The following is a 71116-nucleotide window of genomic DNA, read 5'->3' on the forward strand; positions in this document are numbered from 1 at the left end:
TGTCTTTCTCTACAAGGTCTTTTAAGGCTAAACTATCCAAGTAAGAAATGGCACCTAAATTATTTTCACTTTTAATGCAATAACTAATCACTCCCAGTCCGCAATGCAGACTTTTCTGTCCAATTACAAAATACCACCCAAACCCATGGAGAAGAAGGAAGAAGGTGAAGAAGAGCAACCAGCCACCACCCTAAAACCTCCATCTTGTCCCATATATATTGCTATATTCTAAAATCTTAAACTCTAAATTTTCCACCCTGTGATATTACACACTTCTAATCAAACTACACACTCATAATCCCAGTTCTATTAATCAATTTTGGAAGCCTTCTTCATGGCCTCAGGTCAAATATAGTATTTTCCTGTGGGTCTGTGCCCTTCAGCACAGATAGTTTAAAATTCTCAGCATCCAGGATTCCATCACATGTCCAGGGACAACAGGATGCTCCCTGGACCAGGTGTGCTTTTATTCCACTTTATTCCCTTTGGAAACTCCTTCTGCACCATGTCCAGTGCAGCCACGTTGCTGTAACTGGGATACAAGAGCCTGGTCTTGCCCCCATCAACAAGCAAGTCATAAAAAGCAGCTTATTCATCAACTTAAGACCAAATAAAAGCAGCATAACCTCCTTTCTCATGCTTTGCAGGCAGCCATACATCGCCAGTGGAAAATCTGCCAAAATTCTTGTTTAAACATAGGAGCTGTGCTTCTTTGTATTGTTGGTGGTCCCCACGAGGACCTGCTCTCCTTGCATGGGGATATTGTGTAGAATGAAGTCTGAGCTGGCTACTTTGCCATTAAAATTCCGTGCCAGCCCAGTGCTGACAATATTGAGGCTTTGCTAAATGTGTGTACGTGTAAGTTCATTAAATGGGTGCTGACTGTTGTTACATGAGTACAGCAGTTGAGTGCTTTCTGTATTAACCTTATCACCTGATGGGCAAAAGAAAAGGTTTAACTAAAGCTTAGGACTAATTGAACGGTATTTCAGTATTTTCTTATGTAAAACTGGTTCTGGTCTATTGTTTTTATTTATTTGCAATAACTGTGCTCATTCAAGTTTGTAATGACACTGCCATGGGTGAATAGAATTTGCTTTAAGTATTATTCTCCCTTTTCCTATCTCCTGCCTCCTCTAAACTGTGTCTCTCAGGAGAAAATCTGCAACAGAGCCTGGTAAAAAGACAACTCTCTAAGTACACAGTCATTTTGGGGAGTTACAATCCCAAGCTGTGTTTTTAAAATTACTTCTAGCAGTTCCTGTTTATTTTCTCTGCCTGCCTTGGGTATTTCCTGTCGGGCTGAGCACCGAGCGTGGAGCTGGAGGAGATAGGAGAGCAAAGCCTCTCGAAGAAAGGTCGGAGGTGTCTTATCATCAAGACACTGCACAAACCAGAGCACTTTCTTTGCTCGGTTGCCACTAGAGTATGCTCTCGTGCTACAAGTTCCAAGGATTTTTTAGAAATAAATCACTCTGTGTAGCAAGAGGCCGTTTTTCAAAGGCTTTCCACTTGCCCCAGTGGTTTGGGTTTTTTTTTTTTAAGTAAGACTTTTTTTTTTTTAATTGCTGTTGAGCACACACTCAAAGCTTTGTGAAAGCCTGGAGGGTTGCTCTGTGATGAGGTGAATCTAACTTGGGTTTGGACAACTCCCGGCTTCCAGAGCGTGGGTGAAAACAGCCAAAAAATATCTTACCTGTCTCTAAAAAACAACAGGAAAAGGAGGTTTGCATGTCCTTCTTGTCTTGGTCAAGCCCCTGGGTCATGGCTGATGAAGAAAGGGGAGGCAAATCTCACGAATTAATAGATTTCTGCTTACAGAAGAAACATGTAAATTCCCCTTTTCAACATAAAGTGTGCCTGTAATCCCAGCCTTTGAAATGGTGGTAGTTATTCAGTAAGATAAAGGCTGCTGTGAGCCTGCCCTACCACATTACAGCAAAGTACTTTGTCACTGGCAACCTAAAAGTTCCAGCTTCTGCATGACAAAGATATGAAACAACTTGCAGGACAATTAAAGAACAGTTTGTCCTCACCCTATTATTACCAGCCATTCTTCCACGTTTCGATATTTGCCCGTAAATTGCTACCTCCCCCATCAATATAATTGTAATCAGCCACGGTTCACATTTGTCTTTGGATGCCTTTTCCAAGGGAAACACAAAGAAGGAAAAATACGGCAAAGAAAAAAGCCACGCTCCGGATAAAGAGCCTCGCCACCAGCCTGCTTTCACACACAGGCTGCGCACTTTGCTGCTAAAATTACATTTTAGGAGCCCCAACGGGCACGGGAACAATGACCCCGCTCATTTCCATAGTGACAATGGCTGGAGGAGGATTGGAACGTGTCTTTTTCCTCTCCCCGATGGTGCTCAGCCAATGAGGGCAGAAACCTGCCAAGGAGTTGGGTCCCTGGAAGCTCTGGGTCACCACGGAGCTGGGAGGTTCCCTTTGGGATGGGAGGCAGCTGCTGGGCCCAGGTGGTGCTCACAGCCTCCAACACCAGTGACTTCTGAGTGGGTGGAAACTTCATCTTTTCTGTACAGCCCAGTTGAGTGCACAGAGCTTGTCTAAATTCATAAAATAACAGGATGGCTTGAGTTGGAAGGGGCCTCAAAACCCATCTCATTCCACCCCTGCCGCGGGCAGGGACACCTTCCACTATCCCAGGTTGCTCCAAGCCCCATCCAAGATGGCCTGGAACAGTTCCAGGGATCCAGGGGCAGCCACAGCTTCTCTGGGCACCCTGTGCCAGGGCCTCACCACCCTTCACAGGGAACAATTCCTTCCAATATCCCACCTAACCCTGCCCTCAAGCAGTGGGAAGCCATTCCCCCTGGTCCTGTCACTCCAGGCCTTTGTCCAAGTCTCTCCTCATCTCTCTTGGAGCTCCTTTAGGTTTTGCAAGAGTCTCTAAGGTCTCCCTGGAATCTTCTCCAGGCTGAACAGCTTTCCCAGGAAGCTCATGGGAAAGCCAGGCTGCTGAGCCCACTCTGACAGCCCATTTCATGCATGGAGCATTCAGCTCCTCCAAGTGCCACAGATGTCAGAAAACCAAACGGGAATGTGCTGCATTCTTGAAGAACATTCATGGGATAACATTTCCAGGGATCCAGGGGCAGCCACAGCTTCTCTGGGCACCCTGTGCCAGGGCCTCGCCACCCTCACGGGGAACAATTCCTTCCCAATATTGTCGCTGTGATATTTTCTGAAAAATCCCTTCACCAGGATTTCTTCTCCTGGGAAGATGAGAAGCCTCAGCTTCTCCATGTTTTCCTCCTCTTGAATGGGGTCTGGAGATTGTTTATCCAAACATGTGAATTGTTTTTAATTAATGACCAATCAGCATCAGCTGTTTTGGACTCTGAGGAGTCAGTCAGGAGCTTTCATTATCATTCTTTTCTAGCCTTCTGATGTATCCTTTCTCTTTCTTTAGTATAGTTTTAGTATATCATTTCCTTTAATATAATATCATAAAATAATAAATCAGCCTTCTGAGAACATGGAGTCAAATTCTCATCTCTCACCTTGTCCCAGGGACCTCACAACACCACACAATATCCCATCTAAACCTACTCTCTTCTAGGATGAAGCCATTCCCTCTTGTCCTATCACTCCATGCTCCTGTAGAAACTCCCTCTCCAGCTCCTTGGAGCCCCTTCAGGTACTGGAAGGCCCCAGCGAGGTCACCCCACAGCCTCCTCTGAGCACCCCCAGCTCTCCCAGCCTTTCCCACAGCACAGGGGCTCCATCCCTCAAATCATCTTGGTGGCCTCCTCGGGACCCCCTCCAGCAGGTCCATGTCCCTCCTGTGCTGGGGACCCCGGAATTCCCTGAATGCCTCCCTTGGTTTCACCTTCCAGGGGTTTTGTGCTGCTGTTTCAGCGGGGCCCTTCTCCAGCCCCAGAACACCACGCACGTTCCCTCCGTTGTGTCAGCCCTTAATCCTGCTCTTTTTTTCCTTAATAAATGCAAACCTAATTTTCTAACGTCTCCACTTAGATCTAATCCATAAGGCTGTTTATTATCCTTGTTACCCTCTCCTATACCTTTTTTCATTTGTATTCAAAAGCCTCTCTTTAATCTGTCTCAATTCTGCAGGTACGGCCTCGCCGCTCTTTGGTACAATCCCATAATGATTTCCACGGATGTGTTTTAGTCCTCCATCGATAGGTCTCGGATGCTATTTGCCTTCCTTAACTGCTTCCCACAGCGGGAATCGCCGCTTTTAATAATCCCTGCGCTGACACCTTCAATCTTTCCCTTCACCAGCATCTTGTGCCATCCCATCCACGGGTTAAATCTTTATTATTTTTGTATGGGCACACTGGGGCTGTGGTGGAGGGGGTGCAGCCTGCAGCCAGCACTGTCCGAGGAGGGCTTTGATGTATTTGAGAGAGGCCAGAAGGAGCTGATCCTTAAAAAACCTCGTCCTGAAGGGACGATCCCGGGAGCAAGGCAAAGACAGGACGCACACCGATCCCTTCCACCCCCCCGCATCTCTGCGGTGGTTTCGGCCCGTCCCCCCCCGCGCGCGTTGGTCCCGCCCGGCCGCCCTGCCGCTCTCAGCCTCCGCCACGCCCTCTCTGGCTGTACCAACTCCTGTCCGCGGGGGAGGATGGAAGAGATCGGGAGGCCGCGCTGAACAGCCTCACCGGGTTCGCGACTCTCTCTGTTCTCTATCTGAGATTTTTATTAAGAGAAGCCCCGCAGGGCGCTTTGGAGAGAGCGAGACGGCGAGCGGGACAGGGGTGCTCCCCCCGCGGGGCGGTGGATGGTACAGCCCGGCCGAACCCGGAAGGTGGCGGCGCACATGGGTGCGGGGCCCGGGCCTGGGGCCGGCACCGGCACCGGGAATGGGGCGGGAGGAGCCGCCGGGGCCCTGGGCGCTGCCGTGGCTGCTCTCTACACGGCCACGCTGCCGCCCTCCCTGCCCGGCGGGGATGCGGGTAATGTACCGGGTGGGGACCCTCATCCCGTAGCGGCCGGTGTATGGCGGGGGGCGGGGGGGGCCGAGCCCTCAGGGACCGGGGCATCCTTGTCACCCCACGGGGCTGCTGTCACCCCACAGAAGCTCGTGCATCAGTGTCAGCCGTGTGGGGTTGGTCTGTCAGAAGGAGCCGGTGCGTTGGTGTCACCCCTGGAGGGTCGGTGTCACCCCACTGGGTTGTCACCACAGAGAGCTGCTCACTCCAGAGGGACTGGTGCGTTGGTGTCACCCCATCGGCTTGCTGCCATCTCACAGGGATGCTCATCCTATAGGGGAGGTAGTTCACTGTCACCCCATAAGGATGCTCATCCTATAGGGGCTGGTAGTTCACTGTCACCCCATAAGGATGCTCATCCTATAGGGGCTGGTAGTTCACTGTCACCCCATAAGGATGCTCATCCTATAGGGGCTGGTAGCTCACTGTCACCCCATAAGGATGCTCATCCTATAGGGGCTGGTAGTTCACTGTCACCCCATAAGGATGCTCATCCTATAGGGGCTGGTAGCTCATTGTCACCCCATAAGGATGCTCATCCTATAGGGGACGGTAGTTCACTGTCACCCCATATGGTTGCTGTTATCCTATAGGGATGGGTGTGTTGCTGTCACCCCATAAGGATGCTCATCCTATAGGGACTGGTACTCACTGTCACCCCATAAAGATGCTCATCCTATAGGGGCTAGTACTTCACTGTCACCCAATAATGATGCTCATCCTATGGGGATGGGTGTGTTGCTGTCACCCCATGGCATTGCTGGTCCCATTAGGTCCCCAGAGCCACTGGTGCAGTGCAGCCACTTTTGGGGTGCTCACCCCATTGGGGTTGGTGCATTTAAAGCTCCCCACACAGGTGGGTGCAGCAGCAGGGACACCCTGCTTTGGGGTGTGCAATGGCCCAGTGGGGTCAGCACAGCAAGGACGCCCCTGGGGTGGTTCCCTCGGGCCACCCCATAATGGTTTGCCTGCATTTGAGCCTTTCAGAGAAGGATTTAGGCAGGGGACAGCTGGTGGCTTTAGGGGACAGGTGTGCCATCCTGCCAGCTGTGCTGCCCCAGGCTTGTGCAGCAGGGAAATCTTTGGCTCTGCCTCTCTGCAAGTGCAGCTTCCTGACAGTGCCAGACTGACTGAATTTTGGTGTTGGCACTGCTGATCCCACAGGGGGACAGAGCTCTCCTGTTTGGTTCTCCTCTGGTTTTACTGATTTAACCTGTTCTTGCTTTAAAAAATACTTTGGTTTTGCCTGTGTGGTTTGGAAATGGGAGGGCTTGGTTTTTCTTGGGAATATGTTGATAATTTTTATTTCATGGAACAAGTGTCCAGGATTCTTTCTTTCTGTGTCATCCCAGAACAGTTCAGTGGCTCTGCTTAATGCTGTGCCTCCTGGTCACCAGTGCTTTCAAATCCAAGCTGTGCATGAAATTCCTTCTAAATAAATGGCATTTTAATGGATTCATGTATTTTACAGGCTCAGGATGTGTGGAGAGAGGCACTGGCCAGGCTGGCCATGTGCATCCTGATGGCTTTTGCTTCTGCTCCCAAGTTACTGAAAGGGCTGGATTTGCTCCTTCTGGGTGTATTAATTAATGTGTGATAATTGATATGTTTACAGCTGTTACCATTTTGGCTTTTATGATAATTTTTGCCTTTTTTTTTTTTGGTCTGTGGAAAGCACCCTGTGCTCTGAGCTGTTCATGCTGCACGAAGCCTCAGGAACCTGGCTCTGAATTGTGCTTGAGCCTGCATTCTCCCTCTGGGATGCAAATAAGCATGAGCAGCCTTTGCAGAGGGGGATGCAGGTTCTCCTGGTGATGTCATGGCTGGATGCTGGGATTTGTTTTTTTGTTTGATGTGAATTATCCCAGTAGACAGAGCAAGCAGCCAAACAGCACATGGGTTCACCTCACTTTCCACAGGTTATTGTGGTGTTAGAGGAGATCCCTTGTGTAAAATTGTGTTAGAGGAAATCCCTCAGGACAGAGTCCCCTGACCAGCACTGTGACCTCATTCATTGTCTCTCCTTATTTCTTTATTTTTTTGAATTTTCTTTGAAATTTGCTGCCTGCCTTCCATGTGTTCACTGGGACTGGGCAGACACAGGCTCATCCCTGCTGTCCCCTTGTGCCTGTCCCAGCCAGCATCATCGTGTCCCATCACAGTCTCAGGACTTTTTTGGGCATTATTCCCCTGGTTTCTCATGGCTTGAGCATGGAATGCCTCAGCTGGAATGTCTGTGCATGGTCCTGCTCAAGGTGTTTGATTTGCCTGTGCCTGAAACTTGTGCCACCAAAAGCACAGGATTTGCTGTATCTGTTTCCAGGCAGGGAGCCTAGTATTTTATTTTATTTTATTTTATTTTTTATTATTTTATTTTATTATTTTTATTATTTTATTTAATTTTTATTTTATTTTATTTTGTTTTTATTTTTATTTTATTTTAATTTTATTTTAATTTTATTTTAATTTTATTTTTTATTATTTTATTTTATTATTTTTATTATTTTATTTAATTTTAATTTTATTTTATTTTTTAAGCTATCTGCATTTTTAATTGTTCCCAAAGTTTGCAGTAATCAAAAAATGTCCAAGGCAGTTGATATTTCCACTGGCAGCTTGCTCGTGTTACTTAGTGTTAGAATAAAGAAATGAGTGATAGAATAATAGAGGGAGATGGAATTATAATTCAGAAATACCCACAGATGTTAAAACAGCTTAAAAAGGGATCAAATAAAGTTTAAAAAGAAAAAGAAACCAACCAAATGTTCGCTGTGATGTTTCAAACATCAGCTCCCGAACTTGCTGGGAATAAAGCAGAGTTCAGGCAGCATTGGGCCTATTGCCTGAACACCTTTATGGGGGGGTCAGAAACTTGTTTACATTAGGAATCACTGAATATTCTGAATTAAAAGGGACCCACAATGATCATCAAGTCCGACTCCTGTTCCTGTGGAGTTGGAGGGAATAAACATTTCAGTTTGAGCCAGTGCTTGAAGATGATCATTCTGTCTCACAGGACATTGAAACCAAGTTTAGGGGTGCTGTAGTTCTTTGTAATTTAATATCAGTGCTCCTCACTCCTCCAGCCCATGGAGGCTGTAAGGGCTGCTCAGGTCTGTGGGTGGGAGGTGGAGAATTAACCTTATCCAAAGTAGTGCCTGTTATGTACTTATTTTGATTTTCCCACTGGAATTCAACAGGCCTGCAGCCTGTGAGCTGATCTTTTGCAGGTCTTTTTGGGGTTTTTTTCCTTAATTCTTACAAGGCAAAGTTGTGCTGTTGTCTTTCAAAGCTTGGTGGTGGCTTCCACCAGTGGTTTATTTATATTATTTTTGCAGCTTCCTGGTTGATTTGTGGCTGTGTTTCTTTGGGGTTATTCTTGCCCTTGATATAAACGTCACAGCAATGTGAATGAAGTTAAATTTTTGCTTTTTTTAGATGCACATATTGCTGCATCCCAGGAGGATTTTAGTGGAGCAGCATCCCTGGGATGTGGTGGGTGATGGGCATCACCAGCTGCTGCACACTGGGGAACCCCCCCAGTGCCAAATTTAGGGTTTCCTTTATTGTCACCATCCTTTGCTGTGTGCAGGAGGATTTGTCCCTTCCCAGCCTTGCTATAACCTGGAAATGTTGGAGCTGCTGAACTCTGAAGGGCTCAGAATTGGGATGGATGGTTTTCCCATTGCATCCACTTCTTGGGGGCTGTTTTAGGGTGAAATTTTCCTAAAATAAGAATAGCAGTGTTTGCAAGTGCAGGGAACTCCATGTCTGAGAGGTTTTGGTGCAGGAAGTGGCAGGTTTGGCTCCAGTCATTGCCAGCCAACAGCTCTAATTCTGCAGGAGTTGCCACCAGCAGCAATGGGTTGAATCTTCATTTTAAAATGCAGCATTTACTGCATTTTACTTTAAACCCTGGTGTCAGGATTTAAAGGTGCCATTTGTACAATCCCCCCACCCCTCTTTGCGTGGCGTGGTGAGGACGTGACTGTACAGAAATTTAAAATATTGTTAATTTAGCATTTAAAGCCACCAGCACCCTTCATTTGTGTCTTTCCTATCTAACAATGCTGCCATGACCTTGGTGCTTGCAAAATTATTAGGACCAGTAAAATTGGATTATGAAATTTGAGGGAAAGAAGGAAAACCAGCTGTATATTTTTAATTTTGTTTCTCCCCGAATGCGTTGTGCTCACTGAATATATTCCATGTACGTTGTTGAGGAGAGTTTTCTGCAAAATGCTTCAGTGTCAAGTGCTCTAAAAATGCCAACTATTCTGCTAATGTGGGTTTTTTTTTGTGGCAGCTATTTGTCCTGGCTTAAAATACAAACAAAATGCAAAACCTTAATGTTGTTTCTATTGGAAGCTGGGTGCAGCATCCACTGACAGGTAAAAGAATTACTTGTGAAGCAGAATTGCTTTAGCATCAAGGGAGAGCAACCTTCCCAGATAAATGGATGCAGATTTGCATGATCAGTGATTATGTTTTTCCTCTTTAAAAGCTGTAAAGCTCTGGTTTTGTGTTGGTTTCTATGATTTTTTTTATGACAAATAACTGGGTTGTTGAACAGACAATGCAGCTTAAGCGTTGCAAACTGTAGTGCTTGAAAGTTATTGAGTCAGATGGTTTTAAATTAAAAATACACACACACAAATGTCTGCATTTTGAGTGTCTCAGGCCATTCTTTGCCCAAGCCTACCTATATTTTCACTTATCTGTTCATAAAAGTCTCACGAAAAACATACAAAAGATATTTTGTGCAATGACATCAGAGGGAGAAAATATTCTTAGAAAATTTCATGCTGTTAAATCTCCACAGATTTACAGTTTTATCCAGTCAAATTAATGCAAAACCCCAATGCAAGCATTTGGATTTTGAAAACTTTGGAGGAGTGTCATTTCCTAATAGTAATTATTGGTTTTACATTATTTTTTCACAGGGGAGCTGATCACAGCCGCATATGAGCTTGGAGTAAGTATTAGTTTTATTGTTTAATCAATGCTCTCATTAACAGTTTTAGGAATTAAGGAAGTTTAATTAAGCATGGAGTAAAGTAGATTAATTTATTTTCAAACCACAGTTTTTACTAACTTATAAGTACAGCACGCGACAATTTACTTCAAGTTTTAAATCCAATTAAACTAAATTATAAAGCAAAGGCTTTACTGTATATACAGTAGCTGGCTTATTATCAACCCAAATTTTGTATAAGCTGGGGAGAATAAAATAAATCGGGTTAACAATTTTAATAAGTTTTATTATTTAATAAACTTTATTATGGTGCATGATCCCTTTAGGCAAGACCTTAGGACTGTCAGCGCGGTGGTAATCCGATAGCAGTGTGGTCTTTCAACTTGCTAACCAATAAAATAGTTGAGAAGCTGCTTTTAAAAAAAAAAACAAAAACAACAAAAAAAAAGGGGCAAAAAAAAAAAACAACAGCCTTTTGAATGACCCTAATATACTGTGAACCCAAACAAGGAGTCCTTTAAGGCACGCTAATGAAACGTGGCACCTCCTTTTCCTCGCCGCCTCATTATTATGGGCGAGGCGTGGAGCCAGATCCACTGAGGAAAAAGCCTTGGTGGGGTTGGGATGGGTACCAGGGTTTGGGATGGGCACAGGGATTTGGGATGGGCACAGGGATTTGGGGTGGGTATGGGGATTTGGGGTGGGTACCGAGGGTTGGGATGGGCACTGAGGGTGGCTTGGGGAGCAGAGCTGCTTGGGGCTGCCCTGCTCCCATTCCCAGCCTCTCCCCCCTTTCCAACGCCGTGTCCCTCTGTCCCTAGGTCGCCCACCCTCCCGGCTACCCCCTGTTCACGCTGCTGGCCAAAGCGGCCACGGGGCTGCCCAGCGGCTCCCCCGCCTTCCGAGTCAATCTCCTCTGCGGCTTGGTGGGAGCAGCTGCTGCCTCTTTGCTTTTTTGCACGGTTTTCAGGTAAAGTCCTCAGGGGTGCTTTTTCCTTGGCTTCGTGGTGCTTCCCCGGCGGCTCGGGACATTCCCGAAGGCTCCCTCTGCTCCCCACTGGCCTTTGGACCAGCGTTCCCCCCCGCCCTTCCCTAATTAGTTCCTCTGATTAACCTAACAGCAACTTAATCTGAATTTGACCTTCTTTCCCGCACAAAAGCCTCCCCCCTCTTTTTATTTCCCCCCCCACCCTTTTCTTTTCTGTTAAATAATAATAATAGCAATAATAAAAAGTGCGCCCTTTCCCTTGCCCAGCCGTGACAGGTTGTTCAGGCTCATTATCACAAATCACCGCTCGGTTTAACTAACCAGAACTAATGAAGTTTGTCGTTCTCGAAAGATGCAGATGGTCTGTTTAAATTAACAGGATGAGCTTCACCTATCGGGAAACCGTGAACTTGCTTTAATTGCAGCTCCCGGCGGAGGTGGATGGGCAGTTGCCTGCCCGTGGTACCCAAGGAGCAGGGAGAGCATCCCTGCCTTTCCCTGGAGCAGCTCCGGGCTCAGGGGGGGATGTCCGGAGCCTCCTCTCCGCACCTCTAACCTTGGGATGACAGGGAACAATCGGGATGCTCACGTGGTTGTGGGGTTTTTGTTAACCCTGCTCGTCTTTGATGTGCAAGTTCTGGCTGCTCTTAACCTCAGCCTGACCCATATTTGAGAGGATTATGGCAACCCGTATAAACAATTTCTGATGTTCTTTTTGCAGGGAAAATAGGGCACGTTTTGAGGCTGCGAGTGGTATTGGGGCGCTCCGGGATGAGACGGGGCACTTCCCGACCGGGATTATTTTGACAAAAGCCCTTTTCTCCCACCCGTTTCCAGAGCCACCCCTCAGGGAAACCTTCCCACCAACCTAGAAATAAAAGCAGGAATAAATGGGGAGGTGGTGGCGGGCAGATTCTGAGATTAAGCAAGCCCTGAGCTCGCTTAAACTTTGTTCCACGGGGTCCATCTTTCTCTGCTGCAGAGGAGTTGCTTTTTAGCACATCACCTCGCATGTAGCATCAGCTCCAAAGTACACCTACTGGAATTGCTTGAGTAGTTCCTAAATATTTCTGTAGGCATTTAAAGTGATTGCTTTCACTGGTGGGTAATACATGTAATTAAGTCGGCATTATTTGATTTAATATCCTGTATTTCACAGCCTATTTGGGAAGCTGGAAGTGGCGCTGCCCTCCCGTGCACAGTGCTCGGTGCAGCATCAGAGCACAACTCCATTCTGTTAAAAACTCCTGCAAGGAGTTGCTAAAGGTTTTCTATATTTGGTTCTGATTTCTTTTTTAATGATGGTTATTCCCATTATTGCAGTTATTTGGAAGATCTTCCCCAGTTTTTAGTTTGTGTGTGACAGTTCCTTGGGTGCCCGCTTTGTGCTTTGGAAATGGTGCAATTGTTTCTTTTGAGAAATAAGGATACAGGAGAGAAATGACAGGCTAAATTTGAGAATTATTTTGGGAATTACTTTAGCACTTCTGAAGGTTTAGGTGTTTTGTTGGTGTTTAATTGGATTTGGAAGACGGCGCTTCTGTCAAATTTAGAATTTGCATGAAGGAACGGAAAACGTGCAAGTGAGAGATGATAAAAACTATTAAGACTTACAGAAATTATTCCACAGATACTGACAGGATCAATTATTCAGCCTAACAGTGATTGTTTTGTTGTTCTTTTTAATAATTGTAAGGTCAGTTTTATTTCCACATTACAATGTTACATTTTTCATTTCAAGCACCTTAAAATTGATTTATTTTTTGGAACATTGATTTGGCAAACAAAAAAAAAAAAGAAAAATTATTGCTTATTTATTTATTTATTTAAAAGAAAAATATTAGAAAGTGTTCACTGGCACTGTCTGCTTGAAGCTGTAGCTGTCTGAGTGTGATGTGGTGTGTTTTAAACCGTGTTTGTCCGTCCTCACAAAGGGACTAAAATGGGTCTATCAAATCCCCCCTTATTTTTGTGTTTCAATAAAATTATCTGGTGGGGTGACCCCTACGAGGTACCAGTGGCAGAACCAGCACCTGCTCCTCTCGCCGTGTGAAACGTGGATGTTAATATGAAAATATGTAGATGTTAGGAGTACAAATAATTGATGAAGTACGCATCCTTCGGGAGCAACACGGTTCAAGTGGCAAATCTGCCTGCTCAAACAATAGCCACCCTCCAGCGGGGAGGAAGCCATCTCTATGGAAATGGGGCTGACGCTGCCCTATTGATCCAGTGAAGAAGACATTATACAATGTCAGTTGGGTTGTTACGATTTCATTTGTCGTCTGACCTGAACTTAACCTCTAAAACCTTTCTTTTCTCCCCGCCAGCCGGGCAGCGTTGCTGTTTACCCTCACACCCCGTGCCTCCCTCCCTCCCTCCCTCCCAGCATCCCCATACAGTAAATCTCTCCCTTTTTAAAATTTTATTTTTAAATGAATTTCCCCATTGATTCTTTTTGTTTGAGTCATTTCCCGGAGTTTATTCCTCGGCAGGTCGGGATGATTTTATTGCTTAAGGAGAAGAGTTGTGGTTCCTTCCCTCTGTGGTGTTTGGGATGTTGTGGCACGTGTGGGATTAGGGTGGAATTTATTCCTTGAGCAGATTTCTCCTTTGCCAGGTGATGGCTGGCGGGATGCTCCGCGCTGGGGTCGAGAGGAAGCGGCCGCCGCATCACGTCTGTTTGTTAATTTTATTGTGTTATAATATATGATATTACTCATTTAATTACATTTTTTTTAAGCCTGGATTGTTGTTCTCAAAGCAAAATTATATCACAGCACATTGATGCAGAAAGGCTTTTTGTCAGTAATCCAGACTATCGCTGAACGAGCCGTTTCTCCTTTGAGTTACTTCTCAAGTATGGATTTCTTTTCCCCCCTCTGCACAGTCTTAATAAATTGCTTGTAATTATCGTAAAATGCCATTTACAAAGAGTTCTCTCGGACTGCTTATAACTGAGGCAAATAATTCTTCTTTGCTTTGAAGGAGGGGGGAGATGCTTTATGTTTTTAGGACTCAGCGAGCGCGGCTGTAGGATTGTTTCTTTAAACAACTATTTATTTGTTTTACTGTGGGAGGCAAAGCATAGCAAGTTTACAAAGTAAACCAATTATCTTCTTATAATATGATTGCCAAAGTGTCATTTTCTGCACAGGGGATGCATTCTTTGCGTTCTCTGCTGCAAAGAGAAATAGGAAGCTTTCCCCTGCTCTAAGTGCATTTTTTTCCAGTCTATACCTTTCATAGTTTGGCTGTTTTGGGGTTTCTGAACAAACAAAGCTGCTTTATTGCAGAGGCAGTAGTAGAGTAAATGCTGTCATTGCCCAAGTATTTGTAGGAAGTTTTTGCCGGCTTTATTTTGGCTGAGTTGTACACAGGGTTTTGAAAAGGGGGAAGATGTTGGATTAAATTAAGCAATTCACATCTCTTTGGTTTGCTGTTCTGGGTATCATATTAACTTTTGTACTAAACATTATACAAACATATATTTTAAATATATATGTGTATTCCCTGCCCACTAAACCTTCCAGGCAACAAACTGTGAGTATATATAAAACCCAGAGCCAGCTCTTCTCCCACCGCCAGCAAAAAGGAGAATTAGGTATGTTTGATAATGAAATCATCAAAATTATTCCATCATTTTGAAATCATAGGGATGTTTTGGAATTGCCACTTGACCCTCTTGATGGCACTGAGTTTTCTGGCTCCCAGGATGTGTGTCCTGGAGCTCTTGTGGGAAGGTCCCTAAGGAGGACCAGGAGGATCCCTGACCTTCATGGCCATCCCAGAGGGACCCCATGGCTGATGCTCCCTTAAAACTGCCCAGTGCTGGGAAAAGTTGTCTTCTGCCCCTGGTGAGTGAGGAAATGCTCCATGTCCCTGGGTGCACGGGTTTGCCAGAGCAGAATTCATCCCTGAGAACAGTTTGACCCCTTTTTTTGTGGACATGACTTGGGGAAGATGGAGGGATGAGAGAGGAGTCAGTGCCTGCTCAACCAGAGTGGGAAATGAAGAAACTGGGCTTTGGGGAAGGAGGAATCTCCTTAGAGGGCGTGTTTGGATTTTTCCAGATTACAGATTATCGTAGATTATCTCTGTTGTAGCACAGCAGGAACGTCTTGGGCTCTTGGGAAGCAGCTGTGCTTAGTGAGGGGTAGTTACAAAGTTTTAGGTGGGAGAGAAGAAAGGAATGCACTCAGGTACTAATTTGCTTTGAGAAAATCTGCCGTGACCTCTGGCTAATTGATCACATATCTGTTTTTATTTTTTTTCCCACTTGTCCCCAGAATAAACCGGCGCTGAGTTCAGTCTGTTTGAAGACGCTGCCAAATCTGTTCATTTGCATTTGGCTCCAAAGTAGGCACACGAGGCTGCAGTAACTCTGCTTCATTTTGAAAAGGGTGGTGGTGGTGGGGGGGGGGGTGGAAAGAAAAAGCAGGGCAAAAAAACTCTTTTTTTTTTTTTTTTTAAAAAGACTGAAGAGTCTTTTCTGACAGCTAGTCAGAGTTAGAATTAGTTCAAGGAAATGTTAATAATGCACTGCCTGGCTTAATCCCTTTGATATCACCAGGTATCCTCCTGTTCATGGGTTAATTGCTTTAAAAGCGGAGGCAATATTCTGAGCGGTGGGCCGCTTCACCTTTTCACAGCTGTTACCATTGAGTGACAACTAAATCCCATGTGTAAGATGAGGAAGAGCTCAATCTCCAATTGGGAGAAAATTTATGTAAACCGCAATCCCTTCAGAATGTGCGGAAGTCACAGACTTTCTTGATTTACTCTGCTTTTGCCAGAAAGCTCCATTGTTCCCTTCCCTAAGTCCCATCAACCCTTTGTAGCAGAATATCACAGCGGCGGCAGATAGCTTGAAATATATAAATGCTATCATAGCTCTGATTAATAGCGGCGCTTATGAGTCAAGTCTGATAACGGAGCAGCTCTCCACTCAATTTCAGATACCGCTAATGGAATCTGTCTCCTGCAATTGTAATGTGAGAAGGGCTAATTTGCCATGGAGCTTGGAGCTGTCACCAGCCGGGGATTGGGGGGTCAGATGGGAGCTGCCAGGTTTTTGCCCTGCAGCTTGTATCTCTCGCTTTGAATAGCGCAGCCCCCTGCCTGCCAGGGAGCTGATAGGCCGCCGGGGGGTTTATGCCACTCGTACAATAGCGAAGGGCTGCATGGGCTGACTTGGTAATTGTGAAGCCAGCTCATTTTTATTTTATTTTATATTTTATTCTATTTTTTTTCCCCCCCCTCAACTCCTTCCTTTCCGCCCCCCCACCCCGCTCCTTTTTTTTCTCTTTCTTTTTTTTTTTTTTTTTTCTGTGGCTGCATAATTTCTAATAAGGGGTTTTAACAAATGTCAGATTAGGAAAAGTTTCTGCAATTACCCAAAAAAAAAAAAAAAGCCAACTTATAAAACATTTAAATAGCTCAAGTCGGCTCCTACTGCGGGTTGGGGTTTTTTGGCTGCTGGAAGCAGGCGCTGGTTATTACAGGAGCCTGGGATAAAGGTGTATCTATTTTCCAAGGATTGTGAATCAAATAATGGGTTGAACTAATACACCCCTTGCACTTGCAAAGACACCAGGAGAGAATTTCTCATTTGTAATGGCTGGAAGCACAGTTTGTACAACTCAAATGTGAGTATGGGGTGATATTTCTTAAAGCAGCGCAGCCCTGTGTGCATTTTATAGATCTGTCATGAGCAACTCGTTGAGCTGCTCTGGAATAGCTTGGCATGGAGGTGTTGAATTTAAATACCAGACTTCCTTGGCAAGGGGCTGCTGCAGGCAGGCTCTGCTCCAGTGGTGATGGACATCCTGGAGCATACAAGGTGTAAGGTTGGGATGTCTCATTCCTCACTCCCCTGACACGTTGTCACGGGGGGCTCTTCCCATCCCTGTTGTCCAAAGGATGTCCTTGCTGCCATCCCAGAGCAGTTTGATTCTCCCAGCAAGAGGATCCAAGGTGACTTGGCCCCAGGACACAAGGGGTGGGGTGCAAGATGCCTCTTGCACATGCTGGTGACCTTCACAGGTCCACATTTCCAAAGGAATGGGCAGAGACAATATCCTTAAGAGGTCGTGTCCCAACTGGACACCTCCAGTCCAGGAGGACGTGTGTGAGAGGGTGCAAGGACCAGCTCCCCTTTGCCAAAATCCTCACTGGCTCAGCACTCCTTACCACCCTGGACCATCCCCTCTCCAAACTGGCATTTCAATAAAATAACTACAAGAAAGAAAAGTCAGGAAGTGGTGGCAGTCCCTGGCTGGGTGTGAGGCATTCCATGCATGTGGTGGGAGGTGAGGGTGCTGCCTGCTCACCCCTATCCCAGAAATCACGGGTGTGTGGGAATGCTGGAGCTGTGGGATGCTGAAGTCCTGTTTCACACCAAGGGCAGCAGCTGGTTGGGACCAGACTGGTTTGGTTTTATTTTATGGTGGCTCTTCCTCTTTGCTCAGTCTCTTTTGCCTTCACTCCTTGTGACCATGGGACTCAACCAGGAGAGATGAGCCAAGCCCTGCTCTCCTTCCTCCTCCTCCTGCTGCGGGCAGGGCTTAAGTGGCTATTGAGCTCCAGGTCCTTGAGGAAGAATAAAATCTGGTTTGCTATTCCCTGTAGTACCTGAGCTGGCTCTTCAGCGCTGAGAGCAAGAGAAACCGCCTTTTGTCATGGAGTGTTTGTGGCTAAGAGGCAGGCAAACCCAGAGGGATTGGGGTTTTGGGGGATAATTATTGTTACTTAAGCCCTAAACTCCTGTTTGGATTTTAATTTTTAAATAATTCTTCTATTTCAGCGCCGATGCTCGTGCACGCTTAAAATTTATCAGTGGGAAGCTTGGTTGTTGAGTCTTCTGTGTCCCTTTCTGTTTAGCCTCGTCAAAAAAATAGTTGGTTTTTTTTTTTTAAATTGATTGATTAACAAGCAAAACCTTTTAAATTCAAAATACTAACTCTTTAGTACACTGCCTTGAAATAAAAATACATTGAAGGAATGTATCTTTGCTACTGCAAAGAGGCAGAGGTTGCTGGTGATGTACTTGGAGTCTGTGGAAGGGAACAAGGAACCACTGGTATCAGGGTCACTATCTGCAGGTGCAGGGACAGACAGAAATTAAAAAAAAAATCCATTATTTAGTTAATTAGTGGAGATTTTAAAAATCAAGAGAGTTTTTCTTACTTTACTGCCGAAAAAAAAAATAAATGAAAGATGCAAGGCTAAGATCTCCTGCCTGTAAAGTTTTGGAGAGAAAAGAAGGCAGAAATAATCAGCTTATTTCACTAGGTACAGATAGGTGTTGCCAGTGTTAAATACATCAGCTTCAAATATAAACCATTCCCATTATCTTACTTTTCTTAATGAATCCAGTGCACTGAAGATTGCATTTAACGAAAACATTTTAATTAAATTCCAGTTCCCATCCATGTGTAGCTTTATGCTGATCATTTAATACATTTTGGGGAATTATTAAATATAGAATGTCTACTGTTGTTTTATAAATAAAAAGTAAAAATGCTGGTAGAGTTTTTTGTTAAAGGCATATGACTTGTAACCTTGGCTAAAGGAAAATTTTACCAAACTTAAAGGAAAGGCTAAATTTTAAATTGCAATCTTGCATGTTTTAGTGATTGCCAACAAATGAGAAGCTAAAAACTATAACTGAAAAAAACCAAATCAGGTTAATATATTTAATTTCAGTTTTCTCAAATGTTCCTGCAAACTCTTAATAAAAACTTGTACCTAAAACAGTCCTGATTAAGGCAAATTCTTGCTGCTTGCATCCTTGGAGCTGAGGCCCAACAGCACATTCTTTCACTTGCATGCTTCAAAAGGAAAACAAAATCATAATTTTTTTTTTTTAGTCTTTTGCTTTTATGTTTAGGGATGCCATGGGAAAATATTTCTCAGAAAGGACTGTGTGACCTCTCCTTTGCTGACTCTTTCTGTCCCTTCTGAGTGAGTTTTTGGATGATGGTTGTAAAGACTTTCCCAATTTTGCCATGGCTTCAATTATTTTCTTCTTCCATGAGCTGGCTCCTGTGTGCTGGAGCTGTTCTTTCTCATACTGGGCCCGAAGAGTGGGGAAACAAGCTGGATTTGGGGGAGCAGCCATCTACCCTCCCTGCTCCCCAAAATTTTGGGATAAAGCTCTCCTAAGATGTTGCTTTTCCATGAAGCAGTTGAGGATTCAGCTGCTGGGTGTCTTTGCCATGTTTTGTAGCACCTCAACTCTATTTGAAAAATAAAGACGGTGTTTAAAGTATTTAAAGACAGAAGCACAAGTAGAAGTTGAGTGGGGATAATTTTCTGCTGCTCTCTGCTCTGCAGTCCTGATGTGCTGTTGAGAAGAAGGACAGTGTAGAAGGTATTTTCAGGAAAAAACCCAAATGTTTCCTTCTCCCAACCATGGCACACAAGGGAAGCCTCCAGCCAGTGCAGACTGCAGAATGTGGGGCTCCAGGCAGGGGGGCAGAGCCCAAAGGCTCTGTGGTTCCTTCTTGCCTAGCAGGGCTTCACTGCAGGAAATATTTGCATTGTCAGTGGCAGGGCTGGTGTTTGATTTTGTGGAGACAAGTGACTATGTGCCACAAAAAACTTCTTAACTTCCACACAAGAAGTGACCTCTTCATCTTGTTCCCTCTGTCTCCACATTGGTCACTGGGTTGCTGAGCTCTTGCTGGATTTATGGGAGGTCTCCTTTAGCTGTTGAATTAACCTTCTTCCACAAAATGCTCTGTCTTAACCACAAGAATTCTCTCTGTACCTGTAATTAAGGCAGCCATTATCTTCTGGCTCCCTAATATCCTGCTTCCTTGTGTAACTTTTCACCAGCATCTCCAGTTGTAGATTGCACTGTGCTCATTGCAGATTTTTTTCATGCTTTTTAGAGAATTACAGAATCCCAGGATGGCTTGGGTTGGAAAGGATCTTAAAGCTCATCCCTTTCCAAACTTTCACTAGACCAGGCTGCTCCAATCCCCATCCAACCTGCCATGGAACCCTTCCCAAGGATGGGGAAAAAAATAATTCTTGGCTTTGGACTTCTTGACTTCAGTTTCAAAGCTCTGTCCCATCCCTTTGCTTTTTCAGTTTTTCCCATCTTTATTTTGCTCTCGTTTTTGTGCCTTTTCTGGAGAGTTCTTTCATCTCACTCTGCCTTGCACCACTGAACACCCATCAGTGCCTTTTCCACCTTTAGGTTGGTCTTTGGTCCAGAGTGGTGTGGGTGAGCTGAGCTGTCCATGCCTGAGGTTTTTTGTCACCCCCTTGGACAGTGTGTCATTTGAGGTCGTCTTGGCTTCGAGGCAGGAGAGCTGTGGGCACATTGTCACTCTGTGCTGGAGAATTCCAAGAGGCTGCAGAGGCAGAGGAGCATGGAGACCTTCATGTTGATCAAAATGAGCTGTATAACCATGCTACCCCTGCTGCAGGGCAGGATTGATTTAATTTCGCCCCAAAATCATGCTGACAATAGCCTGGGATTAATTTCTACTTGTCCTGCTGGTGTTGCTTTGCACTGTAGGCTGTTGCATTTCTTCTGCCAGGTGCTCTTCATCCTCTGGAGATACCTGCTCTGATTGCTTCCACTTCTGACAGTGTCCCTCTGAATCAGCAAACTCACAAATCCATCCCTTCCATTGCTGATAGCAGAGCCTGCAGAAAAACCCTTGGTCTCCAGCTTGCACTTCCCAAAGCTGTTTTCTTGATGTTCTTCAAGAATGCAGCACATTCCTGTTTGGTTTTTTGACATCTGTTGTATTTTAGAGGAGCTTAGTGGGCCCCTGGATCCCTGAAGGTGTCCAAGGCCAGGTTGGCTGGGGCTTGGAGCAACCTGGTCCAGAGGAAGGTGTCCATGCCCATGGCTTAGGCTGGACCAGGATCATCTTTAGGTTCCCTTCCAACCTAAGCCATTTTATGATTGTTTTTATGACTCTGTGGACAGACAGATCTGTGGTGTCCCACTTGCACTTCCCAAAGCTGTTTTCTTGCTATTCTTCAAGAATGCAGCACGTTCCCGTTTGGTTTTTTGACATCTGTGGTACTTGGAGGAGCTGAGTGCTCCATGCATGAAATGGGCTGTCACAGAGTGGGCTCAGCAGCCTGGCTTTCCCATGAGCTTCCTGGGAAAGCTGTTCAGCCTGGAGAAGATTCCAGGGAGACCTTAGAGACTCTTGCAAAACCTAAAGGAGCTCCAAGAGAGATGAGGAGAGACTTGGACAAAGGCCCGGAGTGACAGGACAAGAGGGAATGGCTTCCCACTGCCTGAGGGCAGGGTTAGGTGGGATATTGGAAGGAATTGTTCCCTGTGAGGGTGGGGAGGCCCTGGCACAGGGTGCCCAGAGAAGCTGTGGCTGCCCCAGGATCCCTGGAAGTGTCCAAGGCCAGGTTGGACAATAAGCCAAGGTGTCCCTGCCCATGGCTTAGGTTGGAACAGGATGATCTTTGAGTTCCCTTCCCACCTAAGCCATTCTGTGATTGTTTTTATGATTCTGTGGACAGACAGGTCTGTGGGCTGTGCTTAGTTTGTGCTCCTGACCCTGCTCTGCTTGGTGAGCAGAGGTGTCCTGTGTCCCACATAGCTGGGATAATCTTTAAGCTTTGGCTTGAGTGGCTTTTGCTTAAGCCTTGTTTCATAAAACTCAACTTGCAGGTGTGAGACTTTTTGTCAAGGGGATGGGATTTCTTTCTTTCATCTCATTTGAACCCTCATGGTATGTTTGAGTCTTTCCTGGGAAAGACAAGGAGAATTGGTGAATGATTGGGACGTTTGCCTAAAGTGATGCTTTTCTGAAGATTTTTGGAAAAGTTGTTTCACTTTTTTTTTTTTACCTTATTTCCCTGCAAGAATTTCAAAGGGATTTATGGAGTTGTTTCTTTATAACTAAAAGTTTGGACTGTTTAAATGGTTTAGTCAAAACAGGAACGTCATGAAGTGGATTTGTGTATTGGGGATCTGTTGCTTTTTAATTACACATGGTCCTGCTGCCCTTTCCTGGTATTTTTCTTCAGTTTTTTTCCCAATTCTGTTGATTTTTTGAGACTTCTTCCCACAGTCTTGATGTTGAACTCACTGTCACCTTGAGGTTGGCCTGGAACACCTCAGAATTGTTTCCTTTTTTCCCAGTGTTAACTCCATGCTTCTCACCCGTTGGCTACATCCTGTAGGTGCAGATCTCAAAATACTTCACAAAGGAGATAAAAATCATTAGTCCTATTTTCCAGATACCTTCAGGTACTTCTGGCAAACCAAGCAGAGGAGCCCTTGTAGAGAGGGCTCTATCAGGAGCTTCCTCATGTGGAAATCACATGTGCAGCTCGATGAAGAGGTTGGGTAGTTTATAATTTTTTTTGGTTTAAACCTGCTAGGATTGTTAGGATTAAGTGGAACTGTGTGTGTCTGGGATGAAATTAGAAAAATACTCAATTTTTGGTGGAGGCTGTCTGAATCCTACAGTGGAATGATGAATTTCTGCAGTGTAGCTTTGACCACAGCAACAGCTATTTTTATTTTTGGACAAGGCTTGGTTGAGCATGTTGTGGTGCCCTACACTTCTTCTTTTCAGGGTGACTTCCTAAAGGAGAGAGCTTCCAGACAGGCAGAGCCAGAGCTGCTCCCAGTGAGGCTGGGTGGGAAGAGCCACTGTGGTGGAATGGGTTTCTTAAATTCCACCTCGTGGGCTGCCTGGGCTGGCTGCAGCATCCAGCTGAGCTGGGCAGGCAGCTCCATGGGGAATGTGCCATAATCCCATCTGGGAGTCCCAGAGATGGCCAGCTTTGGGCTCACAGCCATCCCAACAGTGGATGCTTCACCCTCTCCCTCCCTCTTGCTGGAGCTGGCACCCATTTCCCACACTCCTGACCTCTCCCTGATGGGACTGTGGGTGCTGCAATCCCCAGGACACCAAAACCCCCCCAGGAAAGCCCTGCCAATGCTGTCCATCCTGAATAGCTCTAATCCACTCTTAATTCAGCTCCTGGATGAATTGAAGGCTGCACCCTTGCTGGCATCTCCTCCAGAGTATCCCATTAAAGCCATGACTCCCTGGCTCCCTGCACCCTCTGGGCTTTCCCTCATCAGGATTTCTGAAGCAAATTCAATCCTGGAAGTTTGCATGGCGAGAAGAAGCAGATTCTTTGGTGTTGGGTGGCTGGCAAAGAGGCTCTGCTCTTCCCAATGGCAATCCTTAGCAGAGAAATTATTAGGGAGATCTTAACCATATAATGTTTTGGCAGGGTGCTGGGTGGCACTCGTTGCTGCTGCTGCAGTATGTTTTTGGTTTGTTTTTTTTTAAATTAAAAAAAGAAGGACAATAAAGTAGGCTCTTTTTTTTTGTTGGAAAAGAAGATTTCATGTTATCTGTGTTTGCAGGCTTTCTGGCTCATATGCTGGAGGAATCCTTGCTGCGGGGGTGTTTTCATTTTCTCGTCTAACATGGCAGTGGTCCATCACGGCAGAGGTTTTCAGCTTAAACAATCTGTTTGTGGGGCTGCTGATGGCTCTCACTGCTCATTTTGAGGAGGCATCCACTGCAAAAGAGAGATCAAAGGTAAAACATCTCAAGCAAAGTGAATGGTTCTTTATTTTGCTCGTAATTGGTTAGCACCTGTTTGTTTCATCTCCTGTTCGTTTACTGCTGGTTTAGTTTTGTTTAGGTAAAAAGGCCAAGTTTTGGGTCTTGCTTCAGCACCTGTGCTGGGTGGGGTCCATCCCTGACCTACCTGGGTGTTCAAAAATAACAAACATTGAAAAAACCCTGCCCACTTTGCTTAAGGATTGACTTGGGACCTGTTGGATGGGTTCGGGATTGATTTATTTAATACTCACAGTATGGAAGCAGGAAAAGCAAAATCATTTCAATCTAAACATTTCAGTTCATCCTGCATCAAAGACACAAACTAGGCTGTGAGTGTTCAGGGTTTTGTTTTAAGAATTGGTAATTTTCTTGGGGGTAAATGGATGTATTGTACAGAAACCTTCATCTAATCAGAAACCAGGTTCCAACTCAAAAACGGGAATGAGCAAATTTTCCATCAGTTTTTCTTTTGAAATTAAATGTGCCCTTAAAATAATGGCATTGTTAAACACAGAGACTTTAAATTTCATGCTGTATTTTCTACTTTATAAACAGACTAGTCAGCCAAATGATATTTTTGCTCAGCAGTCTTGTTCTTTCTACTTTTGTTTGCCCGAACATCTGATCTCTTTTCCTCCGACAGACTTGCCTGCTGTGACTCCTGTAAATTGTGTGAATAAAGGGATTTTTGTCAGGCTAGGCTAGAATTTCAGGAGTCTGCAGTGGTAGTTTACTCAGCTTCATGAGTTCTCAAATAACATGTTTTATCAATGGCTACAGAGACCTTGTTTTACCATTGGATTTTTTAAAAAATTATTATTATTATTTTCTAATGAGCAGCAGTCCCAAGATCCCCACAACCTGAACTCCACAGACATGGAGCTGGGCATTTTCCAGCCTTCTCCCATGTTTCACATGCCTGGTTTCCAATGAGATTTTCAAAATTAGATTTTCAGAAGCAGTTAAGGAGCTTGTTCTAATGTTTTTTTGAGTGTCTGGCATCCCACGCCTGGAAGAAGCCAGGCTGCCAACAGCAAGCTTGCAGTGCTTTTCATAAATCAGATGGTCATACAGACATCATATTGGAGCTCATCCATGTGCTTAAAAAATGACTGAGGTGGTTCTGAGCCCTGCCAGGCAGCTCTGAGACCCACAAAGGTTTTTCTGAACTAATGGCAAGGTGCTTCCATGGCAGGGCAGTGTCCAGCGTGGAATGCTGAGCAGTTAAATAAAAATTACAAAGTGATCCCATCAGTACACCAAGGCAAGTGTTTGCATCTCACACACCACCCTTACCAGGGGCTGGAACAAGCAGGGGAGGTTTAGGTTGGATATCAGGAAAAGGTTCTTTCCCCAGAGGGTGGTTGGGCACTGGAACAGGTTTGAGGTTTTGGAGTAATGAGGGGTATCACCTTTAATTCCCATGGATTAGGAAGTTTGTGCAGCCCTGACTTTAGCCCTCTGTGCCTAATGCAGAGGAAAAATCATTCCTGTTAAAAAAATCAGATTTCTCTAGATAATGGCTTTATTTTAGGACATTTCTGAAAAATGACACAGAGTGAACAGCTGGGCAGCCTCCCCTGTGCAGCTGGGTTCAGGAATTGGGGCTCATCCCATCATTATGATGTGATGATGCTGCACAGGATCTCTGTATGCATGGAGGCATGGCTGTTCAGCTGGACACTTCTTAAAGATTGTTTTCTGTTAAACAGTTGGAATCTCCCTGTAACAAATAAAAAAATCCTCTGAGTTCTGTGTTACAACTGCCCACTGCTCACTGGTGTATTTGCCTTTCTCCTCTAAGGATTCTGTGCTGAATCTTTTTGATCTCTGGATGTTTTTGCAAATTTGTAAATAGTAATTGTGATTTTTTTTTTCCCTCCCAGATCTCTAAATTGGGTGCCTTTTGCTGTGGGCTCAGTCTGTGCAATCAGCACACCGTAGTGCTTTATGTTGCTTGTGTTGTGCCCTGGGTTCTCTCACAGCTTTTCAGAAGGAGGGTATGTATTTACAGACATTTACACACTCACACCTCTGTTTTTCTAAGGCTGGGATTATTTCTTCTGCCCCAGAACTTGTGCCACTTCTAAGTTGATGTGTGTGAATAATCTGACACCACAGCCACTGATCTCAAGGGAGTCTGGTTTAAAGAGGGTCTACAAGAAGGCTTTTGACAGGAGCATGGAGTGATAGGAGAAGAGGCTTTAAACTGATAGAGGGCAGGGCTAGATTTAGATATTAGGAAGAAATTCTTCCCTAAGAGGGTGGGGAGGCCCTGGCACAGGATGCCCAGAGAAGCTGTGGCTGCCCCTGGATCCCTGGCAGTGTCCAAGGCCAGGCTGGACAGGGCTTGGAGCATCCTAGAATAGTGGAAGGTGTCCCTGCTCGTGGCAGGGGGTTAAAACAAGATGGGATCTATGTTCCCTTCCAACCCAAACCATTCTGAGGTTCTGTGACCACAGTTTAGGTCTTTGCTCATGCCGGTGATCTGTGACCCCCTTGTGTCCCCTGGCACAGGAGTGCTCTGCCCCAGCTGCTTGCAAATACCCTGTGAGCTAAAATAATACTTGGAACTAAAAACTCAGACTTCTCCATGCCAACAGCTCCCCTGGAGATGAGTTTCTGTGTGTTGGCTCCCTGGAAACCAGGAAAAGCCACATCCACCCTGTGTGGTTCTCACTAGTGGCACAGGGCATAACTAAGCCTGGGTGAAGCACATGAGCTGCAAGAAATGTGATGCAACTCAGACAAGCTTGATTCAAAATCTCTTCAGCATCCCCAGCAATTCCCTTTCCTGGCCATATATTTCCATTAACACAATCAATAATCACTTCTGCAATATATTTGTTTGGGGTTTTTTTGAGCAGGGAGGTCCAGAGAGACCTCTGTGGTTTCCAGCAAAGGCAATGCTGTGCCAATATGATAATCCTGGGAAATACTTTGGACAGCCAAGTAGTGCCTGCTGGAGAAATCCACTGAATAAGATGGAAACAGATGGAAAACTGCCTTTTTAAAGTACAAATGAGCCACCTTCCTTCTGGAGGAGCTCTGACCACCATCATTATCAAGCTCCTTTCTCTGCTCCACAGATCATCACTCCCAGTAACCCCAAATGCTGAGGAAGTGCTTTGATTGACAGGGCAGTGGTTAATGACAAAGCAAGCGTGCAATATTCTAGGGTGGGATTTTCCAAAGCACTTAAAGGAGTTAGGCACACAAGTCCCTTTGAAAGTCTTGTCTCCCTGACCCCTTAGGCAGTGTCGAAAATCCCACCCCAAAAGTTGGCCTATCCAATTTAGCCAGCCTAATCACGATCAAGTAAATGGCAAAACTGACTCCTGATGATGGTGATGATGTGTGCAGTTGTACTAGAGCAGCATTTATGTGGGCTTTTTTTTTTTTTTTTGCCAGATGGAAAACCAGCCAACTCTTAATCGCTGCAAAGTGGGTTATCTCAGCCTTGCAGTGCTTCAGCCATCTATGCATGTCATGCCATGATTTAAATGTGAAAGATGCAATGAGTATGATACTCATGAGTCCTAGCTAATATTATTTGCTTCACTTAAATTTCACCCTGCCATGCAAAGGAGATCAGTTTGATGCAGTTTCCTAGTAATCCACAAAATCGTAAGGTTTAACATAGCATTTTGTAGGGACTTACTATAAATTGAGAGATCAGCTCTGTGTAAATATATTTGATGTTTTTTCTTTATCTGTTCTTGAAGTTCCAGCCTGATTAAACTAAAATAAACATTGTTATGCAATATGACATATTTTGGTGCAGGAATTGTCCCTAGGCCATTTGCTGAAGTTGGGTTTATGCTTCTTGGCTGGTTTGCTGCCTTATCTCTATCTGCCGGCTTCGTCCTACCTCAATCGAGCCCGCTGGACATGGGGAGACCAGACGACTTTTCAAGGATTTTTGACCCACTTTCTGAGGGAAGAATATGGGACATTCAATCTGGTAAACAAGGGTCACTGCCTAAATTGCTTCCTTTTCACTTATGCAACAGCAGAGATGTTCTGTTCGTGACGATTAAGGGCTCGCGGGGAAGGAAATTGAAAATGTTTCATTTTGTAAGCATTCATTTTGGATTTCGACCTCCTGACCTGTCAGGTTTTCTGGGAATGGGTCACATGGCTGGGAAAGCAAAGAGATAATACTCATTGCCTATGGGGTGAGCTATGTTATTTCCTGGGAGCTGTATGGGTGTCTTATGTGTGTAGGAGCCCAGAGAACAAACTGTGCCAGAGGGAGTCGGTGACATCAATTTTGTGGTGTTTTTAAGATGAATTTTGTCTTATTTTTCTATTTTTAACTCAGACATTTAAGGAGGTCACAAGCAGTTTTCATTTAAAAGCTATTCCTCTTTAATTTACTGATGTTGAATTTAAGTGAGTGGTTGTTTTGAGGGTTCTAAATTATTCCTCTTAACTAACTAATGTTGAATTTAAGTGAATGGTTGGTTTGAGGGCTCTCAGGAACCTCTGATCTGAGTTTTGAGGTCTCTGCTCTTTCCAAGAGAGGGAAGAATCCATGGTTGCTTTCAGAGTGTAGGGTTTGCATCTGCCTCCTCCAGCCCTGACTTGGATGTTGGGTCTGTCCACCCAAGGAAATCACCAGCCCATCACCCCAGAGTCTGTCCTGCTTCCAAGTTTTCAGGGCAGAGGGCTGGGAAATCACACCACTGGGAGGAAAACGATAAAAAGGTGTGGTCTACATGTTCTGTCACTCCCTGGAGTCCTGGAGCTCCACATCCTCAGAAATCACCCTTCACATGCAGCCAGCGTGACACAGCATCACTGCCACTGTGCCATTCCACCCTTCTCAGAGGACTGTGTGGCTGTAGGATGTGTGTCAAAAGACATGATAATTCCTGCTGCTGCCATTAAATCTGCCCAAAAACTCCTGCAGAGATCAGGTCCAGCCTCTGAGACTTCCCCTGTTGTCCTGTTCCCAGCTGTCTCCTGAGAATCAGCCTCCACTGGGCAGAGCAATACCAAGGCATGCAAATCCCTTAACTCCTCTCTCCATCAAATGTGATGAATTCAAGTTGATGTTCAGGAGGCTTAGGGATGGACTGTGTGTAATCCTACACCACAAATCACATTTAGGATGAACTTGTCTGAAGCAGGAGCAATAAATACAGCAAAATCCAGGCGTTTGGTCCCGGTGCCAGTTGGGATAATGCCAGAGCACTGCTGGGTGGACAGACAGCTTTTACATCCCATAGCTCTGTTTTAAGGGCAGGCAGGGTCATTAAAAAAAGCCCAGAAGATATTTTGGAGAGGGTTCCACCTGTAAGCCGTGGGTCAGAAATGTCATCTCTGTGGTGGATGTGTCCAGGGCCATCAGCTGCCAGCAAGGTGGGGCTGCAGGAGCTCTGAGCTGGCCCTCCATCCTCTAACACTTATTTTTTAATCAAATCCTGGATGCAATTAGCTATTTCATTTTTATTGAGATTAAATATTCCTTCCAGACCTCCTGAATCTGTTCACCTTATCTTTAATCTGGTAGCTTTCCAACAAGCAGCAATTAAGGTAATTCCTCCTCTCCACACATCATGTCTTTTTCCCAGTCATGTGCCATGGATTGCAGGTCTCTACAATAAAAATTCTCATTATCTCATAAAGATTTTGTACAGCTCTGCATTTGTCAGGGCAGAGGAGACAGGAGCAAGTCTGGTAAGCAAGGAGGAATTGAGCTTTTCTCAGGCTGTGGAGAGATGACACAGAAAATAATTGCACTATGAAGATACAGAACATGGCCTCAAGTTGTGGCAGGAGAGGTTTAGGTGGGATATTAGGAAAAAAAATCACAGAAAGAATGGTGAAGAATTGGAATAGGCTGAATAGGCAGTGGTGGAATCCCCATCCCTGGAGGGATTTGGAAGATGTGTGGATGTGGCACTTGGGGACATGGGTTAGTGGTGGGCTGGGCAGTGCTGGGGGAATGGTTGGACTCAATGACCTCAGAGGGCTTTTCCAACCCAAATGATTCCATGATACAGCAGAGATCATGGTTGAACCATATGCCATGCTCTAATCACAGGATAATGAGTTGCCAGCACCTTGAAGAAATGCTTATCCAGGGGTGAATCTTTCAGTGGCATCACATAAAACAGGCATGTGGGAGAACACCTTGCAGTGAAGGTTTGAGCAGAGGTTGCTGCCTTTCTTGCAAACAGAAAATGGGGACACTTTCCTTCCCCCAATCAGTGTGTGGGTTCCTCATGGGTTTCCTTTGTTTTTATTTCAGGCCAAGTCCGAGACAGGCTCCAGTATGGGAGAGATGCTGCTGTGAGTGACACCTTGGCTGTGCCTTTCACCTGCTGCTGCTGCTCTCCTTTGGCCCAGAGTAGCTCCTGTCCTTCCCTTCCTCACCCTGTCCAGAGCTGGGGCCGTGTGTGTCCAGCACAGGCACAGCATTCCTGCCCTCTGGCTTCCCCACGGAAGGAAAAGCACTGAATCCCCCATCCCAGTGATTTTCCCTTCAAAGTTCTACCATATAACCCACCTTGTCCCATTTCTGGTAGACTCAATCCCAGCAGAATGGGAATATATTCTCTTGTGCTTATTCCCTGCTTCTCCTGACACTTTAATTGAGTGCAGGGATGATTTGGGGGTGACACATCCATGCTTTAATTTCTCCACAGTTTCCAGCTGGCACAGATGAAGTCAGAGCTCTCCCTTCCTGTCCTTGCCCTGGCACTGGTGGCCTGTGTGAGCACAGCACTGCCACTGTAAGTTGAACAATATTTGCTTCAATGTGCATTTTTTCCTCCATTTTTCTTACTGCCTGCATGGGCAGCTTGTTTTGCCTTCTGCTTGCTGCTGCAGAAATTGCAGCAATTGGCTGTGGTCATCAATTATTAAGAGCAAAATATCCCTTACTCCTGGTTAACCCTGTGGCTTGGTAGGTGGCAAGCTTAAAACTCCTGAAATGCTGGTGGCTTTGTGCTTTGAAAACAGAAGTTTCATAGATGGCAAAGGTAAAGAAGGACTCATCAGCTCCTTGTGTTAAATGCATTTAAGTATGCATGTTCAAGCACATACAATTTTTGCTTTGTTTTTCATCATGTCTCAGGAGTGATACTTTTTTTTTTTAATAGGAAAAAGCAGCAGAAATCACCTGTGATCTGGCTCTTCACTGGAATGCTCTGCCTTTATTCCCTTTTCTTTGCTTGGAGAGCAAATTTGGATGTTACAAAGCCTCTGTTCCTAGGTGTGGTAAGTTGCACTCCCAAAGTTCCTCTGGCACGTTAAATTTTTGAGAGAAACATTCAAAACCTTAAAACCACCTGACCAGCAGCAGGCAGTTGTCTTGAAACTGCAGAAGATGCCAAAATACCATCTCCAAGGCCAGTTTGGATGGGGCTTGGAGCAGCCTGGCCTAGTGGGAGGTGTGGGATGGGGGAGGATCTTCATGGTGCCTTGCAGCCCTGCCCCAGTTCTGGGATTCTCTCTCCTAGGTGGAGCGGTTCTGGCTGCAGAGCAGTGCCGTGGTGGCTGTGCTGGCAGGGCTGGGTTTGGCCACTCTGGCCAGCCTTGGCAGGGACACTGTGCTGGGGGGCACCTGGCTGCTGCCATGCCTGGAGTGGCTTCCTGCTCTTGCCCTCGTGGCTTCTCAACTTTGGGCAAATTACAGGTGAGAAGTTCCTTTGGTGCCGCCTCTCAGGGTGACCTGGGGCGCTCCTGGGGTTTCTGGCTTTGGCTGGGAGTGGGAAAGGCTCTTTTCACACCCCACCTAAGCTTGCATGGTCACAGCCTGCAGAACCCCCTGGTCTGATCTCCCTCAGAGTCACCAACTCCAGGCTGTAAATGGGGATGTCATGGAGGTTGAGGGAAAAAAACCTCTTTAGATACATAAATTTCTAAAAAAACCCTTGGAAATCTCTGCTTTGTCTCCTAAGGAGGTTTGCAGAATTCATGTGGCCCGAACTTCTCTAGCTTTATTTCATTCTACCTTGTGTCCTGAAGTTTTTTCTGATTTTCTCCTCATTTTTGAAGATTTAAGTCTGTAGTTTGGGGCTTCCCTATCCCATAACCCATGCTGTTGTTTGGATAGGAATCAGTGTCCTGGTAGGGATGCTCAGATACAGGCTGACCAAGGAAGTGCAGGCTTCATCCTCAGGAATCCTTTCTTTTGGCACACCTTTTCCAAAGGCTTTTCCATAGGTGAGCCAATCATAGCTCCTGTCCTCAAGTGTCATCTGAATCCATACCTGGAGTATGTGCACACAACTTCAATGGAAACGATCCAATCTCAGATCATGTAAACTAACTTCTGCCTGACACTACAAAAACTTGGGGTTTTCAATCTTAATGGAAACATTAAAGGATTAGGAGGATTTCAAATGCTCTACAGAACCAATGTTGGACTGGCACTTCCAGCACCAACTAATAAGTTTTTAGATTTAGCCCAAGAAAAAATCAGAATTAAGGTGAAGGTGTGTATTTTGGCAAAACTGTAGTGGGTGGTGCTTTCTGAGGGCCTGTGCTTTAAATGCTTTGTTTCTGCATCTCATTTTCTCTGGAAATGGAGATATTAAGTTGTTGTAGTGATTAAGTTGTTGACACTCTCCATCCCTGGAAGTTCAAGGCCAGGTTGGATGGGCTTGGAGCAACCTGGGACAGTGGAAGGTGTCCCTGCCCATGGCAGGAGGGTGGAGTGAGATGTTCTTTAAAGTCCCAACTCAAACCATTCTGTGACTGTGATGTTTTCAGCCTGACCAGGGTGGATTTCCCCTGTGGGTGCCCGTTGCATAAAATTGTTCTGAATTTCTGCAGAGCCATGCAAATACTTGGTTTAAACATTCTGATTTTCATCTGTTCTCTTCAGCACTTGTGATCAGAGCAACAACTATGTTGTTGATAAGTTTGCAAGGAACGTGCTGTCCTCCATGCCAACGGGGGCAGTGATCCTGCTCAGAGGAGACTTGCCAGGGAATGCTCTTCGTTACCTTCATTATTGTGAGGGGATGAGGCCAGATATCACCTTAGTGGACCAGGAGGTATGTTCAGAAAGTGCTGTTTAGAAAGGCAGATTTAAACATCAGCTGCAGAAGTTCAGTTGTTCCTTTGTCTCCTTAAAACTCAAGATGTGGAAATAAGTAAAACTGATTTTTTTTTAAGAGTCCTGGGTAACCCTGGGATGGAGTGTGGTGTGCACATTCCTTTTTCACTGAGAAATGGGAAAAGGAAAAAAAACCAAAAAGTTACTGGATGGGTCACCCACACTTCAACTGCCATATCATCCTCACACCTGGCTTTGCAACTTGTTGGCAAACCCCAAACCCAGTTCCTGGTGTTTAACCAAACCAAATCCCTGTTGTGTGTCTTACCAGCAGTGGCTATTTTGTGGTGGAGTGAGGACCATGTGCTTCTGATCAGAAGGCACTGGTGACCCAGTCAGGTGCTGTGGTGTGACCATGGTGACCCAGCCTGACCTTGGTGACCCAGTCTGGTGCTGTGATTTAACCGTGGTGACCCAGTCTGGTGGTGTGTTGTGACCATAGTGACCCAGTCTGGCCATGGTGATCCAGCCTGGTGCTGTGGTGTGACCATGGTGGCCCAGTTTGACCTTGGTGCCCCAGCCTGGCCATGGTGACCCAATCTGGCCATGGTGACCCAATCTGGCCTTGGTGACGCAATTTGGCCATGGTGACCCAATTTGGCCATGGTGACCCAGTCTGGCCTTGGTGACCCAGTCTGGCCATGGTGACCCAATCTGGCCATGGTGACCCAGTCTGGCCATGGTGACCCAATCTGGCCATGGTGCCCCAGCCTGGCCTTGGTGGCCCAGTTTGACCTTGGTGACCCAATCTGGCCATGGTGCCCCAGCCTGGCCTTGGTGGCCCAGTTTGACCTTGGTGACCCAGTCTGGCCATGGTGACCCAGCCTGGTGCTGTGGTGTGACCATGGTGACCCAATCTGGCCTTGGTGACCCAGTCTGGCCATGGTGACCCAATCTGGCCTTGGTGCCCCAGCCTGGCCATGATGACCCAATCTGGCCATGGTGACCCAGTCTGGCCTTGGTGACCCAGTCACTGCTGTGATTTAACCATAGTGCCCCAGCCTGGCCATGGTGCCCCAGCCTGGTCTCGTGTCCCTGCTGACGTGGTTGGTGACATCCCTGAGCAAATGGCCATTACTCCTGCAAAAACCATTTCTCCTGGCTGTAAATCTCCTGATTGCTGTTCAGATGGTGATAACAACTTTCATTGCAGATGATGACTTACGCATGGTATTTACCCAAGCTGGCAAAGCACTTACCTGGCGTTCATTTTCCCGGGAACCGGTGGAATCCTGTGGAAGGAGCATTACCCGACGGGACACTCGCCTTTAATCTCCATCGTTTCCTCCAAGTAAATAAACAGTAAGCATTCCTTTCATATGTAACAGCTTTCCTAAAATCTCTGACCTTTTTTTTTTTTTTTTCCCTCTTGAAATTGTTTATGGAACAGCTTGGTACTGCATCCAAAAGACCAATTTTCTCCACTGACTTCCTCCCCGGTGGCGAGATTATTTTTGCAATTAAAGCAAAATATCTCTGCAGAAGTAACTCCATCCGGATATAATATTGCCTGTTGTTTTGAGGTTGGTTTGGTTTTTAGGAAAGAGGGGGAAAAAAAGGTGATCTGCAGAGTGTTTACTGATGATTTTTTTGTTGTTGTTGTCAATACAATTCATCACAGAGAATAGGAACGTTCCTGTGTGCTCAGAACGACGATGGTTGGAGAGCAAATTGCTGCTGCTTCTCCTTTGTGAACATTGTGGCCAACTGATTAGCATAGAATGAATGTATTCCAGGAATAATCATCATATAAAAATAGCTTAGTAAGAGTGGAGAAAGGATTAGATACTCACACGAATAAGAATAGCATCTGCATTTAGACTAGCTGGGGTGAGCCCTGCGAGGGTGGGGAGGCACAGGAGCACAGCCAGGTGCCAGTGGGCAGAAATGAGCTTCTGCTACAGCTTCTGGCCTGTTTGGGAAGTCCAGGAGAGGGGACAGGATGTGCCAGCTGTGCTGGCTGCTCAGGATGGGCAATGCCAGATGGGGAATTAATCTGTTTTCCAGACTGCCCCAAAAGATGCCCGTGCTGACGGGAGATGTGCTGGGTGGGTGTGTTTGCTGCACAGTGCGGTGTGGTTTGGTTTGCTCAGGGACAGGGGGTGGCCCGTGGTCCGTGAGGTGGCTTCACCATTGCTCTCTCTGTTGTTTTTTTTGGCAGTAAGGAAGTGTTTGTCTGCATAGGTCTTCATGAAGGGGACTCAACCTGGAGAAGGAGCCACTCACTGTGGCCCTGGGGGACGTGTGAAAAGTTGGTTCCTTCTGGAGCTGTGTTTGACCCAGGAGAGTGGATTCGTCTCACAAGGAATCTCTATAACTGGACTGAAGACTATGGCAGGTACAAGGCAGAGGAGCCTCTGCTCCTTCCTGCTCATCATTTTCTGCCAGCAGCATTGCTGCAGTGTTAGAGGAATCAAACAAGAGCCATAATCTCAATGTTTTGTGTTCTGGAGAGATAGCAGGGAGAAATTCTTCCCTGTCAGGGTGGTGAGATGCTGGCACAGCCCAGAGAGCTGGGCTGCCCCGTCCCTGGCAGTGTCCCAGGCCAGGTTGGATGGGGCTTGGAGCAACCTGGGATAGTGGAAGGTGTCCCTGCTCATGGCAGGGAGTTGGAATGAGATGGTCTCTAAGGTCCCTTCCAACCCAAACCATTCCATGATCTGTGATTTTTTAATAATGTGAAAAATGGCAAGGACATCTCTAGTCAAGTATGAGGTCCAATTCTGACCTTAAAACTTAATCAGGATCTCAAATTATTGAGACATCCAGAGGTTTAAATGTCATAGGCTGACCTGTGGTGGTAAAAAACATCTTTGGCTTCGAGATCTGGGATGCTGTGAAACACCTGAGGCTCCTTCTGTGGAGAGAGAGGCACAATGTTTTTTGAATGACAGAAAATGAGCTGGATTCCCTGCTGTCAGAGCCACAGGTTTTCTTCTGCCTGGGAGGTCTGTAGCTGGGCTGGGAGGGTTGTGCTGGGTGAAACCCAGCGACGTGGATCTGATGGCTGAATTTCATTTCCATTCCCATTTAGTTTCAGCCCCTCTTCCTGGGAAGCTGTTGCCAACGAGGAGATGTGGCAAGCCAGGTAATTTTCCTTTGCTCTCTTCCAACAGCCAGTGGGTACTGCCAGCTCACTGGTGTGGAAACACACACCAAAGCAGGCAGCTTGATGGGCCGTGGCCTTATTGGGTCTGCACGTGCCAGGCTTTAGAAGGAAAAGGCTGGCAGGATGAGATGAAGCTGCCAGCCTTCAAGAACGTGGCTGTTTTGTTCACCAAAAGGCTCTGCTCAAACTCTCTCAAAGGTAGTTGGGATGTAGGGTGAGGAAATAGGTTATGGAGAGAAATTTCTATCACTGATGGCTTTGCTGTCCCACATGTGGATGTGTTGAAGCTGTGTGTAACCCTGTGATGGGAGCTGGTTGCATGAAGCAGTTACCACGTGGAAGTTTGTCTCCTTTTCCTAGGATGAAAACAGCTTTCTTCATCTTTGACCTCGCAGAAACAGCCAGTGTGACTGCAGAAATGAAAGCACAACTTTACACATTTGCATACACTGTAAGTCCTGGATTTGGGTTAGGAGTGCTCCCTGCATTCTAATTTTTTTAGCCTCCATCATAATTTTTTTACCCTCTTTTCTTTTAAATATCTGGAGTCCATGGAAATGCAGTGTTTCCTGTAATCTGCATTCCCCTTGTTTATCCAAACTGGGAGCACAGCTGATCCAAAGAGATTTGTTCAGGGATTTTATCCATTGCCCCCTCGGTCACGGAGGATGCCAACAGCAAACCAGTCAACACCCTGCTTTTGCTATAATTATGTTGTCTGTGCTGGGCTCCAGACCCATGCCAAGAGATTGCTTGTCCTGAAGTCCCCTCTCTGCACTTGTCCCCTCTGTCATTACACAGTCGTGCGGTCTGAGCCAGCGGGTGTAAAATCCGACACTCTTCTCGCCACAAATTAATTCTGCTGCATTTCACACCAAAGAATAACACCCATAAGCTGGTGTAGGTATCTCTGGAAATGCTGGACTGCCTGAGATGCCAACAGATGCACAAAGTGATCGGTGTGTGTCAGCAGAGAGGAGCAGTATTTCATACTCCAGCACAGAATCAACAAATGGTTTCCTTAATTCTTGCCCGTTTTTCTGTGATTTTTGCTGTTCTGCAAACTTCTCAGGCACATGCCTGCTGTTGAGCTTATGAATATTCCCACTCAAGTCAACAGACTGCTTAAGTCCTGTGGAAGACATCCTGATCTCCTGAAATATTGAGTAAATGTCTTGCAGGCGCGGAAGTTAAATCTCTTTTTTCCCCCAGCTTGGTGTAACACCTCTCTGGGGGAAGCACATAATGTGCTGTGGGGTTATCACCATCATCTGTAATGTTTCTAAACAAACAGCTGCTGTTGGAAGGGAAACGTTTCAACCCCCCTTGGATTTCTGATTCATGCTGCTGAATGGCAAACACAGAGCAAATTACAGAAATACTCCAGCTCTGGACTTGGACATCTAAATAGCATCTGTTTCTTTCCAGGCAGTTTTGAAGCACTGTTAAAAGCTGTTGCTCCCACTTTGTTCAATTAATTTGCTGCCTCTACCTTCTCTTTTTTTTTTCTTTTTGTTCCTTTAACAGTCATACAAAGAAATTGTCAGCTCCCATCCCCATCACCCGGTGAACTGGCACAAAAACTTCGCCATCGCCTGCGAGAGGATGCTGCGCCTCGGCCGGGGGGACGTGGACCCTGAAATGCTGCTCTCCCAAGCTGTGAAACATTTCCTGCTCTACACCCAGAAGGCAGAGGATGATCCCCAGCGCCAGGACATCCTGCAGGCTGTGCAGCACCTCAGGGAGGAGCTGCAGGGGCTGAGGAGGAGGAAAGCAGAGCTGAGGCGCAGAGCTGGGTAGCTCCTGGTCCTGCTGAAGTGTTAAAGTTGGAACTTAAAATCTGAATTAGTCCTTGCCAGTATGACAGTGGTTTTAAAAGGGGACAGAAATGACAGCAGAGACGAAATCCAGTGTGATCCCCTCTTCAGGAACATTGTGGTGTTTGATTTCTGTTGCCAAATGAACTTTTTTTGGGTAGGGGAGAAGCTCACCACTAAATAAAATATCAGGTCTCAAAAAAGAGAGTTTCCTTTTACAAGAAAACTATGAGCTTGTACTGTGAATATATATATATATTTTTTTAATGAATGCAGCATCCATTCTAGATGTAAAAATGTATTTAGCATTTTATTGTTTCCTCTGTTGCTGAGCCAAGAGGTTTCCTAAAGCCATTTTTCATTAGCTGTGCTGTGTCTGTGTGTTTTTTGTGGTGGGTTTCCAGCAGGACAAGCTGGGGGATGGTGCCCTCCCAGGAGCCTGTTCATTCACTGTTCTGGATGTGCTCTGAGCCCTGGCTGTGCCTGTGCCCAAGGGCACTGCAGAATCATAATCACAGCATCCCAGAATGGTTTGGGTTAGAAGTGACCTTAAAGATCATCTCATTCCTCTCCCTGCTATGGACAGGGACACCTTCCACTACCCCAGGTTGCTCCAAGCCCCATCCAACCTGGCCTTGGACACTTCCAGGGATCCAGGGGCAGCCACAGCTTCTCTGGGCACCCTGTGCCAGGGCCCCACCACCCTCCTAGGGAAGAATTTTTTCCCAATATCCCATCTACCCCTGCCCTCCTTCACTTTGAAGCCTGCCCACCTTGTCCTGTCACTTCATGCCCATGTAAACTGTCCCTTTCCAGCTCTCTGTGACCCCTTTAGGTACTGGAAGGACAGGATGTCCTGCTGGAATGGAATGGATAGAGACCAACCCATTTTTTTCTGCCTCCCTTGCTTTTTCAGGGGTGGCTGCTTTCATTCCCTTGGGATTTTATGATGGGATGGTCTTTATTGCTTTGAGTTCTTTATTGCTTTGAATTTGGGATGCTGCTCTCTCCATGGGTCATGGCATCTGTGCTGTGGCCTCTATCTGGGCTTTCAGGGGGATGCCAGAATTGCAATTTTGGAGATATCAGGGCTTTAACCAAAAGAATTGGGTGTGAATCCACCCTGCTTTTCAATCTGCCCCAGCAGCCAAGTGACTTCTGGGGTTAACAAGAACTCAGCTTCTTCTTTACAATAAAAAAGACATAAAATGTGTTTTTCAATATTTTGTCAGTTAACAGTACTTCAGATGCTTAAAACAGACCCAAAACTCTGGGGGTGTTCCTGTAAAGCTCTGTTATCTAAAACTTCACACATTATTCTGTGGTTTTGTGATATCTCAGTGCAGTGTTTTGCAGGAGACAATTTGCTGCCAGGTCAGGATTTCTTTTGGACTGGTAAAATTGTCAGAGAAGAAAGAAGTACTTCTGTAAGGATCACATTATAAAACAGCATCTCTGGAGCAGATTGGGATGGGGGCAGGAGAGAGGGGTGTTACAGGTGGATGCTCTGCTGATCTGGAGTTTGAGGTGTGTTTAGGGACATGTGGCTGCTATTCCTAATGGATCCTTTTAAAAGTTGACCACTTCTCTCTTTCTCTCCAAGTGCTGATTTTTCAAACTTTCACTGAATTCTTCCTGAATAAAAATGAAACTGCTGTCTGGGAATCTCTAACTCCAGTTGCAAAATAACATCCTTTACTTTTCGCTCTCACTCTTGATTTATTTTTGTAGTATATGATTTCCATAGCAATTCCCTGTTCCCGTGAGCCATTCCTGTACGAGCAGCAGATGGGAAATGAGCAATAAAAAGATGGGAAACTGTGGCTTCTGGGTTGCAGAGCCACAAAGCAGAGGGGTGAGAGGGAGCAGGAGCAGTTCAGGGGTGTCATTTTAACTCTTTGTGTTGTAATTGACTACATTTCAGGTCGGCTTTGCCTCACTTAAATCTCTTCCCTCCTCTCAATCCCTGCAGAAGTGTTTGTACAGGGAGAGGGAATATCACACATTCCTCTGTGCAGCTTTCTCCTTCCCTTCTCCAAACCAGTCCTCCAGCCCTGGCAGAAAAGCATTAGGAATCCAATTTTTGAATGCTTTTGTTACCTGCATTATTGCAAATCCATTCAAGCAAATATACTGAGCTGAGGGTTTTCTTTATCTTGATTAGATGCCCCTCCTTAGCCGCACAGTCTTGAAATAATTGGAAGCTCTTGCGGATGCCGCTATCTGCTCTGGGAGAAAAGAGGGGCTGTGCTGAGTAAAGTATCATCCTGTATTGTAATAAACAGTGGTGGTGGCTGCAAAAAGGACTTTACCCCTGGCAAAAGCCTTCCCAGGTGTGAAGAGCAGTGGGATGGCGATGCCTTTTTTAGGGGGAAAATCAGAACGGTGCCGTTGACGTGCTCCGTGTCCTTGCAAATCCTGCTCACGTGAGACGCAGGGATGTGTGCTGGGTGTTCAGCACAAGATATGCCAGGGAGGGGGGAATACCCAGCACTGATGGAACTTCCAAAATTCCTGCCCCTGAACCTGTTCAAATGAGATTTGCTGGTGCTCGCAGACGGAGCCGCTGCGTGGATGTTGCTGAGCCTGTTGGCTAAAAGGCGGTGCGGAGGGATGCTGGCAGAGTTTAATTTTTATCAGCTCCTCTTAGGTGGCACCCTGAAGTTTATCAAACAAGCAAAGCTGATTTGCTCTTCGTTAGTCTCAGTTGCATGAATCGGTTGCCAAGTAAACAGGATTTTGCATTTTCCTAATTACTTTCATATTTGTGTTTTACCTCTATTTGTTCTCTTGCAAAACGGGTCCCAATAATTAGTCAGGCTCCTGCTGCCTAGACCTGGAAAAAAAAAAAAAAAAAAAAAAGGGGGTGGGGGCAGAGGGGAAAAAAGACTTCTGAGGGTTTTTTCTCCCTTATAAATTCATTTTTGTTACAAGCATCTTTTATACATATTACTAAAGGGAGCGCACTAAGAAATGCAAATAATAGTTCTTTATTTTATTATGACAGTTAATTAATAGCAACCTGTTTTAATGAATAAAGTCACTCAGAGTCCTTCAGCACTTCCTAAGTAGAGGCCAGAATCTGTAGGGATTCTTTTTTCCCCCCCATTGTATAGCTCCAAGACTCGGAGCACTATATAGGGGCTGTATAGAAATGCTCGCTAATGAAGAGGGAGGGTGAGGAACTTGTCTGCATTCAAAGATCACTGGTGAGTCATTCAGCGAGAAAAGGCCCCTTGCTAGGAATAGTCACAGTTCCGCGGCATTGTGCTAGCAAAAGGGTTTGATCAAAGGTCTCCTGCCGAGCTTGCATGGTTTCCTTTCATACGACGACCATAATTAAAACCACTAATTCTCTTTTAAAATGCTGCAGGATGCCATGTAGGCATCTGTCTGGAGTGTCCTTTGTGCTGTCGGGAGCTGTTAAGGACCAGCGCCGAGGGCTTTTCAGCGACATGCCAGTCAGGAAGGTGATTCGACATAAGGGTGCCTCTGAAGGCTTGACAGGGCCTTGACTACACAATTCCAGCTGAATTTGCCCCTTGTCAGCTGCCAGTAAATAAATCTCAAAGAAGAAGGAGGAGGGGGGGAAAAGCTGAAGTTTCATTACCTGATCCCCGGGGCTTTGTTGGTTTTGGCATCGCCCAGGGGGAAGCCCTCGGGAGCTGGAGTTGGCCATTGGAGACCCCAGCGCCCGGCGTTTGAAGACCGTCAATACTTGTAACAGTTCAGCTGTTAGGAAGACAAATAAATGGAAGAGCCCATTAATCCCCTTTGGGTACTCGGTGCCTTTTGCCCTTTTATCACAGCCTTATTAGGTTCCTACTCATCTTGAACCAGGAGGGATGAATTGAAGTTGTTGAGCGCTAATTGGCAAAGACTTTTCATTGCGGGCCAAGAACTTTCACTGACTTGAAAGTAACTTCGCCACGGGGAGGATCAGCAAATTTTTGCCTCACCATTAAAACAAAACCCCCAAAATCCCATTGGGATTTGATGTGGTGTTTAGAAAAAAATTAGAAAAATATATATTTTTTTTTTAAAAAAGAGGAAACTGCTAAATTGTTGGGCTTATCCTTCATGAGGATGCTGGTAGCTTTGCTCTTTAAAAGAGAGTGATGGAAGCAGATGTGGCTCAGGGAGATCCACCCTGAAATGCAGTTGGAATTCATGTATCCTATAGGTGTGCCTTACCCAAACCTACTCATGGTACAAAAGCAGTGGGAGATGGTCTCTGAGGGGGCACCGCTGCTCTGGACAGTTTGGAACCACTCCAGGGTCAAGCAGAGCAGTGCTGAGGTTCCCATATGCCAGGAGACAATTCCCTGGGTTTAGTGGTGGGATTTACAGATAGGAAATATTTCAGTGTGGAGGCACTTGGATGTTGGAACACTTGGATGTTATCATGTAAAACTGGTTTTTAATGTTGATTTTGGTAAAGGCTGCATGAATTTGAAGGTACTTATTGACCTCCCTCCCCATGTCCCCCACAGTGCGCATTTTAAACAAAGACAGAAACTTTTGCAAAGTTGTGAAAGCATCTTGTACATGAGAAGTGAGAATGTCATGGGCAATCTCCACCTGGAAGACGTTGAGTTGGGGGGTTTAGAGCACAAAATCCCACTGATGTGTCCCCCAAACTCTGCATTTGAGGGACTCGTGAACCAAGGTGCCCACACTAAGGATGGCATCTCCCACTGGGATACCAGTGAGTGTATCCTGCAAAACCCACACTGCTTTTCCAGGGACTTCCAGGACAGGGAGCTTTGCATGGTGCTACCAGAGCAAATGGGCAGCTGAAGCTCTCCCATCACACCGTGGGGAATGAGGACATCATTGTCAGCACCCTTGGAAAGGCTGTTTGGCTCTGCCTGATGGGTTTGGAGCATTGCTCCTGCCAGGTGGCTGTGGGCACCACATTGTCCCTTCTAAGGAGCACTTGAGTGTTTTTGGTTGTTCTAGAGCTGTAGCACATTTGGTACACACAGAGCAGCAGCTTGCTGAAATTTGGGGAAAAAACATGTAACAGGAGCATGGGTTTGGGTGGTTCTGGGGGTCTTTTCTGTCATGTCCTTTGATTTAAGTAGTAAAACCACTTAAAAAAGAAAAAGACATCTGAAGAACTCCTCTGCTCATGAAGGCCAAGGAGGATCTGCCACCTGCTTCAAGCCTAAAGGATTTGCCCGCCCAAATTTTTTCCCAAAATTTATTATTTCTCCCTTGCTGCCTCTTGAAGCTCCTGTTGCATTCAAAGTTGACTTTTCAATAAGGCTTTTTTTTGAAACAGAGTGAAAACAAGGAATCAATATAGAATCACTTTATTCAGATGAGTGGAAGGAATTTGTGCTGGTGGAGGGCTGGTTGGAGAGGGTGCTGTGATTGACAGCATCTGTTCATCCATCCATCCATCCATCCATCCATCCATCCATCCATCCATCCATCCATCCTTCACAGCCTGCTCCTAACAAACTGGATTTTGCCTTTTGTTGGGCTGAACAAAACCAAGGCAAATATACTTGTTTCCAGTGAATTTTATCAGTAAATCCTTGATGGTCCCATTCAAAACTGGGCTTTGCTGGAGAGTGAGGATGAGACATGATGGCCTTGAGGAAGATGAAGGTCAGCCCTGATACTTGGTGTACACGAGGGTTGCCATTGTTGGAGAAAGAGAAGTTCTTTGGAAGTGATTATTTCCAGCATTTGGGAAAGAACAAGCCAGAATTTACTACTCAGTTACAAGCTGTAAGGTTTGGCATAGAGAAAGCAGGATTTTTTTAGAAATCCACAATCGTAATTTTGATCTTTAAACTTAATTGAACTAATTCAATTAGACCATGCCAGTCTTGCATTTGATTGAAGACAGCAGCTTGGTTTTGCTAGAAGGTAAGAATGAACCATGGATAATTCTGACTAGATATGAAAGAGGATTTTTCTATCTTGTGGGGGCCCAGGAGGGAGGTCAGAGCCTTCTTTGGCTCAGTGTATCAGCTTATGCTGATATTTGATCAATACCTGCTCACCCATCACATTGACTCTCCTCCAAACCTACTGAGACCTGGTTTTTGTCACATAAAAATTGGAATCTGTGACATGACATGAAGATGATTCAGCTTCTTCACTTGCTGGTTTATTTAGGAACATTTTGGGCAAGAGTCACCTTCAAATAAACTTATTTGCAGAAAAAATGAGAAAGCTGGGAAATATGGGCTACATGTCTTGTCCTCAATTCCTGAAGGCAGTGTCCTATCGAGGTCCCCAGCACACGGGTGACCTCAAATATAATTGAAAATATTGGGGCTCATTGTGCTTTTAAATTCAGTGACATCACTCACAACACTTTAATTCTTCCAGTTGTTCCTGGTGTTAAAAACAACCAGTTTGAAGAAACCCCGGGGACCCCTAAATACCCCTTTTTTTCCCCCCCCCTCTTCCAACCGGGATCTAGCTTTTTACCATTTCCTTAACGTTTGCAGCTAGAAATACAGCTTAAGTGGCATTATGCTAAGTAATTATTCTTACAGGATGTGAAATGAAACAAATTTTGCACAGCATGAAATTATTCCTGCCATGGATGGCGTTCGGCGGCAGATTTCTCCGTTTGGACCACAAACAAGGCTCGGTGGCAGCCACACAACGCAAAGCCAGAGGAGGGGGGTGAGCAGGGAGGAAAACACCACCAAAGGTAAGTCCTTGTAGCAAAAACAACAACAAAAAAAATTCCCTTTTTTTTTTTCTTTTTCTTTTTTTTTTAATGGTTTTTTTTTTTTTTTGGCTGGATCAAATATTAAACCTGCTACTACAAATTTCACGCTTTGCATTCCTAACGCAGATGCCAAGGGATGATGCCAAAAATTAATTGGGAATAATATTCCTTGCCTTTGTGTGCTGCATCCAGCAGAGGGCACAACGTGATGGGCGAGACGCCGGATCCGCCGCCGCTGATAAGGCTGCTCGGAATTATTTCCTGCAAAAATATGTAGCAACATGCTTTGGTGCTTATTTCCACTTGGGGATGTGGTCTGGAATAGAGGGTTTAGATTTATAACCCTTCCTCCCCCACCAGCCCCATAAGAGACTTTAGTGTTTCGCCCACTTTGTATTTTGTTAAATTGCTGGGGTTGGTTTGGTAAAGTGTGGGGAGCTGGTTTGGTCTTTGAGTGATGTCTTCAATTAAAAATTCAAATCTTGGCTGCTGACAGGAGAGGATGTATCTTGTGGTAGTGTGTTCTTCCAGCAGTGTTTTTATGTGGGTTTCTGTGGGAAAATAAAAATGTTACAGGTTGAAAAAAATCCCTAAGGCAAAACAGGTTGAAGACAGTTATAAGGAGGGGAATATTGTCACTTTTATTTATGGAAAAGTATGAGCCACTGGTTTATATATAACAAAACAGTGACTGGGAAGAGAAACTTTCCCATTAGTTTCACACACTGTAGAATAAATCCTGTGATGGCACTAGGCAGGTGATAGGTGGGGAGAACATGTAAGAGAAGCCTCAAACAACAGATTTTTTTATAAATTTGCTATTATTTGCATTCAGTGAATTATGCAATTAGAAAAATGGACCATTGGGGCACAGCAGTTCCTTCACTAGTGCAGAGAGGGCAGATATTCCTAAGTACAGTCAGTATTCAGAAGCACATCCCCAGAAACCAGCACAACCCTTAAATCAGCCTCTCTGATTAGGGGAGAGTTTTTTTCATAAATAATACAGATAGAAAAAACACCCTGTTAATGTGTTCTTCCTGCCCATCCTCGTTTGGAAATCCTGATACTTCAAATGATTCCCGCTGCTTCCAGCCCCCTTTGCACAAGTGGGAAGGAAGGAAGGAAGGAAGAGAGGGAAAAGTGTGTGAGGAGAAAAACAACAGCACAGTCTTTCTCAAACAACTGAAAAATTTATTTCACACTGTTTCCTTCCAGTTTTACAACACCTAAATAGATGCTGCCCTGGAACAAGTCAACATTTGATGCAAACAACCTCAGAGCTCAATCTGTGCAAGGAAAAAAAAAAAGAGTCTGTTTTCATGTTCTAGTCTCTCCCTATCTTGTTTCAGGGTTTTTGTTTAAATCAACACTTTCCAACTGTGTAGATTTTAGCTGGAGGTTTTTTTTTGCTTGCTTGTTTGTTTTGGAGAGGAGGGGGGTTGTAATTTCCCAACGTATGGGAGATAAATGAGATGTTTAAAGCGCCTCAGTGGAGTGGCATAAAAGCTGGGAAATCAGAGAGATTGTAAAGCTATGTTTGTTTTAGAAATAAAATAAAATAAATCAAGCAAGAGCAGGTTAGAGCTGCTAATACTGAGCTGATTAAGAGCAGCAGTTACATAAAAAGCAGCTAGAGTCCATATTGTAAGTAAGCATTATTGCAGCCATGAGAAATGCAGCTCCAAAGCTTTTAAGGGCTGGTGTGACTTTTTTTTTTTTTTTTAATGTGAATTAAGTGCTGATGAAAGTTATGGGATTGACAGCTTTGCAAACTCAGTGTTGCTATTTAATCACATAACCCAGGGTAGTGCCTACAAGACCTGCAGGAGCACATTGTCCCAGACTTCTGTTGTCTCTGATTTTAGGGACAGAGATCAGAGTCCCCCAGTCTAGGCTAGGAGGATCCAGGATCTATTTGTAGATGTCTAAAAAAAAACCCAAAACACCAAAACCAAAAAAACCCACCAAAAAACCAACCAAACCAACCAAACCAACCAAAAAAACAAAACAAAACAAAACAAAAAAAAAAAAACCCAAACAAACAAAAAAAAACAAAACCAGAAAAAACCCACCAAAAAAACCAAACCAACCAACCAAACCAAACAAAAAAACCCCAAAAATCCCCCAAAACCCCCAAACAAACGAACAAACAAACAAAAAAAAAAAACCAGAAAAAAACCCCCCAAAAACCCACCCTAAAAACCAACCAAACCAAATCAAAACCAAACCAAACCAAAAAAAAGCACCCCACAAAATTGTGAAGCTGGGAGGTGGTGGAGTCCCCATTCCTGTAGGGATTTAAAAGCTGTGTGGATGTGGCACTTGGGGACATGGGTTGATGGTGGCCTTGGCAGTGCTGGGGAATGGTTGGACTCAGTGATCTGAGAGGGCTTTTCCAGCCTCAATGATCTGTGGCTCCAACTCTCACAATCCCAAGCCACTGTGCAACCACTGAGTTGTCCCTCAGACCCCAAATTCCTCCCAACCCTTCTGCCAAGCTTGAGGCTGCTGAGAAGGGGAATCCTCCAGCTCCAACGAGGCAGGAAAGCAAAGGGTGCTGCAGTTCTGGTGGGACTGGACCAAAACCACCCCCTGGAGCTGGATGTGCAGGGTTTGGGGAGGAGGGAAAGCTGCTCTTGCCCTGGGTTTCACCCAATATGTTGGAAATGTTCAGCAGCCCTGGCAGGTGATTCCTTTTCCCTTTAGAGGGAGTAAAAGCCAAGGGGATTGAATAAATGCATTGAGGGAGTTTTTGTGTCTTTGCTAAGAACAGGGTGGTTGCTCCCCACAAACTCATGGCAGGTTGATGGTAGTGGACGTTTCTACAACTCACAAGGCACTGGTAAGCAGGAATTCCCACTAGGAAATACGGAAATTATTTGGAGCCAGTTTAGATTAGTCTAGGTCACTTTTTTCTGCTGTTTAAATGTTTTGTGATGCTCCACTCAACAGCAGTGGAATAATTTGGCCTGTTTGGAGCATTTTTTGAGCCTTTTGGTTTCAAAGGACCATTTTAGAATGGAAACTATTGAAAATGAGAATTCATATATTTTGTTTCAAAAAAAAAAAAAAAAAAAACAAAACCAAAAAAACAAACAAAAGCCCTTCACCCCTGAACTTTCAAACCTAAATTCTGAAAATATAAAATCACGATAAATATATACTTGGAAGGGGAAAAAAAATCACATCTCTCCAGGTTCCACTGGAATTTCCTACAGTTCCCTCTGTCTCCTCAGCTTCACGGATGTCTCATGGCACATATCCTGACCTGGCTCCTGAGTGGTTTTCCAGGCTGGGGCAGCACAGGATGAAGACACCTCTCCAATTCCCCCTTTGCATCTCAGCCTTTCCCAGAGAGGACTCTCCTGGAAGGGCTGCACAGTGCCAGGTGATCTATCCCACCCTAGGGCAGCAATCCTGGAGGATGGAGAGCTTGGGGATCCCCTTCTCTCAGTCCATGCCCACGTCAGCAGCTCAGGTGTTGGCATCTGCAGTGTGGGAAAGCCCACACAAGGTGGCAAAACCTTCTGCAGGTGGAATTTGCATTTTCTGGCCACAGCAAACAAGGAAATAACCCCATTTAGCTCTCTTCCTGCACAAGGTTTTGAAAAAAACAGGATTTATACAGATGTGTATAAGCTAAATACTGATATATGACTGCATTTTAGAGCTCAGGCCCACTGGTATATTACACTCCAAGCAAATGTGCAGCATCAGTTGGCAGCTGCCTGGAAGAAAGGATATGAATAGAGACAGCAGGAATAAGTTGCAATGGGCCAATTGAGCTGCTTTTAAGAGAAGAAAATAAGGGCAATTGCTGATTTATTTGGCCTTGTTCTCAAGTGCTCTGTGCCATAGCAAAGACTTGTGATGAATTTGCACAGGCTTAGCTGCTATGTAAGGAAAAGAAAAGGATCTTCCACTCTTTTATTTTGTTTTATTGGCAGGAAAAACCCATCTCTCCTGTGCAAAACGGTGCTGAGGAAGAGAAGAAAGAGGCGAGTGATGTTCCTGAGCACTGCAATGAGCAGCCAGAGCCGGGAGTGAGGGGGATTGGAGGGACACAGAGTCCAGGCAGGTAAAGCTTTGTCTAATGCATAGGAGGAGTGATGTGTGGTCAGTGGTATTGTATTTGCAGGGAGCTTCACAGCAGGAAGGAGTGATGAATCTGACTCCATGTTCTCAGAAGGTTAATTTATTATTTTATGATACTATATTATATTAAAGAATATTATACTATACTATACAATACTAAGCTAAACTATACTAAGGAATACAGAAAGGACACTTAAAAAATGCTAAAAAGATAATAATGAAAACTCATGATTCTTTGCAGAGTCCTGACACAGCTTGGCCCTGATTGGCCAAAGAGTGAAAACAACTCACACCAAAATCCAATGAAACAATCACCTGCGGGTAAACAACCTCCAAACACATTCCACGTGAGCAAAACACAGGAGAAGCAAATGAGATAAGAATTGTTTTCCTTTTCTCTGAAGCTTCTCAATTTCCTAAGAGAAAAACCCTGGGCAAAGGGAGTTTCCCAGAGAATATGAACGCTACACAGTGGGGAGGCAAAGGCAACTTGTGTGAGTGCCCCCTGTCACACAGCCCTGTCCCTGATGGCCCTGAGGAGACCTTGGTGTGCTGAGAGCTGTGCAGGGTCACAGAGCTCAGCTCAGGATCCCTGGGAGAAGTGCCTGGTGTGTCTGGAATTGTCACAGTGGCTGATGAGGGGATGCTCAGTTCTGGCTCTGTCAATGTGCAAATGCTCAGGTGTCTCCTCTGGAGCTGCTCAGGTGTCACCATCAGACTGGAAGCATTTTCCACAGTGCTTCCCACTGAGGTCAGGTGCCACAGAACTATCCTGGAGGAAACTCCTCAGCTCTCCCTGCAGGTGCAGAGGGTGTCCAAGGATGTGGGAGTGGAGCAGAGTTTTGTGCCTGTGAGCAGTGTCACCTCGAGGTGACAGAAGGTGTGCAAGGATAAGCCACACCAAAAGCCACTCTGGAAGGTCTGTCCATGCCTTTGTGCATCCTTGCCCATGCATTCCTCACTCAGCTGCCTGCTTGTTCCTGTGGCTGCATGGGGACAGACTCCCTGGGCTCTCCAGGGTTTGGGTGTCTCTGAGGTGACATCCCCACAGACATCAGAAATGCCATGGAGCCAAAACACAAAGGGGATGGTGCCAAATGCAGCATTCTGGATTAAGGCATCCCTAAAGCCCTGGTTGCTGCATGCTGAGGGATGTGCTGGGGGAAGGCTGCTCTGTGCTTTTTCCCACATTTTCAGAGCGTGGCTGGTGCTGGAGGAGGAAGAACACACCTGCTGGTCCCAGCCCTGTCCTCACAGCCAATGTCACCTTGCTTTGCTCCAGGCTCCAGGCTCAGGCTGCCCTATGGGTCTGCCTGTCCCTTGTGGTGTGACCAGTGGCAGGGGACAACTCCCACCCTTCCCTAAGCAGATGAGGGAACAGCAAAGCTGTGCCTCTCATGAGGGCCAGCACCTCCAATTCCAAACAGGACCAGATTGCAAGAGCCATAAGCGTGTCTCAAACCTTTCTGCCAAGTCCTGGCCAACGCGTCCATGCTGAGGATTTTAGACATTTTATGTTGACAAACTCCAACTTCTAGGAGAGCACAGCATTTGATCTGAGACTGTAGAAAAGTTCTTCCAAAATTGGTTAATAACACTAAGATCACAAGTGTGCACTTGATTAGAAGTGTGTAATGTCACAAAGTAGAAAACTTAGAGTTTGGGATTTTAGAATAAAGAATAATATAGCAAGATAGAGGTTTTAGGGCAGAAACCAATATCTTGGAGGAGGAGGCCAACACCTCCAATTCCAAAAGGACCAAATTGGAAGAGCCATAAGCACATCCATGTGTCTCAAACCTTTGTGGCCAAGTCCTGGCCAGCGTGTCCATGTGCACTGGAACCCCCTGAGGGAGGGGATGCCCCTTACCCTTCAATGCTGGAGTCCTAGATGCTGAGAATTTTAGACTTTCTAACTCTTAGGAGAGCACTGCATTTGACCTGAGGCTGTAGAAAAGGCTTCCAAAATTGATGAACAACACTAAGATTACAAGTGCTTAGTTAATTAGATCACAAAGTAGAAAACATAGAGTTTGGGGTTTTAGGATATAGTAATATATATATATAGAGAGAGAGCAAGATAGATGTTTTAGGGCAGAAGCCAGTATTTTGGAGGAGGAGGCCAACACCTCCAATTCCAAATGGGATACCAGATTGGAGGGCCATAAGCACATCCACCTGTCTCAAACCTTTCTGGACAAGTCCTGGCCAACATGGCCATGTGCAGTGGAGCCCCTTGAGGGAGGGGATGCCCCTCACCTTTCGATGCTGGAGTCCTAGATGCTGAGAATTTTAGAATTTTTAACTTCTAGGAGAGCACTGCATTTGACCTGAGGTGGTAGAAAAGTCTTCCAAAATTGGTTAATAACACTAAGATCACAAGTGTGCACTTGATTAGAAGTGTGTAATATCACAAAGTAGAAAACTTAGAGTCTGTGGTTTTAGAATAAATAGTAATATAGCAAGATAGAGGTTTCAGGGTGGAAGCCAGTATTTTGGAGGAGGAGGCCAACACCACCAATTCCAAATGGGATACCAGATTGGAAGAGCCATAAGCACATCCACCTGTCTCAAACCTTTCTGGAAAGTCCTGGCCAACATGTCCACCTGCACTGGAACCCCCTGAGGGAGGGGATGCCCCTCACCCTGTGATGTTGGAGTCCTACATGCTGAGAATTTTAGACTTTTTATGTTGACATAAAAAGTCTAAAGACATAAGAGAGCACTGCATTTGATCTGAGGCTGTAGAAAAGGCTTCCAAAATTGATTCATAACACTGAGATTACAGGTGTGTAGTTGATTAGAATTGTGGAATATCACAAAGTAGAAAACTTAGAGTTTGTGGGTTTTAGGATATAGTAATATACAGAGAAAGAGAGCAAGACAGAGGTTTCAGGGCAGAAGCCAGTATTTTGGAGGAAAAGGCCAACACTTTCAAGTCCAAAAAGGACCAAATTGGAAGGGCCATAAGCACATCCACCTGTCTCAAACCTTTCTGGACAAGTCCTGGCCAGCGTGGCCATGTGAACTGGAACCCCCTGAGGGAGGGGATGCCCCTCACCCTGTGATGTTGGAGGACTACATGCTGAGGATTTTAGACTTTTTATGTTGACAAATGAACTCCGAAGAGAGCCCTGCATTTGACCCAAGGCTGTAGAAATGTCTTCCAAAATCGATTAAGAACACTAGAATCACAAGTGTGTAGTTGATTAGAAGTCTGTAATATCACAAAGTAGAAAACCTAGAGTTTGTAGGTTTAGGATATACTAATATATAGAGAGAGACAGCAAGACAGAGGTTTCAGGGTGGAAGCCAGTATTTTGGAGGAGGAGGCCAACATCTCCAATTCCAAATGGGATACCAGATTGGAAGAGCCACAAGCACATCCACCTGTCTCAAACCTTTCTGGACAAGTCCTGGCCAGCGTGTCCATGTGCACTGGAGCCCCCTGAGCAAGGGGATGCCCCTCACCCTTCCCTGTCCAGGCCAGAGCTCCCTGGGGTGGGAGAAGGGCTGGAGCCGGGCAGGGAGCACGCCCTGGCACCGCACGCAGCCCTCCCGCTGCCGTCCCTAAGTCCCTGCCACATAATCTTGGTCCTGATTTGGTCTCCACCTCATCTGGCTTGTGTAAGCTGCTTCCCGTGACCTTTCCTCAGCGAAGGGAAGGAGGGGGAGGGATGGGGGGCATGTGAGCAGAGCCAGACCCTCCTGCCAGCGGGCAGAGGGTGCTCTTGCCTTGCATATCCCGCTCCCTCCGGATGGCCGAGGCTGCTCCCCTATAAACCAGCCCTTCCCAGACGCTCGCTCGGGTCCAGGGATGCCCGAGCATCCCCGGCGCGCCGGAGACGGATCTGCTTCATTAATATTCCTGCTCGGGTGGGCGGGTGGAGGGAGCGCTGTGTCTAACCTACTTTATTCAAATAGAAAATGCGTGTGGTGGAGTGAGAGGGGAGATACAGGCTCTGCCATAATTCCAGATTTAATTGGAAATTTAGTAAATCTGCTAAAATATTTAGTGGTTTCAATTTTTTCCCCTCTTCTGTAAGAAACAAAGGATCCCGGTTTATCGTGTGTCTTTCAACAACTTTAATTTCATTTGTAGATTAAGGATGGAAGTAGCATTTCCACTCGATTGCATACTGGGCATTAAGGAGACAAAAACGTTCATTGTTTGCCCGAAGTCGGAGGGGTTTGTGCAGACATTAAGCTGTAGGTGGCATTCTTTATACCTGACATCAGGAGCTTTTGTCAGCCCTTCAGCTGACAGGATTCTCTGCTGACCCCTCTGAGGTGTGTGAAGCAGTGAAAACAACCAAACCATTTCTGCCAGGTGAGGAGGAGAAGTGGGACAGTCTTATCCCGACCCACTGGGCACAGGCTGCTCACAAAAATCGGTAATTCCATTTTTTTTTTTTTTTTTTGAGAGCCTATCTGAGAGAATTAAAGAACCAAGAGTTGGTGACCTTTCCTACAACATGGTCAACAGCAACCTTGGCCCAAGAAGTGAGCATGAAACTCTTGGGAATATAAAAACTCATATTCATGGGTTGGGAGCGAAATCTGTCCCATTGAGCACTTCTTGGGGCCAGAGCTGAGGTTAGAGGGTGATGCTGGGCTCAGACCCTGCAGAGTCCCTGGTTTGTGGTTAAAACCAGCATCAGGCCCATTTCAGGGCGATATTTGTACCCATCCAGGACAGGGGTGACTGCAGATGACAGAAGGTGTATTTCCATATGTGATTATACAGGTGAGCTCCTGTTTTGGCCATAATTATCCAGCTTGGTTTTAAACATCCACCATGCATGAAAGTAATCTCCCAGACAGAGGTGGTTTTGGGGCTGTTTTGCAAGTTTTGTGTTGTTTGTTTCCCAACAATGACCATTGCTCCCATGAAAATTAGTGGGAGTTTGTCCCTTGGCTCAGACGGGAGGAGGGTGCCTGTACAAATCCAGTCTCTTCAGTCTTACTATTATTTTTTTTTAAATAATCCTTTGCTGGTATTTTCTCTCAAAACTCAGCCCAACCCCTTTCTGAAGCCATCTTTCTGTAATTCTCTTAACTACTGTAATGCAAACTCACCACAAAAGCTCCTCGAGAAATCAAGGCTTTTGTGAACACCAGGCGTGAGGAAGAAAATTGTCACCTAACCTTTCAGCCATCCTCATTTTCAGGGGAGCAAAGGACAATCTCTGGAGACACAGTTGGGTTTGTTTTTTTTATCTGCGCTTAAATCATATTTATTAACGTGCCACGTTATGAAGGTGGGAAGTAACATTTGTTTTCCTGGGTCTTAAGGGAATTTATCCTGTCATCATTAAACTGGATTTTAAACCACCATTTAATGTTTTGTTATTTTTCTCAGGTGGTTGGGTTGTTTTTTGGTTGGTTTTAGTTGTTTTTTTTTTTTTTTTTTAGCATCCAGTGTTAATCCTGCAATTGGAAACCACAGTGGATAGAAGTACTGTGTAACTTGCTTCCAGAACAAATAAGGTACAGCAGCTAATTTTAGTTTTAGGTTTCAAGGAGGGGGAGAGGAAGGGGGTAAGGCAGCACCTTCCCTTTATGCCGTGAGACAGCCTTCAAGTGCGAAAGCAGAAATTCCCAAGCTGAGATCTGGTGAATGTAGAAAAGGTTCATTTTCAAAATTGCAACAGCCTGTACTTAGGTGATATTAGAAGACACCATGACAGTAAAGTAGTTTTATGCATAGCGGCTTAGCTAACATTTTGAGAACTAGTTTAGTGAAGCTATCAGGTTTAAAAATACCAAGCCACAAAGTTTTAATGAAACTATGCTTGGATCAAAGTACCATAAAGAGCATCCAAGAACTGCTTAAAAGATCCTTGAGTGGAAATTAGAATGGATCTTCAGGATTTATTCTGTAAAGCCTGTCTATTTTGACCTTTTTTCAGTCTCATATTAAGGCAGCTGAAAGTGTGTTTTGTTTGGCTAATGCTGGGGACTCGCTGGAGCTATTAGGTCTGTTAAACTGAGGCTGCCACTAAAGTTTTAGTATGCATTAATTGACTGATAAGGACTTCGGAATCAAATGGCTGAAGGAAAGGGCTATCATAGATTTCTTTTTTTCCCCCCCTCCTTCCTTTGCTTTATTTCTCTTTGCACTTCATTTACATCCCGAGCCCTATTGGTGATCCAGATTTGAATAAAGCCACAGCTTAAGCAGCGATTAGATCTCAATAGCTTGGATTTTCAATGAAATTGTGGCATCGTTTTTTTTTCTTTTGCCACGCGTATTTAGCGGGAGGTGTGAAAATTGACACCTGGTGCAACTTTATCTTTGCAAACACTGCCTCGTTTTATGCACAGACGTCCCCACGTGCACAAAACATTTGCAGATGCGCATAGATAGACCGAGTGTATAAAATCCTCCTGAAATTAGGGTATTAGTTGATAGGCCTTTGACTCTGTCAATGTCAGGGGTTAGTGGGAAACAAAGACAGGGCTAAGCAAAGCTTTGCAAGAATGGAGGGAGATAAGAAGACCTCCCCCTTCTCCAGGTTAATTTTTTAAGCATGTCATCCAAACGTTCAAAGCAGTGATCCTGCAAACGCTATTAGAAGAAGAAAGCCATCAGGAATATATAATGCAGTAAGGGGGCTTTAGTTTTTACATTCTGATGTTATTATCATTACTGTTATTATTATTATTATTATTTGGAAGCAATATGTTTAAAGTTCACCTGCTAATCCTTAAGCTGTTGATACGACGATGTCAAAAATGATGGGATTTGGTGATTCTCATTATTGTTATGTATTGTTCTTCTCTAGCATTCCAAATTAATATTTATAAATGCCAGGAAAAGTAGTCTTTTTATAGACATCAGAGCTCCCCAACTCCATTTTTATTTTCTTTTCAACAAATAAACATTGTATCCAATATAGATGATTGCATTTAGGAACGAAAATTATTTCCTAAGCAATCCATTTGATGCTGATTGGAGGTTTTTTAACTTATTTTCCTGCCAGCAAGATGACAACCTGTAGATGTGATCTCCCCTTACCACCATTCTCAACAATCTTTGTCCAAATTCAAACTAATGCTGATTGCAGTGAGCGTGATCAAACTGACACAAATACTGAAATGGGTCTGAAATTCTACCAAAAAGGCTCTTCAAGCACCAGGGAAATAAAACCAATGGCTGGGAAGGAATTTTGATTCTTGGTCACCTTGTTAATTTGAAGCCCTTCATTTCTAGGGCAGTCCTGTTTTTCTCCTATGTGATTTGTGCCAAGGACACAGCCCTGAGGACTCATCCCTCCTGATGGGTGCAATCATGGAATCATGGAATATCCAGAATTGGAAAGGACCCACAAGGATCATCAAAGTCCAACTCCTGGCTCTGCACAGGACACCCCAACAATCCCACCACATGCCTGAGAGCCTTGTCTACCAAAAGAGACTAATAATTCTTTGCTCTTAGGCAAAGGAGGGATTGTTATGCTGTTATTCCAAAGTGAGGAATGGGATTGCTGGGTGGGAGAGACATGGGCACACACAGCCTTGGTGAACAATTTTGGACTTGCCTGGAAGTGCTGAGGGAAGGACATTCACTCCCTGCAGTAGGTTTAAATATTACATAGCTATTTTTAACTAGTGCCTCCAATTCAACAAGAAGAGGAAAAGGAGGGGAAAAAAAAAAAAGAAACTCAAATTCCTTCTGACCTGCACAGCTGGCTTATCTGGGGCTTTGTATCCAGTGGGGGAAAAAAAAGTGTGCCCCAATTACCAGACAGGCAACCCCGATCCAGACTGCTCATGAAACTCATTTCCAAAACATTTGAATGAGAGCAGAGATCACCTGTCCCAGCTTAAGAGAGATTCCCAAAATTACCAGCACTGCATACAGAGGAGATATTCTGCAGAGGATGATGATGATGTTCAAGGTTGCATTGGGTTTGTGTAACTGTCCCAGCATCTGGAAGCTTTGTGCTTGTGGGTCCTTTCCAATTTTGGATATTCCATGATTCCATGATTGTACCCGTCAGGAGGGATGGGTCCTCAGGGCTGTGTCCTTGGTACAAATCGCACAGGAGAAAAACAGGACTGCCCTAGAAATGAAGGGCTTCAAATTAACAAGGTGACCAAGAATCAAAATTCCTTCCCAGCCATTGGTTTTATTTCCCTGGTGCTTGAAGAGCTTTTTTGGTAGAATTTCAGACCCATTTCAGTATTTGTGTCAGTTTGATCACGCTCACTGCAATCAGCATTAGTTTGAATTTGGACAAAGATTGTTGAGAATGGTGGTAAGGGGAGATCACATCTACAGGTTGTCATCTTGCTGGCAGGAAAATAAGTTACAAAAAATTAATCTTGCTAGTGTAGGACATGATGTCACTCTTGCATCACTCTCTGCTTTTGGAAATAAACCTTTGAATGAGCTTCTTTGGGCAATACCTGGGTTTGAGACTGGGACATCTGATGGGAACAGGAGCAGGGGACTGGTTTGAATTCAGGCAGGAATGAAGGGATGGGCACAGCCAGGATGATTTCTCCTGCCTTGATGCGTGCTGAAGGCTGCTGGTTGTGCAGACACTGATTGTGGGAGGGCTGGGGCTGCCGAGCTTTAATGGACCGTGCTGCTGCAAATACAGAGAGACGGGAACTGATGGAGAATATATTCAGGCTGGATATCAGAAGGGAGTTTGAGACTCTCAGACAACAGAGATTTGGGAATGGCCTTGGGGCAAATGCTCCAGTTCATTTGAAGCTGAGGCTTGTTCAGCCTGTGAAATGGGATTGTATGACTTGGTTGCTGGGGAATGTGACGGGAAGGACTTGGTGATTAAAGGGGGCCCTTCTTGTCCTCAAATGGGTTTTAGGATGTTTTAGTTTCCTCTTTGGTGCTGGAGGTGCTTCCCAGAAAGTCCTGGAGCTGCTGTCATGTTTTGATGACCATGGCAATTGACGCTGCTTTTCAGGCTTTTGGCACATTCTGACAGACATGGATGAAGTGAGGGTGCCCTGGCTGGAGAAATACCTCCTTGTAAGGGTTGGCACACTCTGCTTGTGGGATGGAGGGCTGTGGGTTTGGTACAATCAAACATTCCATCTTGACCTCTCAGTGGTCTGTGCTGCTTTCACATCCCCAAAAGACATGGAACTGTCAATGACTCTTTTGAGCCCTTCCCTTGAACTGAGGTTTCTAATGTATCATCACATACACTGCAAAAGACCATTTTTGGCACTTTCAGCATTTTAAATGTTGCATTTGAAGTAGCCAGTCCAGTGGCTGCCTGTTCTGCTTTCTATGGTACAAATTGGCATCTTGGCACTTGGTTGGAGAAAGGGAGCACATGATAGGAATCTGGACAAGGAGTCTGGATTTGAAACTCAAACTGCTTGGTGCTCATTTTCTGCTGCAATCTTGTTGGAATATTCTCATTCCTTTTTCCTCTCAGCTGCTCTCCAGCCCCTCACTTGAGGGATCTTATAGACCTTTTGTTCCCTAAAGACTCTGGGTTTTCCCAAAGGCTTATATCCTGCAGTCTATTGCATACAGACACACAGATGCTCTAAACCAGAAATATTTATTTCTGAACTGGTTTCCCTCTTCTTTAGACATTTGTAACATCAGTGCCACCGGTAGAAAGAATGTATCAGTCAATGCCAGGCAAGCAGATGAAGTGCACTGAAGACTTGAACAAAGTGGGACTGACCTGTGAAATGGGGCTGGTCTCAGTGTGAAATGAAAACCTGGGTTGAACTCATCCCTGAAATGGTGAACTCCTCTCCAAGAATCCGTACAAAGTCACTTTTCCAGTGGATATTAACAAATAAGGATATTCTCAGAATCAAAAGTGATGCTCTGCTGAGGGACACACTCTTGGCAGCCACTGCAGGATCAGATCATCTATCCTCAGCTTTTCCCCATGTCAGGGACCTCCTTGCACCCCAAAACTTTGATTGTCCTTGGGACAGATCTTCCAAGTGTTGCTGATGGCAGGTGCAGCCAAACCTCACCAGAAACCAGCAGCATCTGCAGCTGATTTGCTTCCCTGAGGGAGGACAGCAAAGTCATTTCATGGCAGGAGATCCACTTCACCACCTCATTTCCAGCAAATGAATTCTTTCCTTCACTCCAGCCTGCTGCTGGAACTCATTCCCCAGCCCAGCCAGCAGCTTTGTGCCAGGTACTGCCCTTCTCCTCCTCCCAGCCTGTACAGGCTGGTTTGTAGCACAGAAAGGACATCACAACTCACAAGCATTTCTCAGGAAATAATCGAGGATTTCCTGCAAGGGTTTTTCTTCCAAGGGATGCTTCTGCCACTGCTCTGTTAAGGGAGGATGTTGGAACCCTGGTTGCTGAGAATTTTAGGCTTTCTGTGCTGACAGGCACTGACCCCCAGGAGAACACTGCATTTGACCTGAGGCCATGGAGAAGGCTTCCAAAATTTAATAATAGAACTGGGATTATGGGTGTGTAATTTGGATAGAAATGTGTAATATCACAGGGTGGAAAACTCAGAGTTGGAGGTTTTAGAATATAGTAATATATATAAAAGAAGATGGAAGTTTTAGGGCAATGGGTGGGTCCTTCTTTGTCACCTTCTTTTCCATGGGCTTGGGTGGTTTTGTGTAATTGGATAAAAAAGTCCACATTGTGGGCAGGGGTGGTTGGTTACTGGGTTAAAAGTAAAAATAATTTAGGTGTCATTTCTTAATTGGACAGTTTATCCTTAAAAGGCCTTGTAGAGAGAGAGATGGGGCTCCATTTTTAGTTTGTTAGAGTGAAGTGCTGCAGAACTCAGGGTTTGTGAGACTGTGACATAGATAAGAACTGATAAACATCTGAGTCCAAACAAGAAATATTGTCTCGTGCACTTAATCCCAACCTTAGCAAAAAAGAAACAGAGAATCCACAGGAGGAATTTTGTAAGTCAGCCCAACCACCTTGTCATTGCCTATGACAAGAGCGTTGCAAGGCTGAAGTGAAGGAGACGTGCAAAGGAAGGGGAAAGAAAGGTGAGGGATGGAGGGAACTGATGTCCAGGCTGCTCAGCAGAAGGCTCATTCCCATCCAAGCAGGGCAGAGAGGAAGGGGAGGGCTTGGAAAGCCTTTCCCACGAGGAAAACTGATGCCTCCTTTGGACAACTTTCCTTCTTTCTTTCCGTGCTTATCGTTTGTTCCGCCTATTCACGGGAGGGACTCAAGCAAAGCACGGGGCTTTGTGTTCCTCCCCCGTGCCCTAACGAGGGGGGAGTTTCAGGGCTGGAATTCAGGAGTGTGTGCTCACACACCATGGAGAGGGGACCTGCCCCACCAGGCCCAGCCTCACACCAGAGTGGGGACAAAGCTGGGGGATTAAAAAAAAAAGGGAATTTTGTAGCCAATCCGCACCTTCTAAAGTGGGAGTTTCTTAAAGATGTTCTTGGGAAATTCTCTCTGCTTGTGGAGGTGTTGATAACCTGAGCCAGATCAAAGGTTCATGGGTTTCTCTTTCATCAGAGGGCCTGTGCAGCTTCTCCCAGAGATGCTCTGGACACATCTGTGCCTCACAGGGGCTCAATCTCCTTCGATCCTACAAATTTATGGCCAGCATGTCCATAAATCCTAAAGGCACAGATTGTCAGATGCAGGAAGCACAAATACATGTTTATTGTCCTCTTTTCCTTGGCATCTCTGTCCATGCTGGGAGGTTGGAATGAGATGATCTTTAAGGTCCCTTCCAACCCAAACCTTCCTAGGATTCTATCTGATTCCATGATTCTGTAAATAGTGGCCAAAGTCATTGCTCTGGCCATCAGTTTCCTGACCCAGAATGGTTGCTATTAAATATTTCAGGCCATCAGCCTTAGCAAATAAAGTGTTTGAAATCAGAATCACTCTGGGTGCAGGTAGAGTTGACAATTCTATAACAGGGGCATCTTTAATGTGTTCTACCAGAAGACCAATGTAGGGTTTTTTTCCCTGCCAGTGGCTCAGACTTGTGTGGGTTGGATGTTTGCCTTGCTCATTTTGCTCCTGCTGCTGACAATGGGCATTTCAAAGAAAACAATGATGATTTCTTGGAATAAAATGTGCTTGTAAAAAGGAGAAAAAAAAATCTCAGAGCCATTTGCTGAGCTTTTATCATTGCTCTTGGGAGCAGAAAGGAAATTGGCCGCGTGCTGCCTGTGAACAAAGTGCTTTTCACACCCTCCTTGAAATCCACCCATGTTTGGCCAAGTTATCAGTGGAATGCATGTTCTTTAGAGGTTTGTTGAAATTTGGCTGCTTCATTTCTCTGAAGACATGGTCTGCCCAAGGCTGTTGAATGGGAAAAGGACTTTTTTCCCCAAAACGTGCCTGACTTAGCTCCCTGTGTTGGTTGAGCACATCTAAGGGTAGCCAGTGAGTGAGTCAACAAGAGCCCAATACTTTGTTCCATGTGAAAAAAGCACTCTCAAATTTCTTTTTTTTTTTTTTTTTTTTGTAATATACAAAAAAAAAAAGGTATCTCGGATAAAATCTGATTACAAATCTGAGTTATGAACAAACTTAAAATGAGTGATAAAGTTGCAATATTGAGCACTCAGTGGCTGAGGAGCTCTCAGATCTCACGCTGCCTCTGCAGGCTTAATTTGCCTTCCTACTGCCTATGGCTTATGATAATTTTTAATTACCCAATCACACGATATCTTTTCCCACAGGATCCTTGCTCCTTTGCCACACAGGATGGACAAAGATCTCTTTGCAGGTATCCAGTTGGTTTTTCTTCTCATGTTTATCCATCATGTTGTCCAAAGCCAGATGTAAATGTGGATCTACTAATTAAAAGCATGTATATTTTAAATGGCGAAACCATTTTACTTCTGATTTATCCCATAATGTAAACAGGGTCCACCATGGAAGCAGGGAAGAGAGGAGGCACCTGTAAAATCTGACTTTAACCAGTCTTAGCAACCATTTTTCCTCCTTAATGCTGTTTGCCTTCAGTAATTTAACTTTTTCTAAAAACTGGAATGACAATACAGCACTATCTGTCTGGAAAAAGTCAACCTCTTTATTGCTTGAGAAGTGTTGCAATACAACGGTGATGGGGTCCTGTATAAACCAAGATAGGCAGCAAAACTCTGTATTTAATACATGCCCAGCACACAAATAAAACGTGAAAAATGTTTCATTTTGGTCTTTAAGCAACAGAAGGAGCAGAGGAGGAGGTAGCAGGAAGCTTAGAATTGGAAAGTGATAGCTTTGGCAATGCAGTGCAATGATTGAAAATGACATCTTCCACACACCCAATTAAAATTCATACCTTTTAACCTCCACAGCCATCTGAGATCTGTATCATTAAGACTGATTCAACAAGATGCCTTGATATTCTAAATTATTTGTATGCCTGGTATTCCAAATAAACATTTGTGAAATTCATTTCAAAAGATGTTAACACTCGTGAAACCCATGTGCCCCAGAGGGATTATATAAATTTCCATGTCAAATATTTGAAGCAAAGCACTTGTACAGAAACAGTGTTTTTTGTGTTTTGATGCCTTTCATTTCCATAAACTAGATTACTTTCTGAAATTACTTTCACACAGAGAACAGTTTCTATTGAATTCCAGTCAGTGAGCTCCTTGGAGTGTGATGTGAATAAAATATGACTGGGTTATGTGGCTTCCAGGATGCATATGCAACTGTGCTGTGTAAGCAGGGAAAACCAAGTTTGGATTTTATCTTGAAGTGGGTTCATACACAGAGATTTACTGCCTTAAAGTAATTGCTAAACAACTCCTTCATTTATAGCCTAACAAGGAAGCTCTCTGGATTCCAGAATCCAGCCCCTCCACCCTAACAATGACATGATCTCCCTCAGTAAGCAGAGATTTGCTGGCAGGCAGCAATTCCTGGCTGTCTGTGGCCCTTCAACAGAAAAGTTTTATCTGCTCCTTGCAAACACTGATTCTGCCAAAAATTCACACGCGCGCACACACACAAAAATAGATCTGAGCAAATATTACCTCCATTGTGCTTGTTTTGCCAACCCTGTGAAATGATCAAATACCAGGTATTTAAACGGGAGATGGGAGGAAAAATTTTGCCCAGGGTGTAGGGGAGGGAAGCAGCTGTGAGATTAAGTGTTTTTACATAAACTGCAAACACAATCTCCATTGTTATATAATATCCCCCACGCGGGTGTCTTAGGTCAGCTTCTGCAATTGCTTCTAGACAAGAGGGTGAAATGCCAGCTTTGGGGAAAATTCAGGGTTCAGCCCTGCATCCTGCAGCAAATCCTCTGAGTGCTCCTTGGTAAGAGCCCAGCTAGAGCTGGGTGAGCCCCCTGGAGAAGCACCTTGCTGCTCAGATCTGCATTTCTGCAGCTGTTCAGAACCTGGAGCTCCCCTGTTTACATCAGAAGAAATTTCACATGTGGAAATTGAGGAGCCAGGTCACTGCAGCCAAGACTGAGTGCTGGGTCTGAGCTGTTCTCTCCTGCTGTGGCAGCTGTCCCTCTGCCCAAAAAACAGATGCCTACCCTGGTTGGGGTATGTAAAGACTCATTTGCAGCCCAGATAACATTTGGTTTGCTTTGCCTGGTGGCAGTCCTGGGGTCAGATCCCCTAACCAAGGAAGAGATTCCCTTATTTTAGCCTGGAAGTGCTGAATTGTTTTGGGTGGCTGTCAGGGGTGCAAATGCCGTGCTGAACTAAGCTTGATGCTTTCAGCTCCTGTGGATGTGGGCTCCTAGGAAAGGAAATTTGCTTTCAGCTGGTCAGAGGTGTGAGGGTTTTCATATTTTTCTGTGGGGCTCAAGCAGCACTGCCCAGAGGGGATGAGGGAAGGAGTGAGTCCCAGGACAGGCAGAGATGTGGTGATGGGAGACACTGAAGCAGTCACAGCTCTCCTGCAGCTGTGGTTCTCCTGTATGAAAGGACAGGCTGCTGAGTTCTTCCTCTTTTTATTTTATAGCCAACCAGAAACCTCCTGATGTCCTTGACAAAGTCAAAACCAGGGGGAGAATGTCTTTCTCTGTCCTTTAATGACTTTTATCCTTCTTTCTATTGCCTCACTGTTCAGGGGCATGGGCTCCAGACCAGCAGCATCCTATTTCCTCCCTTGTCACCTGCTATTTTCTATTCTCCCACATTTGGACAGATCCTTGATAAGGAGAAGGGAAATGAGTTAATGCATCCCACAGCTGAAGTCAGCAGAATACAACATTCCTGCTTTTAGGATGTTTCACACATTTTGTTAAATATGGCTTTGGTGTAGCAAGAAAAACCCAGTAAGTGTTGAAGGAATAGGAGAGGAAAAAGCTGAAACCAGTGATGCTGAAGCCTCATAAAAACATCCTAGGAGATTTCAGGTTTGATTCCCCTCTGAAGTGGCTGGCTCAAAGCAGTGCTGAGGATGCCCAAAGCCTGCCCCAGGCACAAGCCAAGGGGGTGTTACACCCACAGAGGGGAACAAGATGCCCATGGCTCTGCTGTGGCTGGCATGGGCAGGGGCTGCTGAGGGAGGGTGAGAACAGCAAACAGGAGCAGGAAATCCAGCTCCCAGGTGTCTCCTGGCTCTGCTCCTCCTCCTGCTCCTCCCCATGGCTGCAGTCCTTTGGCTCTGGTAGCAAAACCTGTTTTGCCTGAGTGGCAGCAAAGCAAAGCTCGAATTGCACCGAGACACATCTGCCAGAATGTCACTGCTGGCTGTAGCTCCGGGAGGGCAGGTGGAGAGAGGTGCCACTGCACCAAAATTCCCTTGAGGAGGCCAGGGGGAAGGCCCCTGTGTACACACAGCCCCCAAGGCATTCTGCAGCCATCTGGGTTCTGTCCTTTTCAGGCTGCAGGAATTTTTTACCTCATCCCTTTCCAGAGCAAAAGACATCAGGACAAGACCAGCTCTGCTCCCACTCAAACATCAGCCCACAACCTCTCCAGTAATCATTCCTCATTACCCAAGGCTGACAATGCAGGGACCAGAGTGCAGGAGTACGGGGAACAGAGTTGTGAAGTAGGAATACATTAAATACAGCCTCCTCCACCATTTTCCACTGGCACAGCTCACCTGAAGGAGCTGAAGAGAGGGAATTTGTTTCACTAGTTAGTGAAAGATAAAAAGCTGATTTCCAGCAATTGCCAAAGAACATCAAGCTAAGAAGTAAATAGGGTGAAAAGAAATGGGCTGCAATATATGCTCAGTCTTTGGTGCATTTCTTTAATGCCAGTCTTTAGGGGCAGACTTTGCAAAAATCCCCAATTATTTTAGCTGGTTAATCTGGTCCAAAGTAGGCTGTTGGCCAGCCTATATGCTCTGCGTATGATCTGGCTTAGCTAATCTGATAAATTCCAGTTTATTCTCTGGGTAGGTCCTGCAAATCCAGGACTATTTTAATTAGAGAAGCTGGGCAGTGACAGTTTATTGGGCAGTGGAGGTAAATTTGCAAGTCCTTGGGTCAGCGCTTGCCAGAGCTGCAGGTCATTTGGGTTAACGAGTTGCCACTGCCCTAAATGATGGCTTTTCCTTCATCTCGCTGCTGCTAGTCTACTTTTAGCCTGTTTTTACAGATGAGCAGGCCCCAGAATATTACTGGCTCCAGTCTTGGGCTGTGGTTCAAGCACCAAGCACTTTCTGCTCAGTCCTTTCTATTTCCCAGCCTTGGTTTTGTTGCGCCTCTTTGAACCTAAACACAAAATGAACATTGATTTCTAAGACAGAGGATTTGAATCTTTGGTTTTCCTCATGTTGCTCCTTTTGTAGTGGAGCCTGCTGAGATAAAGCTCCCAGGCTGTCAGTACTGTATCCTCCTTTCAGAGGAGAGTTTGACAAAGATCTGCAGTCAGGGGAGACAGGACAGACAGAAGAAACCTCTGGATCGTGGGTCCACGAGGAGAAAGGAGGCTGCAGAATCACTGAGTGCCTGACACGAGGCAGTAGAGCTGGGATGTTCTGCCTTCAGCCACCCTCTCTTCCTCATCATGGCAGGAAGATTCTGCTGCACACAATACAGCTCCACTTTTGCTGTTGAAGACAAACCATTTGTCCTTATTTCTATCTGATGAACTTCATGCCATCAAAATCGAGGACGAGGTGCACAGGACTTCCCAATTTCCAAGGCAGATCACTTGTCAGAAAGCAAAAGCTTCTGTTCTTTTTCTTCAGAAGGATAAGTGAACTGTGCCTATACTGGGACAAGAGACCATAAATAAAGCTGAAATAATGGGAGATCACTCAAAAATTCTCCACGCTTTGGAAATATTTCCATTCACATTTGTAACGCTGAAGAAAGTGGAGTTTTATGTAAGAAACAGGCTGGAATTGAAGAAACAGAATAAGGACATTCCTATCTCTGCCTTAAACTTCCTGAAAAAAACCCCTTCCTGGCTAGTCTTTGTCTCCTCTCCTGTGAACTGAAATTCTTCATCCTTTTCTCCATCAGAGCCACTTGTGAAAGGTTTTGATCTGTATGTTCAAGGTGCTGGAAAAGATCAGGGGGATGCTTGAAGAGGTATCCCAAAGAAAGGGAACCAAAATGTAGCCCAGAGCCTCAGATTCTGTAGGCATAGAGACCTTGTCCTTGTGTGAAGGATTTTAGTGGCTGGAAGGGGGGGGGGGACTCACAGCCTCACTGCCACCCCCAAGGATGGAAGCACTCAGCACATATCCCAAACTTCCTTTTAAGCACGGCCCAAAGGGATCCCTGCCGGGCTTTGTTTTCCTCTCCTGACTTTGTCCCAGTGCTGGGGCATTTTGCTGATGTGCTGGAGGACACAAACACCTTGATGGGCCCCATCTGTTCCAGCCAGGCGAGTCCAGCTGAACACTTGGGGGGTGCCCCGCGTGCGGCCTGGGAACGCGCCTCGCCTCATCCGTGGCGAAGCAGTTGGCACCGCCCGAGCTCCCTGGCACCGGGAGGGGGGAAATCCTGAGGTAAATTCGAGTAGACGTGATGCTAGAGCACAACTAACCGTTCGGGCACGCCGGGGTCGCCAGGTCTCCCAGCAGGGACAGGTGCCTGCCACTCCGCGCCTGGCCGCCCGCCAAGGCCCGAGCGCCGGGCCCGCTGCCAGCCACGCACCGAGAGCGGAGCAGACACAAGGCCGGGCCCACACAGACAATGAGCGCTTCCCTTTGCTCTCCCCGCCTCTCCCAGCCCGGGTTTGTGCGTGGCTGCTGCCCAGGTTGCTATGTGGCATCTCCAGGGCCGGCGGTGAGGATGCCGTGAGGCCGGCGGTGCCTGGAGAATATTGTGCTTGTCCCCCGCTGATGGCAGGAATGGGGGAGGCAGGAGGGGAGGGAAAACGGGCCTGCATAGTCTGAGGTGATTTCTGGGGTGTGTGCAGCACTCCAGGCTGGAATTTGCATATGCAAGGGTCCAGCTGTGCATCCCGACACTGGCTGTGCACGAGCAAAGGCAGCCCTGTGCCCTGTGCGTGTTCAGTGTTCACTCCTGCTCCAGCTCATGGCTGCTGCTTCTGCCCGACTCTGAGCCCAAACATCATGGGAAGGGTCTGAAAATCCAGGTGGCACATCGAGTGGTAACTGGAAGATTTTCTTCCAGCCCTCTATTTCCCAGGCTGTTTGTTTTCCATCTCTGGATATTAAGAATGTGGTTTCTAGCACCTTCTGTTTAGTGGAAAACACGGAATAATTTTTTGCCAGAAAACACAGATCATCCTTAAGAGCTCTGGAAGTCGTGCCCTGTGCGTGCAGAATGGTACAGGCAAAAAAAAAAAGGGAAAAAAGAAAAAAGGCAAGTCTGTTCAAGTCACAAAGAAAAAATGAATTTTTTCTCTTCACACCACCTCTTTTCCCCCTTCTCTGCTTTCCCTTCTCTCATCTGCTAAATGAGATGTTTCCACAGTCTCATTCAACACAGGATGGCAGTGGCAGAGCTTGGCAGCTCTGGGAGCAAATGACTTACAACCAAAGGACAGCTTGAAAGGCAAACACACGATTCACTGAACGTCTGGCAATCCAGAGCCTGTCAGTGACCCCTTCCAACTCGCAGCTAAGGAGCACTGGACAGTTCCTTAAATAAAATGCATTTTGCTTCAGCGTAGGAGCTGACCATGCTGACTTCTGTCATCTCTTACATCTTCTCCTATTTTCTTTTGCATTTGCCATGTGTGTTGTTCTGCTGATCCCAGTTCTGAGGGGAAGCGTAGCAATACAGCTGCTGTGCATTTCTTTGTTGTTTCCTTTCCTGCCTTGGCACCTGTAGCCACTGTAACTAAGCACTTTACAGTAATCTTAAAAGCCTTCCAAAAATACTGTGACTCATTAAAACTGACTCAATAATAAAATCGATGGCAGCCTTCTATTCCTTCTGGAAAACTCATCTGCCCTGCAGTTCCAGACAAAAATAAACGAGATAGTTTTTAGTTCTGGGGTTTTTTTTTCCCCTGCAAAGCTTGACTGAAGAAATAAATAAAGTCTCACATGATATCAGGACCACCAGACTTTGAATTTTTAGGTGTTGCACCTGTGCACATACACTGCTCCTGTGCTTTCCCTCTATTGCAAGCCCTAAATTTAAGATTGTGGGGTTTGAGGGAAGCAGCACTGAGCCAGTGCTGCTGCAAACATTTAATAAAAGGGAGTGATAGGGAACAGCTTTGTCACAGCAGCATTTACCAGACAAAGAGCTGACATCTCTGCAGGTGGAATGTGCACAACCACATGTGTGATCCATGAACGTGCTTGCTCCTGGCAAAGACATCCTTGGAAAGCATCAGGACAATGGGATGGTGCCTTCAGCTCTACTCCTCCTCCACCCTGTGACCTGTGGGGAGAACTGAGCCAGTTTCTGGTGCTGTGTCCATGCAGAGTGGTGAGGAAGAGGAATGAGAGCAGTCCCTGAGCTCTGTGACCCACACAGGCTGCCAGGGGAGGCACAGAGCATCTGCAGAGTGCTAAGAAAGAGCTGGTCTTATGGTGTCTGCTGATGGACTTAGACATGGCCAGCTTAGCTCTGCTGGGGCCCAGCTGCTCTGCCCACACAGATGTACAGGCTGGAGGTGCTGGGCTCTCCATCTGCAAGGAGCCCTGAGCACAAGCCTGCATCTGCCTCCCAGCAGGGGAAAACAGCTCCCACCCTTTCCTCACCTGGCACCGTGGCCACAACCCAGACCCGCACACCTGTGTGCATCAGCAAAACAGGATCATGCTGCTGACCTCCTTAGCAAAGATCTTGGAGATCAACTGAGAAAATGTTCTGTCTAAGAGCTGGAGATTATCTGGTTTAGAGTGTCTCTTTCTCCAGTCCAGAGGGGATGGAGTTATTTTAAATCTTTTTTTTTTTTGTGCAAAGAAGAAACCAGAAGATTATTTTCTTTCTTCAATGTCCTGAAACTCCTCAGGGCTGCTTATCTCCAATTGTGCTTGTCAAATACGCCCTTCTGCTGTGCACTCTTCAGGGGAATGCATTTAAGAGCTTAGAAGGCCCAGCCAGGAGAGGGGACTGGTTGCCCGGATGAGTTAACGTGACAAATGCACACACAGTGAAGCAACATCTACAATGGTGGGACTGTGCTACTCCCAAACCCAAAGAATACAGCTCAAAAGGCCTTCAGGAAGCTGTTCAGTCCATCTCCTAGCTCCAGCACCCAACAAAACCAAAATCTTGCTAACTCTTTCCTTAACCTGTTCTTAAAGAGCTAAATTTTAAAAGGAACTGTGCCACCACCAGTCTACTTCACCACTTCCCAAATCTCACTCTGCAGAGATTTTCCTAATTTTTAGAATTGTAAAATCATAGAATGGTTTAGGTTGAAAGGGACCCCCTGCCATGAGCAGGGACACCTTCTACTGGACCAGGTTTCTCATGCTTTCCTTTGCACCTTGATCCTGTTGCCTCTGCTCCCATCCCCCTTGGAAAAGGAAAGCAGACTGACCCTGCAAACTACACAAAAACACCTTGCATGGGACTGAGGTCATGTCAGTCGCAGGCAGATCTGAATTCCAGAAGTAAATTATCAGTTTAATACTGACAAGTGTGGTTTCTTGGTTTTGTTTTTGTGGGGTTTTTTTTGGGGGTTTGTTTTTTTTTTTCCTGGAAAAATAAAAAGAGATCAGTTCCTCCCCTCTAAATTTTAACACCTGCTCAGTTTGGGCTCTGAAAACAGGAATTGCTCTGACCTGTCAGCCAGCAGGCAGGGGTAAGTCCCCTGTTCCTAACTTCAGTGCAGCTTGACCCAGCCAAAAAGCTGCAAAATCCTCCTGAAAAGTTGGGAGCAGGGAGCAAGGGCTTGATCCAACAGCAAACTCAGGTGCTGCAGCTGCCAATGGTTTTTGTTGCTGCTGCAATTAGCAGCCACCTACCATCCAATTGAGCGTTTCCAGTAGTAAACTTTGTGACATGAGGACAAATGGGGAAATCACAAGACCTAATTACAGCTAATTGCCAATCCACGGGAAACACTCCAGTGAACTGGCACTCTACAAAGGGAGGAGACAAGCAGCATTGTTTTAAAACACAAATTTACCAGACATATAATTAGCTAAATACCCACATACTCTTCTAGCCACTTGTTTTATTCTGAATCAGAGCTCCTCTAAGCGCTGAACGTGGGGAAGGCATCCTCGAAGGGCAACTCTTAGCAGGGTTTTAAAGGGCTGTTAGCAGGTAAAGATCAAACCTAAATGCACTTTGTGATTTTCTCGAAGCTTGCTGTGAATCACACGTTTGTTGTGGGCTCTGCCATTTTAATTAACGTAAAAATGTTAATGTTGTCATTAACGGAAGAGCTCAGCCAGAGCTGCCCTGGCCATTTTCAGGGAGCATTTTCAGAACTGTCCAGGCCATTGTTCCCAGGTGGTGCAGCATCTCCTCCCTGTTGGTGGAGCATTCAGGGACACACCTTGACTCTCCATGCGGTTTGCAAGCTTTGGAATGTTTGTTGTTCCAACATTTGCCCGAAGTGGAATTTCCTGCGCAGTGCTGACACTGCTCCCCCATGAGCTGGCCTTAGATCCCATGGGCAGAGAGATTTGATCCCGTGGATTGCTCTGGCTGTGGGACACCACAGCTCAGCAGAGCTGACATTTGGGGGTGATCCTGGTGGGTTGATCCACCAGTCATAGAGAATCAAGAATGGTTTGGGTTGGAAGGGACATTAAAGTTCATCCAGTCCCATTTCCTGACAAGGGCAGGGACACCTTCCACTACCCCAGGTTGCTCTGATTCCCATCCAACCTTGAACACTTCCAGGGATCCAGGGGCAGCCACAGCTCCTCTGGGCACCCTGTGCCAAGGCCTCCCCACCTTCACAACCCAGAAATTCTTCCTAATCTCTAATCTAACCCTGCCCTCTGGCTGTGTGAAGCCATTCCCCCTTGTCCTGTTACTCCAGGCCCTTGTCCCAAGTCCCTCTCCAGCTCTCTTGGAGCCCCTTTAGCCACTGAAAGGGACTTTAAACTCTCCCCAGAACCTTTTCTTCAGCAGCCCAAACACCCCCACTTGTCCCATGTTTTGAGGTTTGCTGGTGGCAAATAAGGCCCAGAAATCTCCCCAGGTGAGCAGTATGTGAGTTGCCTCCCCATCTCTCTTCATCCTCATGCCCTTCTGTTTTTAATTCACAGCAAACCTGTGGTGGCACTTCCCTGTATGAGCTTCCACTGAGTGCAGGTGAGAGGGCTGAAACTGGGGCTGAATGCCCTGGTTTTTAAATCTTAGCATCCCCTTCTCTGAATGGCACAGTTACATCTGGCTGGTTTTGCTCATTTACAGTTTAATGTAAATACCAGCCTTGGAACTCATTTGGGAAGCTTGCATATGCTAATGTTTTGTAGCTGAATTATTATTATTTTTTTACATTAAACAATAATATTGATATTTTCAAACTTT

At 45.5% G+C, this 71116-nt stretch overlaps 1 protein-coding gene across 1 annotated transcript; it reads left to right on the forward strand.

Annotated features, from left to right (window-relative positions):
* Positions 1–4620: 4620 nt before the first annotated feature.
* On the forward strand, positions 4621–37900 carry TMEM260 (transmembrane protein 260). The gene is made up of 16 exons (XM_071426167.1): positions 4621–4949; positions 9929–9960; positions 10782–10930; positions 23328–23505; positions 25419–25532; positions 27317–27496; positions 29792–29832; positions 30189–30275; positions 30645–30762; positions 31005–31180; positions 32375–32546; positions 33762–33910; positions 34770–34946; positions 35643–35696; positions 36078–36168; positions 37245–37900. The coding sequence occupies exons 1-16, from the start codon at positions 4775–4777 to the stop codon at positions 37515–37517; spliced, it is 2166 nt and encodes a 721-aa protein (XP_071282268.1). The 5' UTR covers positions 4621–4774; the 3' UTR covers positions 37518–37900.
* Positions 37901–71116: the final 33216 nt, after the last annotated feature.

Source organism: Agelaius tricolor, unplaced genomic scaffold, assembly GCF_023055355.1.
Source record: "Agelaius tricolor isolate 1412-34295 unplaced genomic scaffold, bAgeTri1.0.p SCAF_5, whole genome shotgun sequence".
Taxonomy (NCBI): domain Eukaryota; kingdom Metazoa; phylum Chordata; class Aves; order Passeriformes; family Icteridae; genus Agelaius; species Agelaius tricolor.

What these genes read in the sequence shown, in the direction of transcription:
- TMEM260 (XM_071426167.1), top strand. Translation starts at nt 4,775, where the DNA reads ATGGTACAGCCCGGCCGAACCCGGAAGGTGGCGGCGCACATGGGTGCG. An exon ending in CCTGCCCGGCGGGGATGCGG is followed by an intron (nt 4,950 to 9,928) that starts GTAATGTACCGG and finishes ATTTTTTCACAG; the next exon opens with GGGAGCTGATCACAGCCGCA. An exon ending in GTGAGCACAGCACTGCCACT is followed by an intron (nt 30,276 to 30,644) that starts GTAAGTTGAACA and finishes TTTTTTTAATAG; the next exon opens with GAAAAAGCAGCAGAAATCAC.